At 42.6% G+C, this 72,089-nt stretch overlaps 1 protein-coding gene across 1 annotated transcript; it reads left to right on the forward strand.

Annotated features, from left to right (window-relative positions):
- The first annotated feature begins 8,938 nt into the window (after positions 1–8,938).
- GPR139 (G protein-coupled receptor 139) lies at positions 8,939–48,709 on the forward strand. The gene is made up of 2 exons (XM_041747385.1): positions 8,939–9,094; positions 47,775–48,709. Exons 1-2 carry the CDS (start codon positions 8,971–8,973, stop codon positions 48,707–48,709), a joined length of 1,059 nt encoding a protein of 352 aa, XP_041603319.1. The 5' UTR covers positions 8,939–8,970.
- The last annotated feature ends 23,380 nt before the right edge of the window (positions 48,710–72,089 follow it).

Below are 72,089 nucleotides of genomic sequence, written 5' to 3' on the forward strand. Positions count from 1 at the left end.
ACTGTGAGCATGGGAGTGAGGAGATACTCGAGGGCTCACTGGGAAACAGGATGCTGTAGATCTGAGGCCTGGCAGGAAACGAGAACCACAGCAATGGCCCCAGAGCAACTGAGTCCTGATGGGCCTGCCTCGAGGAGACAAATGAAATCTTGCCCCAGTTTCACTCATTCAAGATTCTGAGCCCCAGAAAACAATCTACTGGCCAAGCTCGGGATGCCCGCCCTCCTATCCCTGACAGTCCTTAGTCCTGAGTCAGAGGATCTGGCCCCTCCTCCTCCTCCTTCTTCTTCTTCTTCTTCTTCTTCTTCTTCTTCTTCTTCTTCTTCTTCTTCTTCTTCTTCTTTTTAGAGTAGAAATTCATTCTTTTTTTATTTTATTTTTTATTTTTATAAATTTATTTTTTATTGGTGTTCAATTTGCCAACATATAGCATAACACCCAGTGCTCATCCCATCAAATGCCCCCCTCAGTGCCCGTCACCCAGTCACCCCCACCCCCCCACACCTCCCTTTCTATCACCCCTAGTTCGTTTCCCAGAGTTAGGAGTCTCTCATGTTCTGTCTCCCTTTCTGATATTTCCCACTCATTTTTCTCCTTTCCCCTTTACCTTCTGCTTCTGTAAATGAGCGGCAAGCACCTAAATTTACCCTCTTTCTGAGACCACACCAGGCAGAGTGGATCACTCTCCAAAAGGAAATCAGAACCTGCTGGGAAGGAGAACATTCTGCACAGCTCCTGAATATGAAATAACTATCGCCCAGAGTTTACTTAAGTGTTTATCACAACATGTCACCCACCGATATGACTTTTTTTTGTTCTTGTTTTTTTTTTGTTTTTTTTTGTTTTGTTTTGTTTTGTTTACTTTTTGCCATTACATATTTCTCTACCTGATAGGAGACAGGTAGTTTGGTGAGAGGAGTTTTCTTTCCTCCATCTCCTGTCTCTCTTTTCTTCTCCCCTCTGCCACTCCACCCACTTTTTCTCTCCCTCTCCTCCTCTTTTCTCTCTCTCCACCAACTCACTCCTGTCAGGTAAGGTGACAGAAGCAAAGTGAGTCTGAAAGGATACTCATGAGTCTTCTAGGTCTCTCTGAACCAGAGATTAAAGACTGCTTTCCTCATGCTTCAACCTCAGTCAATTACTCCTCTTTCAAACTGCCATACAGGTGCACCTGAGAAAGACACATATACAACACGCACATGTGTGTGCATGCATGTGTGCAAACACAGATACAAACACACCAATGCATATACACATGTACACACATGTATACACACACACACACACATGCATGCACACACTGCTCTCACCCTCACCTCTGTCTTGCTCTCAGGCAAAGGCTCTGTTTCCTTCACCTCATCCTCAGTCATTCTTTACCTCTTGATGAAATTTGCCCACATGCAACTTGGACCCTATCTTCCCCCACTGGGCTGCAGAGGAGAGAGAGGCATGCAACTATGAAGATAGTCCCTTCCTGCTCTGTGCAATCCTTGACCACCTCAACAGGTCACTGGCAAGCAACAAAAGACTTTATACCAATTCTGCAACAACTGACATGCCTCTCAAAAAACTGTCATGAATGGTTGTTACAAGGAGCGCTGGTGTGGATGGATTCTCAGCAGCTCAACAAGATGTCCTCAACCATAAGCCATGCATGTGGAGTAAAACAAACACAGCAGAGAAACGCAATGCTACAGTTCTTATTGGAAAGCAAACAAGAGACTGCAGACAAAGACAAACTGGTCAAATCTCTAGCAAAGCTGGCCAAGGTCAGTGGAGAACCAGGAGCATCAGGGGAAATGTCAGGTACTATTTTGACAGCCTAATAGCAGAGAAGGAATTGTCTTCTGCAACAACTTCCAAGACTGAATTTGTAAAGCACTGCACCATCACCAGAAGGGGTTGGTTTTGACAACAGCTTGTAATAACCTACGTGCCCAAGACACAGTACACAAGATAATTTTTCCTATATTTTACTGCGAGAATTTTCAAGGATACATTGAAAACTGAAAAAATTTTACTCATTTACCCATGACCTAGATTCTACTATTAATATCTCTTTGGGTTAACATATAACTATTCATTCTTCTATCTACCCATCAATCCATTTGATTTTTGATACACTTCACAGTAGTGGCATGCAATAGTACACTTCACCCTAGAGCTTCAGCACACATGTCACAAGTAAGAGTTCAGTATTTTTTTATGGTGCGTATAAAAGATATTTTTGACATAAAAAATAGAACATAGGGGTTAAGGAGAGGGAGGGATGAATGGATGAGGCACAGAGGATTTTTAGGGCAGTGAAAATACTCTTTATGTTCCTGTAAGGGTGGATACATGTTCTTACGCATTTGTCCAAACCCACAGAATGTACAACACCAAGAGTGAACCCTCATGTAAACTAGGGACTGGGTGATAATGATCCATCAGTACAGGTTCATCCATTATGACAACAGAACCACTCTGCTGGGTGATAGTGATGATGAGGGGGGTCTATACATGTGTGGGAGCAGAGGTTATATGAGAAATCTCTATACCTTCTACTCAATTTTGCTCTGAACCTAAAAATGCTCTAAAAAATAAAGTCTATTTTTTCTTTCTTTTTTTTATAAATAAAGTCTATCTTTTAACTGGATAACTGAAAATGAAATAAAATATATGACCTGTCTCTAACAGAGGATTAGCAAACTGGCATCCCACAGGCTGAACTCAGCTTGCAGACATGTGTTGGCTTTGCCTGCCCAGCATCTATTCTCATTCCTCCTGTTACAGGATCTCACATTTCCTTTCAATAAATGGCCCACTTCCTCTCATAGTCCATGTGGTTTGGGAAGAACTGACCCTATGACTGGGACCATGAGCCCCACCTGACTGATCTATGCAGTTCTGGTTGGCTACAGAAATCCAATTCAAATGGTGAGTTGAGATGGACACATGGGTCCAGTTGTTGCATCGAAAGCCTTTTCCAGGACTCATGCTGAAATTTCCTCTCAACTCAGGTTACTAATGCAATAGGATAAATACAGGGATGCTGGTGTCCATCTTTTTTATATTTTAAGAAGCTGCTTAAGAATGCAGCTAATCCAAAGCAAAGTAGGTAGAAAGCAGCAAATAATTTTTGCTCCTGGATCCAGCCAGGCCTAAAGTCCAGCAAACTTCTGTATTTTTCAGTTATAAGGTTAACATATTCCTTTTTAAAAACTAAATTGTTTGAGCCCTTTGCTGTCAAATTTCAATAAAAAGAGTCCTGGTGAATATAGTTACTATGGATTCACACCCAAGTCTGTGTTCAAGGCCTCGACTGTTAATAGGTACACTACATACACTGCACTTAAGTTCTGAACTGAAGACTCAAAGAGGAGGGAAACTTACTATCCCCAGGAGGTGATCTAAATCCAGGAAGTACAGGTGACAATTAATGCTTGAGTAGGGGACACAATTTGGTAAGTGACTGCGAAGATGGGTGTCAGTGTCAGGGAGGTAGAGGGGACTTGGTAAAGCTTGGAGGGCTTGGAGGAGGAGGTGACCCTTAAGAGGGACCTTGTAGGGGCACCTGGTGGCTTAGTGGTTGAGTGTCTGTCTTCAGCTCAGGTTATGATGCTGGGGTCCTGGTATCAAGTCCTGCATTGGGCTTCCCTCAGGGAGTCTGCTTCTCCCTCTGCCTATATCTCTGCCTCTCTCTGTGTGTCTTTCATGAATAAATAAAATCTTTAAGAAAAAAAAGAGAGAGAGAAAAGCCTTGTAGTGTGAGGAGAAACCAGAGGACAAGTTACACTTTTATGGGAAGTAGGGGCACAGAGTGGATCATCAGAGTGGTCCTAGGGAGCTCCAAGCCCCTTTAACCAACCTTCCCATCCAAACCAACCTCAGTCACAATCCCTGTGTGTGTCTGTCTCTCTATCAATCTGACTATTCATCCATCCTCTCTGTGACTCTCTCCATATCTCTGTCTCTCTTTTTCTTTTCCTGTCTCTGTGTATCTGTCTGTGTCGCTCTTTCCCTCTCCTTTCTCCTCCCTCCCATCATGCACTCACTCTCCTAGCTTCTGGGATGCAGTCCACTCAATCATCAATACCACTCTAGTCCAAGCCACCATCATTTCTCACATGTCCAACTTGACAGCCTCATAACTTGTCTTCCCACCACCATTCTTGCTTCTCTTCCATCAATCCTCCACCTCCTTGACAAAGCAAATGTTTTAAAATGCCAATCTAATCATGGCATTCCCCTGCTTAAAACCAGGGATAAAGATCAAACTCCTTGACACAGCCTACAAGGCTCTTCCCATTCTCCAGCCACATCCAGCTCCATGTACCGCCATCACCCTCACTCACTGCACCACAGCCTCCCTGGTCTCCTAGTTCTTCAAAGAATCCTTCTCTATCCAACCCCAGGGTCTTTGCATTTGCTCTTTCCTCTGACCTGGGATGCTCCCCTCACCCTCAGCCCCACATCCCTTTACCTAATTAACCCTTACTCATCCTTCTCTTCTCATCTCATATTCAAATATCTCTTCCTCAGAGAAGCCTTCCCTGATTGCCAGACCACATAAGATCCCACTCAGATTCTCTCATTCCTTTGACTTTTTCTTGACAGCACTCATCCCAGTTTAGAATTGTGCGTGTGTGTGTGTGTGTGTGTATCAGATGGATTGATTTGTGCCTATGTCTTGCACTTAAGATTCAGAAAATCAGAGACCATGTCAATTTCTTTAAAAAACTATATATGCAGAACTCAGTACAGTGGCTAGAAAACACTTCCAGTTTGTTACAGTCTCCACCACTCCCTTTTGCATTTTCAACTCTAAGTTGCATTAGTTACAATTTATGTTTGTACTGTCATTTTTCCTAGAGAAAAGAATTATTCCTTTAGACCACTGCCTCCATCAAAGGGTAGAGAAATGGAAGCTAGACCAAGAGGGCCAAGTGTCTCTAGGAAAATGGGAGATAGCATATTTCTTTATGGAAGTAAAGAATATACAATAAATAATTTTATCTCACTCATGTTTATTACTTGTCCAGGCTTATAGGCATCTGAATTTCCCTTCCCTTAACATTCTTCATATATTTCTATTATACAATTCATTTATTCATTTATTCATTTAAGATTTATTTCTGTTCACCCACCTGGCACTAGGTATGTCCTTGGCACTGGGTAAGCAGTGGAAAAGACAGATGAAGTCCCTGCCCTCGAGTCACCTAGAGCCTGCAGTACAGTGTGCATTATAGTGTGACAGTTTCCTGTTGTATGCCTGTCCTTCCACTCAGTGGAAGTGATTCCAGCACAGGCTCTGGAGCCAGACTGCCTTGGACCTAATCTCGGCCGGGTGACCTTGAGCAATTTACTAAGCTTCTCTGTGCCTTGGTTTCCTCACCAGGTAAAATTGGGCTAATAATTGTATCTTCTCTCTAGTGTTACTGTGAGGATATAATGAATTAAGACACAGTTGTCTTATCATAAACCCCCAGTAAATGTTAACTCTTATTTCCCACTTCTGTATCTTAAGTAGGGCCAGCTTCATGGGTATGTGACCTGTGGAGGCACACAGGGCCCCATACCTAAAAGGGCTCCAAGTTTGGTTTAATGCTCTGCTGTTGCTGCCCTGTAATTCTTGACTTTTGAACAAGGGGCCCATGTTTCCATTTTTGCATTAGGCCCTGCAATGATACAGCAAGTTCTGATCAACACACATTAAATGTTTACTAAAAGTCTGTTGAGAGGGATCCCTGGGTGGCTCAGCAGTTTAGCGCCTGCCCTCCTCCCAAGGTGTGATCCTGGAGTCCTGGGATTGAGTCCCATGTCAGGCTTCTGTATGGGGTCTGTTTCTCCCTCTGCCTGTGTCTCTGCCTCTGTGTGTGTGTGTGTCTCTTATGAATAAATAAAAAATAAAATCTTTAAAAACAAATAAATAAAAAATAAAAGTCTGTTGAAAGAATGAATAAGTGAATAAATGTAGCTAACCACAGTTGATGCTCATCGTACAGAGCCAGTCAAGTGGCTCAGCCGTTGAGCAAAATTAAACAGACTTTGTTGTTGAATCAACCTGCCCCTTCCCCAGGACTAAAAAGCCTGACTTAGGACCTCAAAGTTCTTCTCATCTAACACATTCATTTGCAGGAAACTTTGACCTTGACCTCGAACCTTGGCTGCCAAGGTTCTCCATGGAGCTAGCAGAGGACCCTATCCAAATCCACATGACAGTCTACACTGTTTCCATCTCTCTATGTCCACGCTTCCCTTTCAGTATCTCCAGAACAATGCATACCTGGTTTCTTTCACCCCCATTTTACAGATGGGGACTTAGAGGCTCAGAAAAAAATACAGTTCATCAAGATTCCCTATGTAGCTCTGTTCTGCCCAGTCAAGTTTCTAGTTTTATAAAGAGTTTCTAATTAGCTCCCCAGAATCCAAACCACACAAATAATTTTAGAGCGGCTAGTCAGACATGATAATTACATGCTAAACCTGAGACTATGCCCCCCAACCCTCACAGCATCCCACATTCTGACACTCTGGCCTGCAAAAACAAGCAAAAATAAACTCCTCTCCCTATGCCCTGCATGCTCTGTCAATGGGTGCTGGGGCCTTTCATTTTTTCAATGTTTATTGAGAGTCTGCAACATATAGCCACAGTGCAGAAGCTGGTGATGCAACTGTGAACAGAACAGACAAAAGGCCCTGCCTTTCTAAGAGGGGAAACATAAGAAACAAACTAATTAAACAGACTCTATATGGTATGACCATGGTGCTGAGTACCATGGAGAAAAGTTAAGCAGGGGAGGGGCAGAGGAAGTGAGTATTTTGGAGGATAGGCATGGAGATTTGGGAGAGACTCGAAGAAGGCGAAGAGGCAGGTTAATACAGCTTTCTGGGAAAAAAGAGCACTCCAGACAGAGGGAACAGCCAGTGCAAAAGCCCTGAGGCATTATCCTTGATTCACAATGTTGAGAGATCCCTGAATAGATTGGGAACTTTGTCAAACCATACACACTCCCCCTCTTAGCCCCAGCTTCTCATCTAAGTTCTGTGGCCTGCAGACACATCTAATCTATAGGGTTTTGAACCATTATTTATTGAACTTCTGCAATGATACTGCTTTATTTATCAACACAGTGTGGTTTTTGTTTTGTTTTTGTTTAGGGTAGTCACATTTAAATGAGAGAGTTCACAACAAAATTTCAATATTGGGCTAACCCTTGGCTTGGGATATCAGGCCTGTGCTCCCTGGGTCCACATGACTTTTTGTAATAATCTGTCCATTTAGGGGGGCACAAGCTTCCCTGTTCACCACAGACCCAGCCAGACCCAGCAGATCCCTATGCAGAGTGCCTGGCCCTGGCTGCTTTGGAGCTGCCCCCACCCCCAATGCTTGTGGTGGGGAACAATGATGGGGAACCGACACATGCCCCTTGCTGGGAGTGAAAAGCAGGGATCTCCTCCATCTTGGGAGAACAGCAAGAGACTGGGGTGTGTGAAAGCCCAGCCAGTTTCTTCTCCCCAGAAACGGATGTGGAGGGGTAGGGGGAGGCAGAACAGAAATGGGTCTTCGGCTCCTCTGAGCTCATCACATGCTCTTGCATTGACTGGCAGCAGCTACAGCCCACCCCTGGAAATGAATCTAATTCTCACACATGCTGTCTTGAGCCCCAGATTTTTCTCCTTCCCCAAATCTGTTGTGGCCTCTAGAAGAGCTGCACCAGGAACTGTCCACCCTCCTACACTGAGGGGAAAAAAAGGGGTGCTCATTCATTCACCCCAACTCTCCAAGATTGCCTAGGTGCCACCTGCTACCTCTCCTGTACTTCATACAACTTTCAAACACTAGACCACCCCCAGATGATGCCCACGTGACAACCGGGATGTCATTGTGTGTGTCTGGGATGTGATGTGAGTGTGGTCTTTGTGCATATCGATAAGGGTACTCCTGTGTTTTCACGTGTCTGGGTGAGGGATGAGAAAGGGCCTCCTCGTGTCCGTGTGAGTGTGTGAGTGCGCCCACATGACTGGGTATTGTGTGTTTTTGTGTAAGCGTGGGGCAGTGTGTGTGTGTGGATGGTTGCAACATCCTGATTCCTGACAGAAGGTACCCGTGTAGGGGGCTTCTCTTAGCCAGCCCGCAACCCCCTCGAAGGTGCTGCACTCAGGGACAGGCCACCTCTGGTCTTGCCCAGAGTCAACACACGCCCTGAGATGCGCTCACCCTCCCTTTCAAGTGCAGATGCTCTGGCCCCGAGAACCCACAACGCCTGAGCATCCCCGCTCCCCGCTCCCACAGCTCCCCCCCCCCATGCCCTACGTGGAGAGCCCTCCACGCGGAGAGGGACGGGGAGGGACTCGGAGCACTGGCCAGCCAGGGGGACCAGAAGAGGCTGGGGGCAGAGTCAAGAAAGGCAAAGTGAGGACACGCTGGAGGAGTAGAGCCGCTGCGGGAGAAGCAGGTCCCACCCACGCCACACCCCTCCCACCGCGGGTGGGGAAGGGGTGGCGGGTTCCCACCCGGTCTCCCTCGGGGGTTCCCGAGTGCCACTCCTCCTCGGAAACCGGAGCTGGGAGAAGCAAGCGGGGACCCCTCCTCCCGTCCAGCCGCCCCCCACCCCTCCGGCCCAGCCTCCGCCGCGTCCAGGCTGCCGCTGATTGGCTGCGGGAAGCAGCGTCCCAGCTCCGGGTCTCCGAGGCGGGAGCCGAGCGGGTCCGAGGTGGGAGGCGCACCCGCCGGCGCTGGGAGCCCCTCCCGAGTCCGCGCGCCCCGCGCCCCGCGCCCCGCGCCAGGGCCGTGCGAGGACTCCCGGCGGGCAGGTGCGGAGCGCGCAGAGCGGAGCCCGGAGCCCGGCCGAGGGTGGAGGCAAGTCCTGCGGGGAGAAGGCGCCGCTGCTCCAGCTGCTGCTCCGCCGCCGCCGCCGCCGAGCCGGCGTCCAGAGCGGGGCGGGCAGGCCGGGCGCGGAGACCGGGGCAGCGAGGGGCGAGCCCATGGAGCACACGCACGCCCACCTCGCCGCCAACAGCTCGCTGTCCTGGTCCCCCGGCTCGGTCTGCGGCTTGGGCTTCGTGCCCGTGGTCTACTACAGCCTCCTGCTGTGCCTCGGTTTACCAGGTGAGGAGCGTGCGGGAGCCCCGAGCGCGGAACAGCCCTGCCCAGACCCCCGGGCCTGGTTATCCTCGCCCTGCGATCCCTGGCGCCCCCTCGGAAAAAGTTTAAGGCTTAAGGGCAACTGCGGACATTTAGAGACCTGGAGGGTGGAAAGGAAGTTGTTGTGGCTTGGAGGAGACTGTCGTCTGTCCCTGTGTGTGTGTGTGTAAGAGACGAGCGTGCGTGGCAGCTGATGGGCATGGTGTGAGTGTGGGTGGCTGTGAGTGTGCATGTGGATTGGAGTATTTGCATGCGCATCTGAAGGGTTCCGCGTCCCTGAGGGTGTCCAGTGGGGGGCTGTGTGTGTGACTTGACTGCACGTCCCGACAGATGGCTTAGTGGGAGCTTCACTTCTCCTGTCGCCCCTCTCCCCAACGTCCACCCCAGCGGGAGGAAACCTCCGCCCCTCTGCCCCACCGTGTGTCCCCCCGCCTGATTCGAGGTGAGGCTAGAGGATCTGATGCCCAGCACTCTTTCTCTGGCGCCTGTGGGATGGAGCAAGGGATGAGCCCCTGTGACCCTCTAAGCGAGGAACGGGTCTCTAAGCAGGCTAAAAAGAGTCAGCGTGGTTCTTGGACCAGGCCTGGCCAGGCCAAGTGTCTAGAGACACACTTGAGGCCGCCACTTCAGGGGGTCACAGTCTCCTTGAGGACATGCCTTGCCCCCTGGCTTGGCTTCCCTGTGCATCAACCCTGGGCAGCCCGTGACTGCTGCGAATGTCTAGCTGGTCCCACATCTTAACGTCCTCTCTAAAGTGTGGCTGAGACTTGTGTTGAATTCCTGAAGAGAGCTGAGCTGCTGGGGGCTGGGGGGGAGGGGTGCTTGCTGTTTGGGGGAGAGGAGGAGGGGCTTCCTGGGGTTCTAGCTGGAGATAAACCCTTCTTCCGAATCATCCCGGAGACAGTCTGGGTGGCAGAAAGATTCCTAAAGATCACTTGCAGGCAGATGAGAGAGGGACAAAAGGAAGCAGAAAGAAAAAAAAAAATCCAACATACAGCCTAGAATCACAGCATCATCTACCCTGTCATTCCGCATCCTAGGATCCTGGGAACCTGGGAGCTGGATTTCTGAGAGGTTTGCTGAGATTTCCTCTTCAACACATTCAACTTGGTGGTCAGGCCCCCTGATAAGGTTGTTTAAATAAATCCCCCCTCCCGAATTTTGGCAGGCACAGAAAGCATAAGTTTACAATCACCGAACCTCTCCCCCAGCGAGTGATGAGGTTTTTATTACTAACTAATCGTTCTGGCTGCCCTGGGAGAGACGCTCAGCCTCTGATTCACCCTGCTGGGGCAGCAGCACGTGTCCTGTAATTACCTTGAGCAGGAATTGATTCCAGTCCAGCCCCCTACCTCCCCCTGACAGCCCTCCTGAGCCTCTCCCAAAGCTCTCTTATGGTGAGTGAGTTTTTGAGAAGGTTGGTTATTGGTGACACTTGCTGAACCAGAGAAGTGACAGGCACCCTTTCCTTTCAGCTCTCATATCAGAATTAGCCTGACCCCCTCCACCTTCACCCCCCACTTCCTCTGCCCACTAAAGTAGCTAACCTCTCAGGCTTTTCTGCTGAAAACCCTTTAAGGGCCAGAGACCTAAAGACACGGGGAGGTTCTAAGGGTCCAGAGCAGGAACATGAGGATGAGCAGAACACAGCAAAGCTCAGACCTTCAAACACCTCAAGGTGGAAGACGAGGTACCTCACATCCCCACAGCATAACTCTGATGCCAGCTAGGGCCTTCTTGACCTATAGCATTGGTACCTATTGTGTGCCAGGCAGTGGTAGGCACAGGCTCATCAAGGCTGGGCCCGGAATTTGGAGACTTATAAGAGGGAGGGATCGGGATGAGAACTGGGAAGGCTTTGGTGGGTTCTTATGCTCAACTAAGGGTTGTGACCACCTACTGTGTGCCCAGTGCTAAAGAGGTGCCAAAAGGACACAGGGACCCCTAAGGTACAGGCCCTGCGTTCAAGGAGCTCACAAGTAGAGCTTGTGGTAGATGCAGAAGGACCAAGGATTCTGGAAAAGGATGACTGAAGAGGCCAGGCTTGCAGGAAGACCATGGGTGGATAATTGTTTTGTTAATGGCTTGCCAGGTGGTCCAAAGGTAAAATCCTTAAGTTATTCTCTTACAACCATCAGGGCAGGCAAGTATGTCCTTGTAAATAAGGATGCGGCTTGTAGAATGAAGCAGAGCTGAGTGTTAACATGTGGACCTTCTATGCCTCTGTGCCTCAGTTTCCACATCTGTAAAATAGGCATTAGGACAGCAGCTACCTCCTGCAATGATGGTGAGAAATAAAAATATTTATGGAGATGATGGTGCAAGTTAAGCACTCAGCTCAGTGCCTGACACACACTGATTGCTGCTGTGGTGCTGTAGTTGTGGTCTTCCCAAAGCTGATTTGGTTGTAAGGAGTGAAGGGGTACTACTTGGCATGCGAGCCAGAGAAGGGTCTGGGAGCCACAAGAAAAGCACTTAGCTCAGCGCCTTCCTTACTCCTCCTGCTGAGCTCACTACAGTATTCCCCTCCCCACCCCCAGCCACCAGCAATTAGCAAACCCTCATTACCCTGCTACTGACCGGGATGCACAGCTATGCTGGGTGTGAAGTAATAGACCACAGGGCTTGGTAATATTGTTGAAAACTGAGATTTTAATTGAATCACTTTTCCTGGCAGTGGACTCACTCCATTTCCAAATTCTCACAGGGGTGGTTGAAAACATGGGTGGGAACAAAGGGGTGGATAGGGAGTGGCTGAGTGTTTGACAATAGGGGAGCCAGTAACTAGGATAAAGCACAGATGTTTCTTGCTACCTTCAGTCTCTAGACTGAAAAGAAGAGCTTAGGAAAAGCCATGTGGTTCAATACCCAACTTCTAGGAATGGCCCCAGACAGTCTAACTTAACCGGTCTGGAGTGGGTCCCAGGGGGTCCTAATGTGAAGTAGAGAGAGCTCTGCCACTTAAGAATTCTTAATCTTTCTGTACCACAATTTTCCCCATCTATAAAAAGGGGGGTAAAGAAATAGTGTATATTAAATAAGATTGTCTATATAAAATGGCCTAGCACAGTGCCTGGACTGAGGAAAGCACGTATTAGTGCCTTCTCCACACTAGATCTTTTTCTATATTAAATGCTTAGATTATTGCACTTAATCCCCACCACATCCCTATGACCTGTACATGTCCCTGAACCCATTTTACAGATGGGCAAACTGAGATTCAGAGAAGTAGAGCATCTTGTCTATATTCACACAGTCAAGCCAGCACGTAAACACTTTCGATTGCACCACAGCACCTTAATTATTGCCAGAAAGTTCTTTTAACTAACTTCAGTTCTTTGTGCTGTGTACTCAGTGGAAAAAATTGGTGTCCCAGCTGTCCCTAAAACTCTTTCTCTTTTCTCCTCCTTTTAAGTAAGCAAGATGTTTCTAACTTTTCAGAAATGCATACAATAAGCCAGCCAAGCTAACAAGGTAGAGTTGGGGACACTGATGGGGCCAACTGGGACAAAACAGTGCAAAGCAGAAGGCAGTGCAGGAGGAAGAGATGAGCCTGATGCCTGGGGGAAGAGAACAGCAGGGAGGACGGGTGAGCCTGGCTGATAAGGAAGAAGCAGAGTGAAATTAAACTGAGATTTGAAAGATATTTTTAAAATTTTACCTTCTAAAAGGCACCAGGGATGTTAAAGGAGACAAGGTAAGGAAGATGATAGCCTGAAACCACACGCCGCCCAGCAGATAGGAGCATTTCTGCAACTGCCAGTAGGGGAGCCAGTAACAAGGAGAAAGCACAGGTAATACCTGCCTGTGAGGATCCGTGCAGGATGGAGGTGATAAGTCTTGTCACCTGGCAGATAGTCAGTGCTGTGATACACAGGAGTCACAATTGTTGTTAACCAGGGATGGGAAGATGGTGACCTGTCAGCTGGACTGAGCCCTGCAGATGTGTTCTCATTCACCAGTAAACCTCTTTCAAGAAAATCTAGTAAACAGGTTAAGAGTATAAGGTCTGGCGATAGATAGATCTCGGGAGTCTGAGTCCTGGAGTTGCTACTTATAAGCTATGTGACTTTAGGCAAGTGGCTTTAACTATTCTGTGCCTCAGTTTACCCATCTGTAAAATGGGATGATGGCAATAATGGCACATACCTCACAGCGTTGCTGTGAGGATTCAGTGGGTTATTCATTTAACACACTGCCTACCACATAGTAAGCACTCTACAAGTAATTTTCTTTTCATAAAAATTAGGAAAAGAGACCCTTGGGTGGCTCAGTGGTTGAGCATCTGCCTTCAACTCAGGGCATGATCCTGGGATCCTGGGATCAAGTCCCACATTGGGCTCCCTGCAGGAAGCCTGCTTCTTCCTCTGCCTAGGTCTCTGCCTCTCTGTCTCTCATGAATAAATGAATAAAATCTTTAAATAAATAAAAATTAGAAAAATATTTCAACTTGTTTTATGACACCAGCTTTACCCTAATACCAAACCAGACATTTCAAGAAAACTACTAATTAATTTTCCCCATATTGCTTCTCAGCCTTTTGGCCAAGATTAAGTGATTAATATTCCCCATGAACACACACACACACACACACACACACACACACACAATCCTCAACAAAATATGACCAAATCTAACTCAGGAATATATAAGAATAATAATAAACCAAGACAAAGTTGGATTTATTCCAGGAATGCAAGGCTAGTTCAACATTTGAAAATTGTTCAGTTTGATCCACCATATTAAAAAACCCAAAAAAGGAAATCCATATGATCTTTTCAATAGATGCAAAAAAAAAAAAGTCTTTGACAAAATTCAACATCATTTCGTGATAAAAATTTACCAAACTAGGAATAGAGAGAGAACTTCTTTAACCTGATAAAGGGCATCAATTAGTAACAAGTAGCTGATAGCACATTAAATGGTGAAAGATGGAATATTTTCCCTCTAAGATCTGGAGAAAGGCAAGAATATCTGCTCTTGCTACTCTGATTCAACAGCTTACTGGAAGTTCCTAGCCAGGCAAGAAAAAGAAATAAAAGGTATACTGGAAGGAAGAAATTAAACTGTTTCTATTCACAGATGATATAATTGCCTTCAGAGAAAATCACAAAGACTCCACAAAAAAAAAAAAAACCTCCTAAGAACTAATAAGTGAGTTCAGCATGTTTGCAGGACACATTATTAATACAATACCCTATTGTATCTCTATATATTAGCAATGAACAATTTGAAACTAAATCTAAAATTTAGATTTAAAAATAATAGATTGCTACGTTCCCTTGAAAAAATAGAAGAACTAACATTTGGCTTGTATTCCGAGAAGACTGGCTGTGGCTGAGGAATAAGGCTGCTTTCCTACGCAGTTACTTTTGTGTGGTGCGTGTGTGTGTGTGTGTGCGCACACACGCACATTAAATAGGTAATGACATTCATATTATTCAAAAACCTAAAAATATAAAAAGGCACACATTGCAAAATCTCCCTACCATTCCTTTCCCCTGCTCTCCAATTCCCAAATCCACATCATCACCACCATGCAGGTAACTAGCTCATCAGTATCTTGGTTCCTTATTTGTTCTTTCAGAGTATTTTAGTCTATACACAAGCCAAGTATGAATAGAGGATTTCGACTCTTCTTTCTTTTTACTCTCCTCAAAATGAGCACATTGTACACATTGTCCTCTGTCTTGCTCTTTTTCCCTTAATATATTAATCAACCGTAATGGTATATTGAAGACTTTTCATTCTTTTATGAAACTGCATAGTATTCCATTGTGTGTTTGTACCATAATTTATTTAATGGCTGCTCCTTTCAAAAGCACATGGGCACTCTAATATGAAAGTCCCTACATGCTGTACTTAACTGTCCTCTGTAACTTGTATGGCCCCTCTTTATGCACATTTGGCCTTAGGATCCCTTTTAAAACAGAGAGAAAGGGATCCCTGGGTGGCGCAGCGGTTTGGTGCCTGCCTTTGGCCCGGGGCGCGATCCTGGAGACCCGGGATCGAATCCTACGTCGGGCTCCCGGTGCTTGGAGCCTGCTTCTCCCTCTGCCTATGTCTCTGCTTCTCTCTCTCTCACTGTGTGCCTATCATAAATAAATAAAATTAAAAAAAAATAAAAATAAAATAAAACAGAGAGAAAGAGCACTGCATGAAGAGTCCTGGATTCCAGGCTTAGCTCTGGCAGTAATTTGCCGGGTGGGTCTGTCGAAGACCTGGGAGAGCTGGACTCTGCTTATATAACTCAGTTGGAGACACGGCCCTTAGTTGGGACATAAGCACAGACCAATGAAGTAGCTATGGGGGAGGCTGGCTGGGCTGGGCCTTGGGCTAGGGTCCAGACCAGTAGCTTTGTTGTCCTTGCCTCTGCATGATTCTTGTAGTGATCCCATGTATCATTTCTGCTTTTGAGGTTGAGTATAAAATACATTGCATTGGAACTGAATGGACATGGATTTGGATCCTGTATCTTACCCAAGTTTGCGGTGTGATCTCAGATATGATACTCCACCTCTCTGAGCCTCAGTTTTCATTTGTAAGAAAGCAGTCAACCAAGGTCAGCAGTTTTAAGCAAGAGGTCTCTAATGTCAAGCTGCCTAGGTTTGAATCCTAGCTCCCCTACCCACTCGTCTGTGACCTTGGGCAAATTCCTCACCCTCTCTGCGTCTCAGCCTCATCAATGAGATGGGATCATAATAATACCTATCGCATAGTATAGTTGTGAGGATCAAATGAAATTGTAAAAATGCTTAGCACCATTCCTGGCACGTTTGCTCTCATATAGAGTAAGATTCGGTAAATGTTATTAACCTTCTGTACTCTGCATTGTTGTGGTGGTAATCCAAAATAAAATATGCAAAGGCTTCTCACAATCCCTCAAACATTGTGGGAGTTCAATAAACTCATTGTTTTTATTGCCTGACAGGTCAGCATGCCTTGTAAATCTCCCTAAGCCGCACATTACTTTATATATGGGTCTTTTCCAAAAATGCACAATTCCACTCAAAGTGCACCCACCAGGAATGAAACTTTTTTACCCTGGAAAACTAGGAAAGAATTATCCAAAGGATTAAGTGATCTATTCTAACATAAGCCTATGTGGTTTAGTGAAACTTCCAGAAATACTGTTAGTCCAGAACATGAAACCTTCTTCAACTAAAGTTGATAAAAAGTCTGACAAACACCCAGCAAGCACCCTACAGCCAAGCTCATGAACAGAAGTGGGGAAGTGAACACAGACCCTGCCACTGAACCTCCATGTGATCTGAACTATGAGGGCAATGCTGATAGGAGATGCCAGCCCTGCAGAGGGTACCATGAAATGCTGGGGGCAGAAGAGCACAGGCTTCTCGAATTCAAATACCTGCTAGGGGCAGTCAAATAGTATAAATGCACACAGTGGCCCGGTTTTAAGAAATGTTTCAATTACCTAAAGAATCTTGCTTCCCTGCTGTTTTTTGAAAGTACATGGCTCTTTTGGTCTAATTTTCCCTCAGTGATAGAGATATCATATGTACCAAAACCACTGCACTTTCCTCTGAACAACTGGTAACACATATGTTGTAATTTCTATGTGCTAGGGATTCTTCAAAGCATTTTAAAAGCACCAACTCATTTAATTCTTCCAATTACCCTTTGAGGCATATATAGTTATCATGCCCATTTTTCAGATGAGAATGTTGAGATACCCACAGTCACATAGCTAGAAATTGACAGTGATACTTGGTACTGCTGTCCCCTTATTATAAGAAAATGGCAGCCCAAACACAATGGCAGCTGACAATTGACACTTGGGCTAGGTCATGAGGGATGGGAGTGACAGACAATAGGGAGGTTAGAAAGGGGGAGGTTACAAAGTGCCACCATCACTCAGCTCTCCAGCCACTCTAGTATTGCCAAATTCTTCCAAAAATCTAGGAATCCAGATTTTTATGTGAAATATCCCAATGTTTCAGTGTTGGCAACTAATTCAAAAATTTTAAAAAACACTCTGTGAGCCAGCACTGCATGTGCCAAACCAAACATATCTGCAGGCTTGATACAGCCCACCAGGCTGCCAATTCACAAACTCCAGAGTGGGTAAAGCTTCAAGAAGCACCAAGAAATGCCAAGGGGGTCACAGTGGGTAGAGAATAAAAACAAGATGTGAGGGGGGAAGAGCAAGAAATAAAGGAGATGGAGACCCAAATAAATACGTGGCTAAATTTTTTTAAAAGCATGCCAATTCAAGAAACCAGGGATTTGGGATAACTGAAAGACAGAGCTCCAAGTAGTAACCACAAATTGCATGTTGACAATGTCCTGGAACACAGATCCACCATATTTTTGTAAATGGAAGACTCCTTAAAACTGGCGGCATGGTGTATTAGGATGTGGGCTCATGGTCCCCACTGACCTGGATCCAAATCCCAGGCTCATGACTTCCTATAGGTGGGGTTCTGACAAGTTGCTTGAACCTCTCTGGGCCTCAGTATTCCTCTCTGCAGAATGGGTATAACAGTACCGTTTTCACAGGGTGTATGGTATGGAGAAAATGAAGCAATGCATGGCCAGCAGGGGCCCCAGTGTCTGCCACTCTGTGGCTGCTGTTTTATGATGTGTGCAAGCACCATCATTTTATAACAGGGGGAGAACTTGAGACTTGACCCAAAGCTGCAATGCTAGGAATGGCAGAGTCGAAACCAGAACTCACTTTCCCAACCCTTACTTGGTTCCTTTCTTTACAAAATCACACTGCTAGTGGTCTCCCGAGGAATCAAAGTGATAGGAGTAAAGGAAAAACAGGCTGTGGAATCTTAGAGCTCAGAGTAATCATCTAGATTTGGGGAAGGGACTTGTTGTTATTGTTGTTTTATGTGGGATTATTTTAGGTGGTACAAGGCTGTATCATCATTAAATCCCTTTTCAGTTTTCTCAGGCCTTCTGATTCTGTCAAACAGAAAGTCTCATCTTGGTACTAGTGTCTTTAACACCTTTTCATGTGTACTAAATCTGCCTTTTTAACAGACAGAGCAGGCCTAGGGCTCGGTATCTAAAATTTAATGTTGCCCTTGTATTTTTTTTAAGGTTTTATTTATTTATTCATGAGAGACAGAGAGAGTGAGAGAGAGGCAGAGACACAGGCAGAGGGAGAAGCAGGCTCCATGCAGGGAGCCCGACATGGGACTCGATCCCAGGTCTCCAGGATCACGCCCCAGGCTGAAGGCGGCACTAAACTGCTGAGCCGTCCAGGCTGCCCCTGTTGCCCTTGTATTGTCATTGTATTTATTTTTAAGAATATCTTCTGCTTACAACAGAGACAGGTGGGTTTGTTATTCAGGGTTGCTATATGTCCATGCTGTCCAATATAGAGACCCCCAGTTTCATGTGTCTATTGAGCACTTGATATGAGCACAACTCAGGAACTGATTTTTTTATCTGATTGCACTTCAATTAATTTACAATTAAGCCTTAATACTCAATTCAGTTATTGAAAAATAACTGTATACTTGGAACAACTTGGGTATATGAATCTAGTCTTTTCAACTGTGTATTTTATGACATCTAAACAGAGATCAAAGATTTCCACTAAAAAATTTAGCATCCAAAGAGAAATGTGCCCAGAATGTAAAATACATGCAAGACTTTGGACATTTAATATGAAAAAAATTAAACATCTCACTAATAATTTATATTGATTACATTTTAGATGAATACAGTTAAATAAAATATATTCTTAAAATTAATTTCACTTGTTTATTCTTATTTTGTTAATGTGGCTGCTAGAAAAATTGAGATTGTATATGTGGCTCACAATGCATTTATATTGGACAGCAGTATTATATAAGGTATAAATTCAGGGGAGAAAAAGGGCAAATCACTTTTTTTAAAAAAGAATTTATTTATTTATTCATGAGAGACACAGAGAAAGAGAGGCAGAGACATAGGCAGAGGGAGAAGCAGGCTCCATGCAGGGACCCTGATGTGGGACTTGATCCTGGGACCCCAGGATCACGCCCTGGGCCAAAGGCAGGCGCTAAACCACTGAGCCACCCAGGCGTCCTGGCAAATCACTTTAAAACAAAATGTTAAGTAAATGAAAGTACAGGGAACACAAGAAAATGGCAAAAATCATAACATTGGTTGGCCAATCACTACCCTCTGGGAAGCCCTAAGCCAGTACAATGCTCTTAATACAGAAACTGAGGCCCTACAGAGGACAAGGAATTTTCTCCAAGGTTACATGGCTAACCAGGTGTGTCCCTGACCCCATATCTTTTAGATTCTGAAACCAGTGTACTTTGACTATCGTAAGAGGGATAACCCTTCCATCTTTACCCTCACTAAGGGAAATGTAAAGAAGGGATGGTCAGGGTGTGGGAAGGATGTGATTACCTTGGATCCTGGTGGGATTCAAAGTGAGGGAACATCTGTGTGGATAAGCCAGGATCTTTGCTTTTCCAGCAAGTGAAAGCTAAATGACTTGGTCTTCTCTTGAGTAAAGGTCATGACCAGCTGAACTACACTGAGAGTTGGGACTTTTAACTGAAATATGTTTTCATTTTGCCCCATAGAAAAAAAAAATGAGACAAGAAACCAGAAAGTACAATTAGACAGCTGCATCTGCATTTATCTTTTTTAATAATAAATTTGTTCTTTATTGGTGTTCAATTTGCCAACATACAGAATAACACCCAGTGCTCATCCCATCAAGTGCCCACCCATCCATCCATCTGCCCTTCCAGCCAGTATCCATCCATCCATCCATCCATCCATCCATCTATCCATGTGCCTGGCACTATCAAATACTAGGCTGTGTTAGGCTCGTGGCAAGCCTGAAAAGACCCACTCCCTGTTTGCATGTGCATGAGGAAGACCAGCATGATCACAAACCTGAATAAATGTAAATAGTCATGTGTAAAATGAGCATTAAGGAGAGGCATATGGTGATAGGGGAGCTTTTCAGGGGGGACTTGCCCATGGGGAAGCCAGGGAAAGCTCCCTCAAGAGAAACAACTGGAACCAGAAGGCTGAGGAAGGAAAGAATGGAAGAAGCGAGGGGGACAGGCTTTGCAATGACTCTTAGGCAAGAGGGGACTGGAGCCACATAGCAGAACAGACAGGGGGTGAGTCTAGAGCTCCAAAAGGCAGTCTGAGGACAGGAGGAAAACAGGGCGTGAGATGCAAGCAGAGGAAACAGGAAGCCAGAGCTTTGTAGAAACCACACCAAGTGACCCTGAATTGGGACAACATTCTACAGTGTTGACTCCTTTTAACTTCTGGTATTCACCAGCAACTTATTTTCTTTACCCTCTCACTTGCCAGATTTTTGGCAGCTGAAGACCTGGGGCAATTGCTTTTCTACCAAAGACATTCTTACCGTTTTCAGCTAAGTGCAGTGAAAACTATCAGCCACATCACTTCACAGGAAGGACTCTCCACAGACCCACACACAGAGGCACACACACACACACACACACACACACACACACACACACCAACATACAGAGGTGTATGCACACACATGCACACACAGACGTATGCACACACAGACATACACAGACATAAACACAGACAGACCCCCACAGGGAGACATACACAGACACATGCATGTGCACTCTCTCTCTCTCTCTCTCTCTCTCTCTCTCCTCCCACAGTCAAAGGTATAGAATGGCCTGGTGATTCTGTTCTGGCTACTGCCCTCTGCTTTAAGCATTCCTGGCCTCACCACCACAGTTCAGCTCCACAGAACTGCTGACAAGAACCATCATCTGCCTCTTGAACAAAAAGCAGTGGCTTCCCTGGAAGGTGGCAAAATGGAGCAGTGATTGGAGAAAGACCTCAAGAGAGGCCAGTGCCATGAAGAGGGTAGGGATAGGCATTCCTTAAAGGAATCACAGGCCCACACTCTTGACCTTCACAGAGCCTGGTCCCCACATCATGTCCACCTTCCACATCCAGGACCCTTCCAGAACACCACCTGTCCTCGCCAGAAGGCATCAGGAAAGTAATACTTGGCTTAGGAATTAGGCATATCTGAGGGTTCGAGTCCCAGCATTGCAACTTTGCTAGTCATGAGGTTGTGAGCTCATATTTACCTTTTCTGGAGCCTCAGTTCCCTCATCTGACAATGGGGGTGATAACATCAACTTTATCCATTTAGCACATATATGTGGCACCCCTTTTAGGAAGGCATTGGAGGAAAAACAAAGATTGCCTGCACAGGCATACACTCTACTGCGGAGACAAGCAGTAAACAAGTAAACAGATGCGTAAACAACACTATTTGAGATACTGATAATGCTATCAGGAAAACAGCATGATAAGGCAATAAGGAACTACATCAGATAGGGTGGCAGGATGGAGCTCTCCAAAGAGCTGATGTTTGCACTGAGAATGGAATGATGGGAAGGAGCTGGCCACAGGAGGCACAGGGGAAGGGCATCCCAGGCAGAGGGACCCACCAGGGTAAAAGCTCAGGGGTGATGAGCTGGAGTGTAGGCAGACTTGTGTGGCTGGAGTATGATGAGCAAGAGGCAAAGTGGCAGGAGATGAGGGGAAGAGGTGGACACGGCTGGACTATGGGGGCCTTTTGGTCTACAGTGTGGAATCTGTATTTCATTCTAAGAAGAGATGGGAGGCTTTTAAGCAGCTGACATGACCTAATCTGAGTTTTGCAAAGGTCCTTCTGGCTTACGTGAGGAAAAAAAAAAAAAAAAACAGATGGAAGGTGGGTTAGGAGGAAAGCTGCAAGAAGTGGAAGCTGTTGTAGCATGAATGATCCCTGGGCTCCAGTAGGAGAGAGTGAGCAATACCTGTGAAGTGCCCAATGCAGTGACTGGCACACAGCAGGAGTATAGGTCAAGGGTCATGTTCACAGCCTCTGCAGTCCTACTCCTACCCCATCCACCATCACCTCAGTCTCCAAATAAAACAGCATCAGACAAGTGAAATGAGCAAACTAACAATGTCCTCAGACATCAAGGACGTCTGTGCCTGGCTCTCCGGGCACTGTGGCAGAGCGCCCACAGCACAACAGAGAGCTATCATCTTGGTTGTGGCAGTGGGCAAGTCCTGCTAATGATCCAGCTGTCAGTTGCAAGAGTCCTGAACAGAGAGAAAGCAAGTGTCTGGACAAGAGGAAAAGGGTCACCTTCGGTGCTGTCATTTGACAAATGAACAGAATTGAGTTCTGGCCAGCACGGTAGAGGGACATTGTCACCGTGACTGCATTCAAGTCTAATGACCCAGGGTACAGCAGGAGGATGAGAATAATGCCCCCAAGATTGAGGTGGAGACTCCAAGGACATCCTGAAAATGGGCAGAGAGAACTTATGGAAGGGAGGAAGAAAATGGTGGTTTGCCTCTTGGATCTTTTCAAAGTTAGACCTTCTGGCCAGAAGTAATAAGAGGACTTTTTTTCCCCCTTAATCACTGTAAGCACTGAATACTTTCCTCAAAATGCTAGTCTGATACATGCTGGTTAACATCCTTCTCAACCACCCTCAGATAACCTTCTGAAGAGGCCTGGACTGGGTGTCATAGCCAGCCAACAGCTGATAACCATCCAGAAACTCAGACCTCTCAGAATGTGAAAGAAGCCTGTTGTAGGTTTTCTTAAAAAGCAGCACCTTGCCTATTAACATTCAGAGACAATCTCATAAAAGTTCAGATTTCTCATGAGTCTTGGAAAATTCTAAAGGCTGGAAAAACTGAGCTCTCTCTGACTGTTGCCAAGTGCCTAGAACCAAGTAGCCAGAACCTCCTTTACATGGAGCTTGTGCTATCCAGCTCACTGCGGTCTCCACCTTTCCCTATTGTACCCCTAGAACAGACTTTTATATAAGTATGTACCTGGCCTACTTCTCTCACTTATGTTCCCTGCCTTGCTCTTATATGATTTTATTTTTTTAAGATTGTATTTATTTATTTGACAGAGAGAGAGAGAGAGACAGAGAACACAAGCAGGGGGAGCAGTGGAGGTAGAGGGAGAAGCAGACTCCCCACTGAACAAGGAGCCTGATGCAGGGCTCGATCCAGGACCCCAGGATCATAACCTGAGCCAAAGGCAGATGCCTAACCAACTAAGCCACCCAGGTACCTCACTCCTGTAAGATTTTAAATTTACTGTGTAATTGCCTTCCTCAAATTTGACTATGTATATCACATACACACACATCCCATATCCTTTTACACTATTACACTTTCAGCTTCATCTACTCTTTCCAGTCATAGTAAATGCTCTCCTGCAAGAAGGGGAGTTTGATGAAAATCTGGATTTACGATCCACTGGACTTTCCAGCTGTGTGCAGTTCATTTCTCTGTCAATTTCCATATCTTTAAAATGAAGCTAAAAGCATCCTCCTTGTTGAGGGAAATACATGAGACAACATACCTACCACATGACAGGTGCTTAATAAATAGAAGAGATTTTTTAGGGACACCTGAGTGGCTCAGCGGTTGAGCATCTGCATTTGGCTCAGGGCATGATCCCAGTTTGGGCTCCCTATGAGGGGCCTGCTTCTCCCTCTGTCTATGTCTCTGCCTCTCTGTGTGTCTCTCATGAATAAATAAATAAAATCTTAAAAAAAAATAGTTGTGGTTTTGTTTGTTTGTTTGTTTGTTTGTTTGTTTTAAGACTGACAAGAATTTCCTATCAGATCCCCACCTGGACTCCTTAGGCTGTGTGAAGGATCGAGCTCCACTTCATGAGGCCCTACTTTGTGCCAGGGATTCTAGGGGATAAAGTTGAGAGAAAGACAAACATGAACATGACATGGCCCTGCCCTTAAAGAACCCACACTCTAGTTAGGTAGAAAGGCAAGTCAAAAGCCATAATGCAATGTGACAAGTTCTATAACAGAGGTGAGGTGAGGGTAAGGCATTTAACTTCCTGTGGACCTTCAAACTTATCTTTGCCAGGGGGGGCATAAAAAAAATGCTGAGTTGGGGCACCTGAGTGGCTCAGTTGGTTAAGCATCTGACTTGTGATTTCGGCTCAGGTCATGATCTCAGGGTTGTGAAATTGAGCCCCACATCAGTATCCGTGCTGGCCATGGAGCCTGATTGAGATTTTCTCTCTCCCTCTCCCTCTGCCCCAGCCCCCACCTGCTTGCTCTCGCTATCTCTCTCTCTCTCTCTCTCTCTCTCTCTCTCTCTCTCAGTTAGGCTTTGAGCCCCTGACACTACACACTCATCTCCATAATGCCAGGACCCTTTAGGGGGCCTTTGCAAATGCTGAATGCATAGGTGGGTGAGTAGATGAATGGGTGGATGGATGCATCAGATGAATAGGTGACTGCCTTCTTAATCCCATAACTGTGGAACAGCTTGGAGGGTCAGTGGTTGAGCATCTGCCTTCGGCTCAGGACATGATTCCTGGGGTTCTAGGATCAAGTCCCTCCCTGCAGGGAGCCTGCTTCTCCCTCTGCCTATGTCTCTGCCTCTCTCTGTGTGTGTCTCAGAATAAATAAATAAAATCTTAAAAATAAATAAATACCTCAAAAATGTAATGTCCATACTAGCCTTGAAGAGACTGAAGAATACATCTTGATTATCATCATTATCACCACCATCACTACCATTTATTGAGCACTTACTCTGAGCCAACAACTGATCAAACACATTATTCCACATTGCCTATTTAATCCTCACAGCAATGCTCAAGAGGTGGTCCTTCTATTATCCCCATTTGGCAGTGGGGGAACTGAGGCTCTGAGAAGTAAAATAACCTGCCCAAGGCAATTCAGCTACTGAGCAGCAGAGCTGAGATATAGCAGGCTTATGTAGCACTGTTTATACTCCGTACTTACCACTGGGCCTGCTGCAGACATTGGTATTCAGGGCATGGGAAAAGACAAATGCTGTGTCTACAGACCTCTGTCTTGGTTCACCCTCTCAGCCTGGTCTTTGCAGGCATTTTGAGGGACTATGTCTTCCTTCCTGATTAAAGACTCTCCTAGTGTCCCCATTGCCCTCTCCCAAAGCAGATGGTTTAATTACTTGAAATTATTTTTAAGCAAGGACAGGCAGGTGAATTCCCTCTCCATCCCACACCTAACCTACAAAATGGAAATTGAGTTGCCTTTTTTTTTTTTAAGTAGCATATTGTGATGAAACAATTTCCATGAAAACTCTGTGGTCTTCCAAATCCTTCCAAGGTTTCTGTTACCAAGCCCTAAGTGGGCTTAATTTCAGTCAAGTGCTCAGAATTCCAAATCTAGTTCATGTGGTGAATGTTTACTGATCACCTATTATGTGCCAGGCTCTACTCCTCAAGCTCAAAAAGAGACATCAGCAATAGCCATTAATGTTAATATAGTGCTGGCCAATATGCAAAATGAATTAAAATTTACAAAGGGCTTTCTCATCCATTATGAAACAGAAGCTCAGGGGAGTTAAATAGCTTTCTCAAGTTACTACTGGTAGGGCAAGCTGAAAAGCAAAGCTACATCCTTGAATCTCAAATCCAGAGCTCATCATTCCACTACATATGCAAAGCTGCCAGAGGTAGGAATGATCCCCAAAATGGAGCCACCCCTCTGAATCCTGCCAGAACTTTCCATTATTCATTCATTCATTTGCAAATTATGTGCTATTTGATGGCACAAAAACAAATAAATCTGGGTTCCTGCCCTCAGGGAGGACACAGTCTAGTTGGAGAAATGAAGCAGTAACCCACATTAGGATGAAGATTGGTAAGAGATGTGCTAGAAGGAAGCCCATGTACCAGGGGACAAAGAGGTAGAAATGAACCCCAGTCTTGGGTTGAGGGGCAGTGCTGGGAATACAATAGGAGTTATCAGGGCAGACTTTCTTCCCCTACTGTCTGTAACTCTTCCTCCTATCTAGGACGCAATATGCAATGTGAGTTCTGACCACAAGTCTTTTTCTCCATCAGACACATGTACCGAGCATCTCCTTCACATGAGAACCTTTGCTAAGGACTGAGAATGAGAGAGACAAATGAATTTTGCCCATGCTTTTGAGATATGTATTGTCCAGTGGGCAAAACAAGTAAATTGAAAATTATAAGATTATTTACTATGTGAAATTATCAATATTTGACCAATTTTTACCTTCTAAAATGTTTAACCTACTACCTGTTATAGTGTAATAATTTGCTGTTCAAAAAAAAATGCTCAGGATGACGTGGAAGCAACAAACCAGTGGTCTAATACTGTACTCATGCCTCAACCACCACATTCCCCCATGTAGTAATATCCATGGCTGAAGCTTGGGTTGTACAATTACTGAAGCCTTGATGCCAGAAACTAAACTAATAGCCATTTACATAATTATAATTAACATTAATGGAATGCCTACTACCTGTTGGGCACGGTTCCAAGCACTTCCCATGGATTAACTAATTTAATCCTTCTAACCCCATGAAGTAGGTACTATTATTACCTGATTCTATAGATGAGGAAAATGAGGTACCTGGTAAGCTGTTAAGTGCGGTCACACAGTCAGTGCTATGGCAAAGCCAGGCTTTTGCTCCAGACATCAGGAGCAGGAGCCTGTGTAGCCATCTGCTCAGCTGAAGAACTAGTAGTGCTTTTGGTCAGGCCAGTTCTTTGGTTCCAAGATCATCCAGTGGGTGCCTTCATTAAAGCTACAATCTTGGGTCCATGGGTGGCTCAGTTGGCTAAGTATATGGCTCTTGATTTCAGCTCAGGTTGTAATCTCAGGATGGGGAGATCGAGCCCCACCTCGGGCTCTGCACTCAGTGGGGAGTCTACTTAAGAGTCTCTCTCTCGCTCTCCCTCTGCCCTTCCTCCTACTCACACTCAGTCTCTAATAAATAAATAAATCTTAAAAAAACAACAACAACAACAAAAAAAAAACGCAAGCCATGATCTATTCTACTGAAATGGAGATGGGGGATTGAGGCACTGATCTTCAAGGTATTGAATTGTAAAGGCTGCCCATGTTGGAGGTAGAATCAGGTAGGAATCAGGAATCGGGTAGAAAATCTTCCTTGAGAGCAGTATGAGCATGATAATGGGGGTGGCATCTAATTCTCCCATCAGGTTGACTGGGCTTGAGCTGTATTTTAGCACTGGTAAGAACCAGACCTAACAGAACAGTTTTGTGAGAGATTTTGGAAGACTTTGGACTGAAGCCGGACTGGCTGGGGATCCAGGAGACAAAGTGCAGCCCAAGGTTGAAAGAGACGCCATTCCTTTCACCTCTGCAGGAAGGGTAGCCTCTGAGGGTGTTGACACTTAGAGTCTCAGGAATATAATCTCCTTCCCATTCCATTGTGTAGTCAACTATTGCTATTACATTTGGGCTTTGGTCCCCTTGAGGACTCTTGGGGTTCTAACAACATTTCAACTAATTCTCTTGAGTTCTAGAAGCATACTATTATATAATCAGCAAATAATAATGATGATGCCTTCTCAAATAGTTATACATTTTATTTTAGTTTCCTATTTTATCATTTTGGCTAAATTATAGATCTGGATTCTTTGTTAGCAGCTTTAATATTTAATATTGGTTAAATCAGTATTAGAATGAGGAAAATGGATTGAGTTTTAGAGCAAATGCAGACAGATTGCTTCAGAAACAGAGGGGCAGGGGCCAAAGCAGAGCTAAGTTCCTGCAGTAACTCGGGTGTAATATAATGATACCTAGGCTCAATGCTGCATGAAGCAAATATTTGTCAAGTACCTACCATGTGTTAGGTACTGTACTAGTGACTAAAAATGTAGCCCAAAATGAGACAGATACAGACCTACCTTCTGAGAGCCCCCAGCATCAGGATGACCAAGGAAAGAGAAAACAAGGTGATTCCAAGATATTTGGATCAAGAATTAGCTGATGTAGTTTTACAGTGGGCAACAATAAATTACTGCAAGTCTCAAAACCTGCCAGTATAATTGATAATGACCAGGAAATTGACTGAATTTTTATTAGCTTCTGAAATCTTTTACAATCTATTCATCCAAAAAAGAAAAAAGGAGACGAAAGCAATGAAATTAGAATTTTTCATTTATGAATGCTTTTTGAAAACATGGATTCAAGAGAAATTACCAGATATTTTAATTTTCTGCTATATTGCTCCTGATACCAATCAGGCTACCTGTGAAATAATTTGTGATAATTAACATTTGTCTAATGCTTTTTCCAGTTTGTGAAACTGCTTCCCAAGCGTTGTCTCTTTCAGTCCCCACAACAACCTTGGGAGTTTACAGAGCAATTTCACTGAGGTTATCACACTGGATTCATGATTTCTCATCCTTCATTTCCCTCTGGTCTGCACACCAGCCAAGCCTGTCATTTTACGGTTCTGCAAACAAAGCATGCTTTCACACTTCCATGATTTTGCACTTGTGGTTCCCTCTGCCAAGAAAGCAGCCCATCCCTTCGGTCAACCAAGGAGTGTCCTAATTATTCCGGGAAACCCTAGGCAGTCAGGGAAAGGCCTTTTTCCCTAGGGCAGTAAAGAAGGTCCAGCATCCTGGAGCAGGAAGCGTGCGGTGATGGTGACCATGTCAGGGTAGACTAGCAGACAATTAGGCACAAGTCCTGTCCTGCAGTTGACTTAGGTGTCATTGGAAGCAATGGTCCCAAGCCTTTCTGCCTTCTTTTTTTTTTTTTTTTTTTTTTTTTTTTTTTTTTGCCTTTCTGCCTTCTTAAAGAGTCTAACAGTTAACATTTTGTAGATAGACAGACCTGAGTTTAAATTCTGGTTGTGTGACTTACTAGCTATGTACACTTAGGCAAGTCTCTAAACTAAATTCCTTCCTCTATAGAAAGGATCTAATAATAATTTAAAAATGAGAGGAGTAGCAGAACTAAGTGCAAACCATGTATCAGTTTCTGGCATATAATAATTGCTAAATGGAAGCTATTATTTTCATTATTAAGACCACTTCCCTTATGGCAGAAGAAGGTACACATTTCTCGTCATCATTACTGCTATTATTGCTATTATTATTTACATATTCTCTTATTTTTGAAGGAAAAAAATCACTTTTCCTACTGACACTCCCCGTTCTCTTTTAGAAATAATATTTCTGCTCAGAGGAGAAAGAAAAACAGTTTGTTTTGTATAAGCAAAGGGTACAGCATGGGGCCTGGACACGCTGGCTCATGGAGAGTCAAGAGCAAGAGCTGTCCAGATGAAGTGGATGGGGGGAGAGTTATAGAAACAGGGGCTGCATAGTTGAAGGATCAAAGGCTGGAGAGAATATGGCTTGTTTAGGGAGCTTCAGGTACAGTGATTCCTCTCAGCTGGGACATAGGGTAGGCAGGAGTGCTGAGTGAAATGGGATGGATAGGGAGGCAGCTCCAGTACTGTCTACTGGGAAGCCTACACTCTTCTAAGCACTTTCTATGCATTAACTTAGTCCTCACAATCAGCTCCATTTTACAGATGAGCAAATGGAGGCACAGAGAAGTTAAGTAACTTGCCCAAGGTCACACAGCAAGAACATGTCAGATCTAGATCCGCTGGCCATGCTCATCACCAGCATGCCAAGAGGGCATTGCTTCTTTTTCTCTATGACATTCAGGCATGCATCCCAAAGCCAGAAAAGAAAGAGTCCTCCAAAGTCACGAGGAATCAAGCCATCCTCCACTGCTGAACCCCACTTGGACAGGGTGGAAGCTACTCTCTCTGCCACCTCCCAGTGTGCAGAGGTAGATTTTTAGAAGTTCCCGAACACAAAACCATTTCCATATAATTATGCCTCCTTGACCTACAATGTCGTTCAGCTGTGTGCATGGGCTGGAGGCACAAAAACCAATTTCTCCAACGAGAGAAAATTGCTTCCCGAGGACCCCAGGTAATTAGACATTGTCTTCTGGGCATGGCCTGTTCCCCGTCTGTCCCCATCCCCTGACATAGGTGTTGCCACTTCAACCCTGCATCCGCTGGGCGAATGCAGGCCCCATGGTGGAACAGAACATCATCAGGACAGTGGCCTTGGAGAGCATGCAGCAGGATGATGTGCATCAGGGGATTCTCCAGTGTTCTTAAACAGCCAGATCCCATAGAACCTTCTCCTACCAACCCAAGAAGGGAAAGGGGGACACATTATGCAGGAAGATATTATCTCTCAAGCATTTCTGATGGCTCCTGTCAAATTTTATACATGAGGAAGCTACAATACAACCCATGCTTAAAAGTTTCAGTGAGGTTTATAAAGGACCTTCTGTTCTTTACCTCCCCCTACCCCGGCTCTCCCGGATGTCTGTGGTTTGATATAGAAATAACAAACATCTTACTTAGTAAAACCCCTAATGCTTAAAGTCCTTCAAAGACTCCATTTCCTCAGGACAATTTCAATTCAAACTAGGCTGCAAAGCTGTTTGAATCATTCAAATTGGATGCTGCTACTTCTGTACCTCTTTCCCAGCCAGGCCTTCCTCCACCCCAGCTCTTTCTCCAGACAGGGGCAGGCAGAGGACATAAATGAATGAGGTCTGGTGAGGACTGGTTAAGCTGCATGACACCCCCACATGGAAATGTCACCCAGGTGGCCTCTCCTGATTTTTAAAAGAAGCTGAAATCTTCAACTAGACATGAAAAACTCCAATTTGCATATATGACAACTAAATCAGAAAATCCTAAAGACATATCTGCAGCCTAAAATCTACCCCATAAGCCTCCAGCCTATGATCTCCATTCCATGCTGAACTTCTAGATGCTCTAACAACCATTCTGTCTCTCTTATCTCTTGGCCTTTGCACATTCTGTTCCCTCTTGTTGGCATACTTTGCTCCCCAATCACTTGACTAGTTCATATTCCTCTGTCACTGCACACATACCACTTCCTTCAAGAAGCCTTCCATGATCCTCTAGGTTAGATTGTTACCCCTTCTTAAGTGCTTCCATTGCATGCTGTCTTCTGCTGCTTCTGTCTGGGTATTTATCTGGCTTCTGCCAGGCTAGAAGCTCCAAGAAGGAAGAAACCATTTTTTTCTCATTTACCATGATATCCACAGCTGCAGCAAGGTGCCTGAACACAGCAGGAAGTCAGTATCTGTGATAGAAGGAAGGGGAGGGAGGCTGGCCTGAGTAGTCTGTGTTAATGCAAAAGAGAGAGAGAGAGACTCACTCCAGAGTCTCTTGGGTTGGACTGATGAGCAACAAATATTACATTTATTGAGCATTCACTATGTACCAGGTATCCTTCCAAGCATTTGCTTTAGTTCCTACAAGAACCCCATGAAACAGATATTATCCCCATTTTACAGATAAGGAACATTAAGGCACAGAGTATTTAAGAAACTTAGTCAAGATCACAAAGCAAGAAATTGAGAAATGGGGTTCAAGCCCAGAGAGCCTGGTTTCAGAATCAGTGCTCTTAACCTCTCCACTATTCAAAAAAGGAAAGGGTCAATGCTCTATGGAAGAAACAGACTATCACACTCAGTGGATAAACAAATAATATTTTGAGTACTACATGCAAGGCATGGTATAAATGCTCAGTCTTCCTAACAAGCCCTTGGGGGAAATGTTCTTGTCCTCATTACACAGATAAGGAAACTGATTAAGTATCATGTTCAGGCAAGTAAATGGGGGCTGTGAACTCAGATCCATCCGCTACCATAGGAGGTAAAAGGGAAAAGTTCCCAAGAAGTTAGTTACCTAGAGAGATTGGGTCTGGAAAGAAGAAAGCAGAGAGATGGGATAAGATCAAGTTATCATGCGTATAATGTAATACCACAGAAGTGGCAGCAAGCAGATAGATGTTCCACAGAGAATGCCATGGGGGAAATCCATCCATCCATCCATCCATCCATCCATCCATTCATCCATCCATCCATCCGTCACTCTTTTCCACAAACGTTGATGGAATACATACTCTTTGACTACCCTGCAAATCTTCAAGGTTCAGAGAAAAGAGATACAACCCCTGCCTTCCAAGGGCTCCCAGTGAATGGGTGATAAAGATTTTGAAGAAGATCATTATAAAAACGTGTTAAATACTCTAGCCAATGAGGTGCTTGACTCAGAGCACTGCAATCAGGGAAGGCTTTAAAAATAAAAATTCTACCAGCCTAAGAGCTGTAGGCAGGGAAGGCATCCCAGGCAAAAGAAATAGCCCATGCAATGCTATGAAGGAAAGAAAGAGTGCTGTGCATTCAGGCAATAGCTCATAAAGTGAAGAGCAAGGTGCATTTGCATGCAGAGGGAGCTGATGGTGTGAGAGGTATCAGGTTGGTCATGCAAAGATTTTGGATATAGAGCAGAGGTTTCAAACCAGCTACCCTCAGGCCACACTGCGTGTGTGTCTGTGTGTGTGTGTGTGTGTGTGTGTGTGTGTGTTTATGTGTTTGCAAGCCTCTTCTGAAACACTGGAAGACCTGGCCACAGATGGTCATTCCCTCATGGGAAACCACCAGAAAGAAGTAAATAGTGGCTAGCCTCTTAAAGGGGGCACAAACTATCCAGTTCATTAAAGGCCCCTGCATGCCCACCTCACACATTGATATTACCTGCCTGGCCTATTGCCATTTGAGTTTTCAAACCCTGGCATAGAGCCCTATGCCCTATGGCATTGATGGGAGAGCAGCAAGTTTAAAATGACTTCCCATGCTGCCTTGGTATGATTTATTCAGTAAGTTCTAAGCACCCTGAGCCCAAGGAATGGGTCTTATACTCTCAAGAGCCTATTCCAGGCTTGGCACATAGTTTGGCATCACTAAATTTATGTTGAACTGAATTGGATTCACATGGAAGATTTTGGCACAAAATCTCTTCAGAGGAGAATGATAGTCTCTAAAAGATCTCTCTCACAATGAACACTAAATTAATTTCCAGTTGCCCTTGATCACTCACCTGACTCATTTTCTGCAGTAAACCCTTAGTAATCTTCCAGTCTATTTAAAACTGTTAACCAGCGCTTCTGCATGTCTATGATGTTGTGTTAATCTATATTTGTAGTTAGTCATTCAATTCAACAGAAATTTATTGAGCAGCTACTGCATGCCAGAAACTGTGTAAGAGATTGGAAATATATTAGTAATGATAAGCAAAGCAGACACACTCCCTGCCCTTTGAGATTTCTACCTGGCTAATAGTAATGATGATAAAATGTATATAGCATATATGGTATCAAGGACTATGCTAGGCATTCTCCCTATATTTATTCTTTTAACGCTCACAGAAGCCTGTGATGGGTACCATACCATCATCTGTTTTATAGATGAGCAAACTGAGGCACAGAGAGGTTAAATAAATTGCCCAGGATGGCACAGCTAAAAAGTGGCAGAGGCAGGTTTGAACTCTAGCAGTCAGGCTCTGGAATCTGTTCTCTTTGTCCTTGTCTTTCTGGAATGACTTTGGGAGTCCCAGAAATACCTCTCTAATCCTCAGAATGGAAGGCATTACAGTTGTGGTCAGCTTCAGTGGTGTTTATAGCAATGGAACCACAGGTAGGTAGATTAATTATAGCAACATGCTCTAGATCCTATATATTAGTGATATTTGGGCTTTTTCCTAATATGATGTTACTGCCTTTCCTTTCTTTAGGTTAGAGACCCTTGATGCAGACCTAATACTGGAAAGCAGCTGGAGGTACAAAGTCACCAGCTAATTGCTGCCATTTATACACATCCTTAGCTTTAGGGCAACCAGCTGTCCCTAGGAAGTGGCCCCTAAGAAGAGAAGCCTTCAGGCTAGAATGACAGCATGGATCATTGGCTGAAGAATTATTTGTTAAATTTATCTGTTATACCTATTATGTTCCTAGCTCTTGACTGTGTCGCCCACAATCCTGCCTCCTCAGCTCATGCCATTCCTGGATGTTGGAGTGCCCGTCTCCCTGGTCCCCTCCTGTGGTGGGTCTGGTTGACACTCTCTGTGGGCCTAAGAAAATGCCTGGGTCAGCCTCGTTCACACTTGCTGCTTGGTCATACAAACTCTTTGTCTTTCTCACTGTCTTGCTAGCAGGAAAACATCTGCCTCCCCTCATCAACCACCTCAGCACTATGAATGGCACATAGCACACACTCAGCATATGCTTTTGAAATGCTAGAAGGCCCAGAGAAATGTGTGACTTATCCCAAGGCCACAGAGCTAGTAGGTAGCAGAACAGAATTCTACTTGGTCAACATAGATTGCAAGCTCCTTGTGGACTTGATCCATTTGTATATTTCCGCATAGCTGCATCACCCATGTCTGGCATAGTGCCTAGCTCATGGTGGGCAACTTGGAAAACATTTGTTGAATGAATAAGTGAGTGCCAACTTCATTTAATTCTTCCTTTATCCTTGCCTTCATGGAAGAAGACAGGCAACAGAAAATGAAGGCTTTGTGTTGACTGCATTTTGTATGCACAATTGATAAGCTATTTGCCCGAAGCTAAAAATACCTACCCCTGGCAGCCATTGGGAGGCAGATGGATGGTGCTTAGCACAAGATATTTAATCAAACAGCAACAACTCCGAGCAGAGCCACAATTAGCCTCTGACACCCCAGTGAACTCCAGATGAAGAGTCCAGAAGCCTCTGACTTCCTGTTGGTCCCCTGGAACCCAATGCCCATCACCCTGGGTCCACTAAACAGCACAAACAAACGAGCATCCTTTGTGCAAGGCAGTCACCAGCTGGAAGTCAGGGTTTGGGCATTGTGGGCCGAAACTGAGCACCTGGGACAAATACAAGGGAGAATTAGCCAGTGGGGAGCATCATTCAATATTAGAAGGGGCAATGGAGAGTGCCAGCTGATACACACTATTAAAAAAAAGAAGAAAGGAAGAAAGAACAAACTGACCTATTTCTATATAATGGTCAGTTCACTAGAGCTAATTACAGAAGCATCTGGACAAGCACGTGTGTCAAACGGGCTCTAAAGTCTAATAAATTGTTTTTGAATCCTGAGTCCAGCACACACTTGATATCTGATTGGACCAGTTTCTTAATTCACTGAGCGTCAGTGTTCTCATCCCTATAATGGGGATATTAATAGTATACATCTCTTAATGTTATGTGAGGATTCAATTTAAAGCAAGTAAAACGTCTAACAAGTGAGCTGCACATGGTAAATACTTGATAGAGGGGACCAGCTATTACTAAATATGCTTGGCTCTAACATAACCTATATAATATATGAGTATCTATGAACAAGAGAACTAGAAGAGGCATTTGATTCCTTAGCAACCAACCTCTCAAATCTTCAGTCTTTCTTATTCTAAAATAAAGGGATGAAAAGAGTATCTAATTTATTAGTAAATATTAAATACTGGATGTTTAATTTTAGATATTATATTAGATGATATTTGATATTACAGATCTGAGAAGTGCTTCATGAAGATGAAGGAAGGGGTTCAGGACCTGACACACAGTGGGCACTCATGTCTGTCAAGGGCCCTGAGAAAATGGTGGTGGGTCTTCCTGTCTGGTTCCTCTTTGCTTTTGCACAGGCAGTTCACTCTCCCTGAAGAGCCCTTCCTTGTCTTCCATGCCTGTCAAACTACCACTCTTCACTAGATGTGAGCTATGATACTATATTATTTTTTTTTTATTAGTAATAGGTTCATTTTGCAGATCTGGAAACTGATGTCCTGAAAAGGGAAGTGGCTTTTCCACAGACACTTAGAAGACTATGTCAGAACCCAATTGAAACCTGAGGCATATCCTAACAGAATTGGGATGCCAAGGCACACATTTTCCCCTGTCTTATCGAGATACAATTGACCTACATGGCTATGTAAATTTAAAGTGTGGAGCCTAATGGTTTGGCTTACATATATTATGAAATCATAGCCATAATAAGCTTACTTATCATCCTTCACCTCAAACAGCTACAGTAAGAAAAGAAAGAAAAAGATTTTTTTTTCCTTGTTATGAGAACATTTAAGGTCTACTCTACATTAACAACTTTCGCAGCAGTGTTAGGGACACTTTCATTGACAGAGCACAAATGAGTCAGAGGTCTTTTCTGAGACCAGTTCTCCCATCCTCAAGAAATTCACCAGGAGAATCCCCTGCCTAGACTTGCCAGTGCTTCTTCCTCCATGTCAGGCCTTCGCATAGTTCAGTTCACCACTGGTCATCACACTCACTCATGTTAACCATGGCCACTTACTCTGCTTGTGCCAGGCTCTGTGCTAAGAGCTTTATGCATGTGACTTCTTCTGATCCCCAACAACCCTCCAAACCAGACATGACTTTTATCCATACTTTACTGAGGAGGAAGCTAAAGCTCCTGGTGTTACTTGCTCAAGAATGCCAGCTAGAATGGAGCAGATGTGGGTGCTAAACCAGCTCTTCCAAACTCCATATTACATGCATGTGATTTTAAGGAGCCTGTAAGTCTTTCTGGTAAGTCTTGTGCTCTGCATCTGCTAGAGAGATGGCTCAAGCCCCATCCCTGTCTGTCTTTGTGACAAATCCTAGAGCTGAGAAAACACAGCTGCTTCCATTACTTATTATGGGACCTGACCCAGGATGGTACCACTGAGGGCTTTCAGAATACTTCTTTGACTTATCAGCTGTGCCATCTTGAGCAAGTGGCTAACCATCTCTTTATCAGTTTCCTCATCTGTAAAATAGAGACCAGAGCCTACATTTTCCTTACAATTTTCTTTATTTTTTTTAACGATTCTATTTTATTTATTCATGAGACACACAGAGAGAGCCAAAGACACAGGCAGAGGGAGAAGCAGGCTCCCTGTGGGAGCCCGATGCAGGACTCAATCACAGGATCCCAGGATCACAACCTGAGCTGAAAGCAGACGTTCAACCACTGAGCCACCCAGATGCCCCCCTTACCATTTCCTTTAAATCAATTCATTTTTAATATACTTAACTTATTTTATAAGCAGGTTTTTATCACTACCCTAAATAACATTTCTCTAATATCCTTTAAACTAAACACATAACTTTTAAAGTAAAACTCTTCATCAGTGAATGCCCCCCCAAAAAATCACCTCATCTCTATAGAGCCACCAGACTCATAGTAGGTGTTCGATGCATGGTAGTCATAAGAAAATGAATTTTGGCATGGAAAAGTATGGTTTGAAAACTTTTGAGTCTATTGGCTAACTTGAGACCTAGAAGTTGTCATGGTTACCCAAAGACACTGCTCCTCGTCAAAAAGTCAAAACCAATTTTTCAGTCAAGAGAATGCCAACCGATCAGCCCAGATGAATGTGATGACCAGCCAGTTACTAACTCACCTTTCCCCATTGCCTTGAGTCAGACTGCCCTGGCAGTCATCTTAGCTCTTGCTGACTATCCATCTGCAATGGGCAGGCTTACTAGGTCTCAACTCGTTCTGGTATATAATGGAAACTGCTGCTTTGTTAGGTTCTGGGAAAAGCCAGTAAGACTGGACCACCTTCCCACAGCACAAGTCCCTCCGGCAAATCCACAGCCTTCATTCCCCCATGACAGATATCACTAATCCATCCCAGCACTGCTAAACCCATGTCCAGCTTTAGAATATTTTTCAACAGGGCATGCAATAGCTACTACCAATCGATTGAAGATGAACCATGTTTTGCCATTCCAACCTCCGGGCTATGCAATCACCCTTCACAAGGGACCCTAGAAAGAAAGGAAATACTGCCCCTACCTTTGAAAAGAATCCACTCCAGTGCTAAAGGTAGTGACAAATAGGGGTCTCCACAAGAAAAATATAAAGCTACAAAGAAAATGAAAGAGCTATCAAAATAAAAACAAAATTTTAAAAGAACAAAGTCTATTTCAGAGAAAGCAAAAGACAACTGAATCATCCTGTAATAATGGCTCTCAAGGGCTACAGATAACCGCCAACCTTCTTCTCCACTGAGCAGAGAAACAAAGGGGGGGAGGGGTAAGGGATGGAATAGAGCTGCAGCTAGAAGGATCAGGTTAGAGGCAATGAAGCATTTCAGATAGGGTGACAGGGTTGTTAGTGCCTGGAATGATCCATGGAGGGAAACTAGAATCTTCTCTGGGATTCCTAGAGAGCTCAGACTCTCTCTGACTCATCTCTACTTCCAGCACAGGGTCTGAACTCTAGATCAGTAATCCTCTGCTGAACTGCACTGGCCAGATGTAATAAGTAACAAGAGGTAACATTTACTGAGTGCTCACTATGTACCAAAAACTATGCTAAGCATTTCACATGTTATTTCATATATCTTTATAACAACCCGTGAGGGTATATTTATTATGATGCCCATTTCACAGATATAGGAACTAAGGCTCAGAGAGATTAACCACTACACAACTTCTTCCAACTAAGATAGGTTCTTATATACCTGGATATTTTGGGTGACGTTCAGCCTGCAAAGAACCAAAAAAAAAAAAAAAAAGGACAAACAACAGCAACAAAAACCAAGTGACTTTTCAGAGCCCTCCCAGGATCTGGAAGGGGTGGGGAAATACTACCTGACCTCCGCCTCACTAGTCCACAGTTTCATGCCCCTGATAACCAGATGTTGGAAAGACATTCACATTCCCAAGCTTCTGCACCAAGGCAAGTGGAACAATGAGGAAAGAAGGGGGCCCCTGGCCAGCTAGCAGTGCCTGAGGTTGGAAACATAAGGTAGGAATGCCTGCCCTCAGGGAAATCCTTCCCTGCTCCTCTCCTAGGAGCCCTTGGGGCAGAGCCTCCTGAAGATTTTCTGGTACCTCCCACAAAGGCCAAAAAAGACTGAACATTAAATCTTGTCAGCATCACACTTTATTTCCTCTTCCTCTGCCCCAAGATCCAGAGTGGAACAGGTAACTGTGAGGAAGATTCTAACTTCCAAGAGGCAATGCCCATCACACAATTCACTCCCCAGCTGATCTAAACAAGGGCAGTGTTGACTTCTTGCCTGGGAGGCTTAAACATTGCTTCTCCTAGAAATCTGTCCTTGGAGCACCTCCCAGGAACCGCTAAAATAACATCACTGGAATTGCTTATAATGTCAGGGATCCTTGTGCTTCTGTAGGACACTGAGGGCTGAGTCTTCTAGTGCAAAAGACAGACAACTGTAAGGAGGAGAGATGCCTTTAAGTCACCAGGGATGGTGGCTGAACGGGGTGAAATGCACAAGAACATAATTTAGGATGTAGAGAAAGAGGATTTGCAGAAGGGAACCTCAGGAATTTAATCAGCCCTGATAAGAAATTTTCTATTCTTTTCTGAAGACCTTCATGAACTGAGCAACTGTAGTGTCAGGGGCCTGTTCCTGTTCACATAACTGCCGTTATTACAATCAAAAAGTTCTTGATATCTAACGTAAATCTTTTTGCAGCTTCAACTTGAGTTCTTTTTCTTTTTGCCTATTTTCTTAGCTGCCTTTTAGGAAGAAAGAGATAGAGGGGAAGAGAGAGAGAGGGAGGAAGATGGAAAAAATGTGTTTTCCTTTAAACTAGCATTTCTACTTTTGAGAATTTATTCTACAGGAATATAAAAAGATGCTTAGTGGCTAAAAAATAAGATAAATAATGGCCAGCCATAGGTGAATATTTCATGAATAATATTGACATAGGAGAGAAAAAAATCCATGATTTATTTCTAATTGAAAAAAATCAACTTGCACAACAGTTTTATTGTATGATCTCATTGTGTGGCAGTAATCATTATAACTAATTATATTTATAATTTGTGGTAACTGCAGTCACTTGGGGGTTCCACTGAGATGGACATCAAAGATGGCTTACTCACATAGCTGACAATTGATGTTGGATTCAGCTATGAGATCACCTAGGGCTTTCAACCAGGGTCTTACACATGGCCTTTCCATGTGACTTGGGCTTCTCATAGCTGAGTTCCAAAATGGAACATCTCAAGAACAAGTATTCAGAAGGCCTACTTATGACCTGGTCATACAGGGTCACTCCTGCCATAGTCTATTGTTCAAAAGTAAATCACAGGACCAGCTCCAATTCAAGAAGAGGAGACCACCCAAAGGCATGAATACCCAGAGGTATGGTTCATTAAGGACCATCTATGAGACTAGCTATCACAGTATCTTTGGAAAATGGGATTTGGGCAGACTTTTACTTTCCAATATCTAATGTAGTGGTTAAATATACAAATCTAGGAGGCCAAAGCCTAGTTTAATGTCCTGGCTCATCACCTGCTTGCTTTGTGACCTGAAACAAGTTATTTAACTTCCCTGAGCCTCGATACTCTTTTTTTTTTTTTTTTTTTTTTTTTTTATTTATGATAGTCACAGAGAGAGAGAGAGGCAGAGACACAGGCAGAGGGAGAAGCAGGCTCCATGCACTGGGAGCCCGATGTGGGATTCGATCCCGGGTCTCCAGGATCGCGCCCTGGGCCAAAGACAGGCGCCAAACCGCTGCGCCACCCAGGGATCCCTGAGCCTCGATACTCTCAAATCATAGTTCCAACCTCGATAGGTAGTTATGAAGATTAAATGCGGTATTATATATGAGATAGAAGTAAATGCTCAATAAAAGTGAGCTAATAATAATATAATTACATGCTGACATAATTAATTTTTTACATGTGTTTTGTTATTAAAAAAACTAATTTTCAAAGGAAAAAAAGGAAATACAGCAGAACTAAGAGAGAAAGAATATTCTCTCAGTCAGTGCTCTGTTCTGGCTACTTCTCTGTTCTGGCTACTTCTTCTAAGGAACTTGCAGGGACCTTATAGTCCTCACAAACAGAAAATAACTCTGGAAAACTTTGACCCTTTCCCTCTGTACCAGTAAGCGGTTCAGTGGTGGGGTCTGACAGCCAAACCTGTGTTGTTCTTTCAGCCACTCCCCAAATCCTCTGAAGCTTGAGCACAGTAAACTACAAATTACGGGAAATGAATTCCCCCAAGAATACAACCAAGAAGCTTTGCAATCACAGAACATGGGCTTTCTATTTATTACCCAGGAGCTTAAACCTGTCCAGTGATACCATTGACAGAAAAGATTTGCTTTTTAGAAGCACTGACATTTTGATTGTGAAGTTCACTGGGGCTTGCTTGGGTTTCCACAACAACAGAGTCTTGGGCAGGTCAGTTTGAGAGAAAAGCTGAGAAATAGAATTTCAGGCAGTGATGACTTGGATTTCTTTGTTTTTTCGCCCATTATAAATGCACACAGACCCTGTCAACATTCCTTTTCTTTGGGGAAAAATGTGCCATTGTGGAAATGAAGGGATATTTTGAGGTGGGTAATTATAGCAAATGTCAAACTTTAAGAGTTGAAAACTCTACCTTCTCATTTCTTTTTTCATAAAATCAATACACAGGCATCGTTCCATTCCCCTCTAGGTCTATGTGGCTTACACATGTTCTCTCATCCCAAGGATCTCCTAAGTATGCTTGATATCGCCTTGGGGACAAATCTAACTGTACAAAAGAAATGGGAAACTCAATGTCTGCAAGTTAGTTTCTCAAGAGAGGCAATTACTAGAAACTTAAGAAAATGTCAAATATGAATACCTGGCAATTTCGTTTGGAGATGATGACTTGCCTGACTTTAAGCATTAATTAGATGGGGCTGAAATATTTTTAAAGAGTTTGGATATGGAGAATTTTTTTAGCACCCCACTTCAAATAACATTCAATAGGAAAGTAAGAGACAGTGGTGAAGAGTCACTCCCTGCCGAATATATCCAGTATTTATCCTTCCTGCCTCCTTATAGGCTGGTGGGTGCAGCAGGGACACGAGAGAGAAATGACAGTACTTTTCTAAGTCAGGGGCAACCCAGGAAACAGGTATCACTTTCCTACAGCTGAGAAGCCTTTCCTATGACCAAAAATAACACAGAACTTGATATCCCATAACATCAGACAGAGGGTGTTATTCTGTATGTTGGGTGCTATTCTGTATGTTGGTAAATTGAACACCAATAAAAAATAAATTTATTGAAAAAAAAAACATCAGACAGAAGTAGAGTCACCTCTGGCTCCCCACGTTACTCAGTATGTGGCTTTGGTCAAATTACCTAAAAATCTAATCCTCAGTTTCCTCATCTCTAAAATGGGGATGATAATAGGACTGATAAACCTTCTTTCAGTTCCATAAATACCATGCTTACACTCACCTCAGGGCCTTTGCACTTGCCATTCCAACTGCCTAGAATCCTTTTCCCACCGATCTTTTTATGGCAGATACCTTCTCCTCACCCTTAATTGAACTCAAATCATTTTCCAATCTGAAAAATAATCTCCCATCAACCTATCTCATCCCTGGGTTTTATTCTGGATAGTATCACTATCTGAAACTCTCATACATTTTTATATTTGTTCATTGTCTGTCTCCCTCACTACAATAAGCACCCTGATAAAAGGGAACTTGTGCATTTTGCTAATCCTTGCATCTCCAACACCTCCTACAGTGCCTGGCACATAGTAAGTGCTCTGTTAACATTTGCTGAACGAGTGGACTCTCAGTCAGTAGCTAACATTCATTGAGAACTCATCACATGCCAGGCACTGTTCTAACCGCTTTATAAAAATTATCTCACTTAATTCTCAAAACCACCCTCTGAGGCAGATAGTCTTACTAATCCTATTTTATAAAGAAAGAAACTGAAGTGTAGAGAGATCAAATCAATCTTCCCAAAGCCAAAGAGCCAATAAGTAGTAGAGCCAAGACTAAACCCCAGCAGCCCAGCCCCAGACTCCACATACTTAATCCCAAGTCCTGATACTTTTAGCTTTGATAGGTAAGCATCAGACCTGATTTCACAGCTTGTGTTTATGAAACTCTGGCTGTATACGATTAGATCAAAGCAGCCAAACTTTTGACACACACCCTCCTGCAAATCCTTCACCCTTCATTCTATATCTGTTTACTAGCCCTCTTGTATCATTATATGTGTTCTTATTTATCTCTTTAATACTTAGCAACTTGTGTGTTTTCCTATACTTTGGAGATTCTAAATGTGTGCAATACCAACTTGTTTCTACCATGGGCCCAGGCACACAGAAGGTAGATGCTAAATACTTTTTGAAATGATTTCTAAATGAATAAAACATTTTGGAACACTTTTCAACAGAACATAGCAAGACTGTTTAATAAAAGAGAGCTCTAAATGCAAAAATGTATACAAAGTGAGTAAAAATCAATATAAGCTTTCCTTATAAACCCAACTTTTCTTGCTTTCCTCACCTTAGGGTCTTTGCACATGCTGTTTCCCTGAAACACACTTTCTACTACCACTCTTTATGCCTATTTACTTTCTACTGGTTCTCCAAATTTTACCTTGAACATTATTTCCTCAGCAAAGCTTTTATTGATCACTAATAGCACTTGCAACTTTCAATTATATATTTTCTCCTATGGCTCTTCAGTTGACATTTTTCTTGCCTAAAAGATTCTAAGCTCCATGAAGATAAGACCATTCATGTCTATTTTGTTCAACATCTCCTTTCAGGGCATAACTCATAGTCAATGCACAGAAACACTGCTAAATGCATGAATAAACTTTTGAAATTTCAAGTTTATAAATATAAAGAACTTTGCTTTAATGGGACATCTTTTCGCAAGAGTGACTTAAAGTAGAATTTACTCATTATTTTTCTCTTTTGCATACACTGTAATATGCCTGCATGGTACCCTCACCCTTACTTGAATTACCAATATTGCAGAGTGGTTTAGTGCATGGGTGTTAGTTCCTTGGCTTGCATCTTGGCTAATTAATATAATCAGACCTTAACTCTTCACCACTTCAAAATGTTATTTCAAAGTGCCTTGAACAAGAGCAAGAATAGCACAGACTTAAAAATAAAAACAAACAAAAAACTGACAGCAGCAAATACCAAGAAGATATGGAGCAACTGAACTCTCATACTCTGTTTTTAGGAGTGTAAATTACCAAAACCACTTTATAGAGCAATTCAGCTGAATCTGGAAAAGATACAGGTGCATATACTCTAGAACATAATAAATATACTTCTATATATGTACTACCCAAGAGAAACTCTCACATATAACTATTTCAAGTTGTTAACTACAGCAGTTTTTAATAGCAAAACCTTGAAACCAATTTAAATGTACATTGTTATATATATACACACATATGTCTACATAATATGTGTATATAGGCATATATATTTGTACATGTGTGTCTCTATAATAGGCATGTATATAGAAATATATAGAGACGTGTGTATATGTGTATAGATATATCTCTATGTATGTATATGTGAATAGATAAATCACAGTAAATTTATACAATGGAATGCTATATAGCTGTTAAAATGAGTGAATGAGGGATCCCTGGGTGGCGCAGCGCTTTGGCGCCTGCCTTTGGCCCAGGGCGCGATCCTGGAGACCCGGGATCGAATCCCACATCGGGCTCCCGGTGCATGGAGCCTGCTTCTCCCTCTGCCTGTGTCTCTGCCTCTCTCTCTCTCTCTGTGACTATAATACATAAATAAAAATTAAAAAAAAAATTTTAAATGAGTGAATGAGAGCTACATGTATTAACAAAATAGGTCTCAAAAACATAAGGTTGAGTAGAAAAAGCAGCCTGTTGAATGAACAGTTCACTATAAATTAAGGGTATGCAAATGCAGCCCTGAAAATTACTGCATGGTGGTTGCCTCCAAGGAGAGAACAAAAGGGGAGGGGGGAAAGAATAGGCCTGGGGCAATTTCAAGGAAACCATTAATTGTATCTATAGTGTAAGCTGTTTTGAGTCTGGGTGGCTCAATTAAGCATCGGCCTTCAACTCAGGTCAGAGTCCTGGAGTCCTGGGATGGAGCCCCAAGTTGGGCTCCCTGCTCAGCAGGGGTCTGCTTGTCTCTCCTCTTGCTTGTGCACTCTTTTTCAAATGAATAAATAAAATCTTTTTAAAAAAAATAAAAATAAGGGGATCCCTGGATGGTTCAGCAGTTTAGTGCCTGACTTCGGCCCAGGGTATGGTCCTAGAGTCCCGAGATTGAGTCCCACATCAGGTTCCCTGCATGGAGCCTGCTTTTCTCTCTGCCTGTGTCTCTGCCTCTCTCTATGTGTGTCTCTCATGAATAAATAAATCAAATATTTTTTAAAATTAAAAATAAATAATAATAGGTAGATAGGTAGATAATAGATAGATGATAGATAATAGATGATAGATAGATGATAGATGATAAATAGATAGATAGATAGATAGATGATAGATAGATAGAATGTTCCTCATCATATTTTAAAATTTTTACAACAAAGGACACTATCAGGAGAGTGAAAAGATGGGGCATCTGGGTGGACCAGTTGGTTAAGCATCTGACTCTTGTTTTTGGCTCAGGTCATGATCTAAGGCTCTTGAATTCGAGCCCTGCATCCAGCTCCACACTGGAGCCTACCTAAGATTCTCTCTCCATCTCCCTCTGCCTTCCCTCCACCCCCTACTCGCACTCTCTCTCAAAAAAATTAAATTAATTGGGGCATCTAGGTGGTTCAGTTGGTTACCTCTGTCTTTGGCTCAGGTCATAATCCCAAAGTCCTGGAATCAAGCCCCACATCACGCTCCCTGCTCAGCAAGTTTGCTTCTCTCCCTCTCTCTGCCTCTCCCCCTGCTCATACTTTCTCTCTCACTTGCTTTCTCTCAGATAAATAAAGCCTTTTTAGAAAATTAAATTAAGGGGATCCCTGGGTGGCTCAGCGGTTTAGCACCTGCCTTTGGCCCAGGGCGTGATCCTGGAGTCCCGGGATCGAGTCCCACGTCGGGCTCCCGGGATGGAGCCTGCTTCTCCCTCCTCCTGTGTCTCTGCCTCTCTCTCTCTCTGTCTATCTCTATCATAAATAAATCTTTAAAAAATTAAATTTAATTTTAAAATAAAATAACTGAAGCAAATATGGCAAAATGTTAAAATTGGTTTAATCTGAGTGTGAGTGCACCAGCATGTATATATTACAAGATAATTTTATAAGTGAACTATTGTATAATATTTTAAAAGGTAAGATTGAGAAACGGAGATGCAGATGCCAGCTCTGCCTCTGGACTTCAGAAAAGGGACATAAATTCTCTGACAGTTTTGCTAAATAGAATTAATAGTGTTGACTGTGAAAATTAATGAGCTTAAAAGTGCAGAATGACTTCTAGATATTACCCATTGGAATATCACTTTAAAGCCCCTAACAACCGTGTCTTATTCAGAAAGATATTTGTTTTTAAAAATGATCAGAAATCGGGATCCCTGGGTGGCGCAGCGGTTTGGCGCCTGCCTTTGGCCCAGGGCGCGATCCTGGAGACCCGGGATCGAATCCCACGTCAGGCTCCCGGTGCATGGAGCCTGCTTCTCCCTCTGCCTGTATCTCTGCCTCTCTCTCTCTCTCTGTGACTATCATAAATAAATAAAAAAAAAATTTAAAAAAAAAAAAAAAAAAGATCAGAAATCATATGCATGCATTTTCAGGGGTGCCTGGCTGGCTCAATCAGAAGAGTGTGTGACTCTTGAACTTGGAGTTATGAGTTCAAGCCCCACATTGGGTGTACAGATTACTTAAATAAATAAAGACGTTTTTAAAAAGAAAGGAATTATATGCATAGATTGCCAAAAAATTGGAATACCAAAAAATAATTGCTACTCTTTGTTCCAAAACTATATACGTGCATTACATAGACATATATAAGGACAGACTATTTATTACTGTGATTACCCTAAGGGAGGGGTACTTGGGTAGTTGGAGAACAAGAAGGAAAATTTACTTCTCTCTGTTATTATTTTTAATAATGTACTATATTGTGGATTACAGCTGTTCCTCGATTTATGATGGAGTTACATCTTGGTAAACCTATCATAAACTAAAAATGCCTTTAATTCACCTAACCTACTGAACATTATAGTTTAACCTAGTCTACCTTAACTATGCTCAGAACACTTAAATTAGCCTACGGTTGGGAAAAATCATCTAACACAAAGCCTGTCTTATAATAAAGTGTTGAATATCTCATGTAACTTATTGAATACATACTGAAAGTGAGAAGCAGAATGGTTGTACAGGTACAGATGGTTGTAAGTGTGTCACTTTTAAGTGCTCATGATCACGTGAATAACTGGGAGCTCTGGCTTGCTGCTGTTGCCCAGCATAACAAGAGAGTATCATAACGCATATCGCCAGCCCGGGAAAAGATCCAAATTCAAAATCCCAAATACATTTTCCACTGAATGCCTATAGCTTTTGCGCCATAGTAAAGTTGGAAAATCATAAGTCGAACCATCATAAAATGGGGACCATCTGCACCTACTCTAAAAATAAATAAAATTTATCTTTAAACTAATCTGAAGGTCATGACCTTCTCTGCTCCTTCAATACTAAATCTATATAAAAAAAGGAAAGGTCCTAAAATCCAAGTTCCAAAAAGGTTCTTAAGAGTAACCTCTTGCATGATTTAAGACCTCTCCCACCTGAACATGTGAAGTAGGGAAAACCATCCCACCCCATATTTTCCTACATACACTCAGACAAAAGAGAGAGCATGGGATTTGGGATTAGGAGATCTAAATTTGGTTCCTGTCCCCAGCACTTACTGTGTGACTCTAAGTGAATTCCTAAAGCCCTCTAACCCCCAGTTTCATTTCTGAAATGAAGACAATGGTAGCACCACCTCCAATGATTATGCGAGGAATAAATAAACTATAATACGAGTATATAACTTTGTCTGTAGGAGGTATAATTTGTCATGTGGAGATTGTCCCTCAAAAGCATTGGTTTGGTCCCTTTGGCTTCCATGGGAGTACACATAAGCTTATGTCTGCAACCCCGTAGTAGCCAATAAAGTCATCCTACTTCAGAGATAAACCAGATTCTCTTCTCTCCACAGCAAATATCCTGACAGTGATCATCCTGTCTCAGCTGGTAGCTAGAAGACAGAAGTCCTCCTACAACTATCTCTTGGCACTTGCTGCTGCTGACATCTTGGTCCTCTTTTTCATTGTGTTTGTGGATTTTCTCTTGGAAGATTTCATCTTGAATATGCAGTTGCCTCAGGTGGCCAATAAGATCATAGAAGTGCTGGAATTCTCATCCATCCACACCTCCATTTGGATTACTGTTCCATTAACCATTGACCGGTATATTGCCGTCTGCCACCCGCTCAAGTACCACACAGTCTCCTACCCAGCCCGCACCAGAAAAGTCATTGTAAGTGTTTACATCACCTGCTTCCTGACCAGCATCCCCTACTACTGGTGGCCCAATATCTGGACTGAAGACTACATAAGTACCTCTGTGCATCATGTCCTTATCTGGATTCACTGCTTCACTGTGTACTTGGTACCCTGCTCTATCTTCTTCATCTTGAACTCAATCATTGTGTACAAACTCAGGAGGAAAAGCAATTTTCGCCTTCGTGGCTACTCCACAGGGAAAACTACTGCCATCTTGTTCACCATTACCTCCATCTTTGCCACACTCTGGGCCCCCCGCATCATCATGATTCTCTACCACCTCTACGGTGCACCCATCCAAAACCGCTGGCTGGTGCACATCATGTCCGACATTGCCAACATGCTGGCCCTTCTGAACACAGCCATCAACTTCTTCCTCTACTGCTTCATCAGCAAGAGGTTCCGCACGATGGCAGCTGCCACGCTCAAGGCCTTCTTCAAATGCCAGAAGCAACCTGTACAGTTTTACACCAACCATAACTTTTCCATAACAAGTAGCCCCTGGATCTCGCCGGCCAACTCACATTGTATCAAGATGTTGGTGTACCAGTACGACAAAAATGGAAAACCTATAAAAGTATCCCCGTGACCCCCTAGGCTTGGCACCTAGTGCCTCTGTTTAATCTATTTCCAGATGGGAGGGTAGCCCACTTAAGAGTGCTAACCTGATTTCCTGTCTCCATGGACTGAGCAACTCTCAGACTGGTAGATGAGAAAAGATGAAAGAGAAGAAAGAAAAGCATCAATCTTGTTTTCATTTACACATTTATTTTCACAATGTCACTTGACAGAAAAAGTTCCTACCAGTTTGAAGATGCTTTGGAGGTTGTATCATCATCCTGTGGCCAGTAAGGACACACGGTAAAGAAATAGTCTATGACTTTGCCTTGGCACCATCCACAGCCATTGGGAACCACTCATTTATGTGACACACCAAGCCACAGTAGCCAGTAGCTGAGTCCACACTCTCCTTCCAAGAGCTGAGGTCAACCATCGCTTTCCTGTGCCATCCCCAGCAGCTAACAATGCTGACCAATTTGGGATTTTTCCAAGGTGCCCTTTGTCCTAGAGAAGGTTGTGGTCTTGAAGTGACCCTGGAACTCTAAGCTACAGAATGACACTGTGGGGACAAGGGAGTATTAATCCCATCCAAACTCTGGCCAGAGCTTCTTTGGAAAGGCTCCAAACCAACATAACTATGACCCTCAAACCTGGGTCTGCAATGCAGTCTTTCTATTCGCCATTATGTATAGATTTTATCCACGTCCTCCAAAATAAAGACCCCGCCTGGTGTGGGGAGGAAAGGAGGATCTCTTGAGCCCAGAAAAACAAAAAAAAAATAAGCCCACTCTTGCCATTGTTTTGATCCATCCCTGCGTCAGCTATGTATGATCCCTTTACTCAAAATAGCTTCTTATTGTGGTGCCACTCAAGCTTCCTAGAGAAGCCTCTTATGTGTAGAGTTACCAGCCCTGCCTTCTTGCTTGCTAAAGCCCTCACCAAATTGTTTTATTTGAAGTGACTTCCAAACTGGATTTAATTTTCAAGGGTCAGGAACTGTAGCTCTCCAGATGTGAAGGGAGGCATTCTCTGCTCTGCCCCACAGTCCAGCTGGCATTGCTATTCAGCCACAAACACAGACACAATTGACATGGAAAGGTGCCCATGTTGTTTGCTTGTCTGCCCTTTGATGTATATGGCTCAAAAGGGTGGTGCCAGTTTTCAGTGAAGCTATTTAATCCAGATCCTTTGCAAAATGATAAAATATAAGTATGCTTATTTGTTCTCTCTTTGCCTGTCCAAGGCAAGAACAGTTCTACAATGTAATTAATAGGGGCTTCTCTGGGATTTACCACTCATGTGTGCACACACACATGCACATTTATGCTTGATTATATTAGGCTTCTATGTATCCTGTGATGTGTTTTAAAAGGGAAACCTATGCTGGAGTTCCTCTTATTTAACCTTTTTAAAAACTTCTCTTCCAGATTCCCAGTATTTTCCCTGTTTTGGAAGAAATCTCCCCAAAATTATTTTTGGAATTGTATGATATCTTTGGTGACCAAACAAAAAGCAAACAGTCCTCCTGGAACACTTGGTTCTTCAGGTTGGATTCTTACTACATTTTTAGTCCTAAATTGGAAGGCATGTCTACTCTTTTGAAGGAAATTTGCAATAAACGAGTGTGGTAGAAAAGGCCCCAGTGCAACACAAGCCCTAAACTTTAGTCAATGCCCTCGATACTAATTCAATATAATTTTAGGTCATGGTAGTCCTGGTGATCCTAATTCCTACTCCTTTTAAATGATTGCAGTAGAGTCTCATCTTACCCAAATATTAGATTCTAAAGTCAGTGTAAAAGAAAGATATCTGGCAGAGCCAAAGTTACCTCTGCAAAGTCACCAGGAAGGCGCCGTGTTGGAGACCATATTCTATCCCGTATAAAATCTAACTAAGCTACGTTTTTCTTCAGCAATAGAACAGGTTTCCTAGATCAAGGACAAGACAAAGTTGGCGTGCACTTAGGGACCATATTGTATGACTCTAATGTATCTTAATGAGAACATTAAGATCACACTGGCACAGCAAGATGCTCCCATTAGAAGAGGTTCATGGAGGTTGTTTGAGAGACAAGAAGGTTAGTTTGTCCCATGTCATACTCTCCCCAGGGCATATGTGCATCCAGTGGAATAGTGGGCAGATGCCTCCACATCCTTTAAATTGCATTTTTTCTGTTTCTTTTTTGCCAAGCACGTGTAGTCTGAATATGTCGTGTTCATTAAATGTGTGTATGATGCAAGTCCACCACATCCCCTTATGAATGAACATTGACCAAAGGCTACCTACACTGAATATATATATATATATATATATATATACTTATTTATTTATTTAATTTATTTTTAAACACATAGCTCAAAAAAATGCTGGTTTGAGCTATATGTGGATGAGTCACAGTGCAATAGCTATAAAGATTAAGCAATTCCTCTTTAAGAATGTATGCAAGATGGAAAATACATGTGGATCTCAGTGCTCTCTGCTCCACTTTTTTTATTGTATGTAAAAATCGTTGATGTTTAAAAAGTAAAAAACTGGGTGTGCATTTGGAATATTTTCCTCATACACTCATTTATTACTTCTTACCAATAGAGGCTGTACAAAGTAGTATTGTGATCTTTTTTCCTTCTGACTCTATTTTATATTTTGATAAATAATATTTAAAAGAACTCTGATTCTTGAAGGCATTTCAATGAATTGTCTTCTGGTTAAACTGTGTAAGAGTGCCCATTGGGTTAGGTTGATACATATGTCCTAAACTTTATTTCAGATAATCTATGGACTTTTAATTTATTATTATTTATAGTAATAATTGTGGAAAATAATGACAAGGTTTTAAAAAATAATTTAAGCCTTTTCTTTCAGGCCAGTTTTGGAAATGGAGCCTTGAATTTTGAAGCCTGTCTTGTAAACAGCTGCTGTTGATGGCATTTAAGCAATTGCCTTATATCAGGTTTTTGTGAAAGACTGTTAACTAGCATCTCTCTTGTGTGATTTGTGTCCTTGGTTGGACATGCAGTGATGCTACACACATACATGGTGGGTCTTTTTATTGGATAGCTCAAGCACTGAACTGTCTCATGGGGAAAGAAATGAGGAGCATGATAGACAAACCATAAAAGACAGACCATGAGCAGGTATGAACTTCCATTTTGCAAACATTCTGCAATTGGAAGATTACTTTGCACAGTTGGTGCCTACTGGTCCAACATGAGAGGCCTATCTGAAGTGAATAAAAGACTATAATGTTGACTATTCCAGCTCAAATAATGGAATAGAATGTTAACATAGAGAATAGTAAATGTTCATATTTTCTTAATTAGATAATATATTGTGTTTGGACTTGTTTGTATTATAATAAATTCTAACATGGTGCACTCATGGTGTTTGTAATTTGCATATGTGTTCAAGCTACAGCAGAATTCTGACTGAAGTTTTTTAAATGAGTATTTTCCTTATACTATGTGCTGGTACTAGAATGAGACCTGAGTCCCACCTGTCCCTTGGTTAGCCAGATACATTTCAAAATTTAAGACCACTGAACTCTGCTTCCTATAATCCTAATTAGGTAGTATACTGAGTATAAATCTAAATTCTCTTCTGACTTCATCCTCTACATGTATTTGAGACAGTGATGGCCATAATCATAAGCAGAAATCTAGCATAATGGCTAAGAGCTTGGACTTTTTTTTCCTCGTGATTTATTTGTAACTGAAAGTTTGTACCTTCTGATCCTTTCACCCATTTTTACCACCCACATCTCCCACCTCTGGCAAACACCAATCTGTTTCCTGTATCAGAGTTTTGGGTTTTTTGTTTTGGTTTGGTTTTTTTAATTCTACATATAAATGAGATCATACAGTATTTGTCTTTTCTCTGTCCGACTTATTTCACTTAGTGTAAAGCACTCAAGGTCCATCCATGTTGTTGCAAATGGCAAGATTTCATTCTTTTTATGGCTAAATAGCATTCTATTGTGTATATACACCACATCTTATTTACCCATTCATCTATTAATGGACACTTAAGTTGTTTCCGTATCTTGTAAAAGCTTGGATGTTGAGGTGGGCATGTCCCACCTCCACCATTTACTACATGGGCGACCTTTAACAATTCCTTGAAGATCTCTGAAAGACTGTCCTCAGATAGAAAATGGTACAAAATTTATTTTTTTCCAGTTGTCTGCAAGATAAACAGAATCTCTCAAAGTCAGGAAATCAAGGTTTGGAGTCAGGTATGGCAGGCTGTAACTTTGCAGGCTATACCACTTCCTAGCTGTGTGGCCTTGGGCAATGTTCTCAATCTCTCTGAGTCTAAATTTCTTCTCCATAAAATAGGGCTAACAGTAATTCTAGTACATCCCTCATGGGGTGATTATTAATGGTAGAGCTAAAAAGAGCCTCCAGTTGCACATCATTTTACAGGTAAGACTACTGGCCAAAAGAAGTTAATGATTTTGTCCAGAGTAGTTACCAAACACTTCATGATTTCCACTTTACCTCACTGCCTTCTATGCAAGATTCTGACTCATCTCCCCCCCTCAAAGATCACCTTATTTTGTGCCCTTTTTTAGACTTGAGTATATTCCATAGCTTTCCAACCTTTCAAAGCCAGACCATCCAAGCATGAGATATATTATAACAGCATCATAATTAAAACACTTGGCTTGACCTTTCCCTGTGAGGTTGAATTTTTTTAAGTTGACTCTCTGGAATTCTAACCACAGCTCTTAAACTAGCTATGCATTTCCCACACAAACCAGCATCAATTCTGACAGCCACCCACAAACTATTGTCACAACCTATCTTTGCATCAACTTGGAGAATGAAAGTAACTTACAAGTTGAGAGGGAAGTATAGAAAAGCAAGGAATTTGCTGAGAAGGTGGCCAGCAGAAGCTACTAGGCAAGGCCACCTTGCCTAAGCATCTTCATTAATTTTTTTCACCAATTCAAGAAGTGAGTTGATGAAGGTCAAACTGTTAAATAATAATCCTTTTATTAGTGCACTCAGCTAAATGTGATGGCTCAGCCTCTATGGAGGGTGTGCAATTAATCCATGTACTTGCCAGGCACAACAAGGGGGATAAGAGGCTCATGTCTACTGGGATAAATAGATACTGTGAATTTCCTGGGTTCACTGGAAGGATGTGTCACTGTCATGCTAGAAAAAGAATACTTCTTTATTAAAAAGGAGCAAAACAGGGCCACAGTAAAGAGATTCCTTCTCAATTCTCCACATGAGTTTACTATGTCCACAGAGCTTTGTTACCTACTAAATGGCAATAACATAATATCTCTCTCTAATGGAGATGGAACCAAAACATGTGAAACTTAAACTCTGGTATGAGAGATCCAGATCAATCCCAAAAGGAAGTTTTCACAGTGATGTCTATTCATTCCACAAATGGAGTTCTTAGAATCTGCTTCTCTGGGTATATTTCCAAATGGACTATATATCAGAATCTTGGAAGGAAGCAAATCTCACTCAGATGGTTTCAATGAAAAGCCTTTAACCAAGAGATTTTTTTAAAGTCTCAGCAAGATTAAGGGAACCAATAAAAGCAATTGAGATACCTAGGAACTAGAAATAATAGGAAGCTTTACCTCTCTAGGCCTGATGAAATAATGGGAGAAAATACTGTTATCACAGCTCAGTGTGGGCCAAGCTTTGGAGGAGAGTCCTTCCAGCAAACAGGTGACACACCATTGCCAGAGATGTGAAGCCAGAGGGGAAGTGTAGGATCCTTAATCTCTCTTTTCCTTCCCTCTGATATCACTGATGCCCCCACTTGGCTCAAACAGAAGTTAGCCAGGAAGGGAGTGTGGGTGATGTGGTCAGTCCTCGAGGCACAAAACAGTTAAAAATAGATTAAGAGTAAAGTGAGACAGGCAGCAATTACAGAATAACCAGCAAAGCTTGGATTCTTATTTTACTATCATTGAATACTGGAGAAGATCTTAGAGGTTATTCAAAGGAAGGAAGGAAGGAAGGAAGGAAGGAAGGAAGGAAGGAAGGAAGGAAGGAAGGAAGGAAGAGAAAGAAAGAAAGAAAGAAAGAAAAGAAAGAAAAGAAAAGAAAAAAAAGAAAAGAAAAGAAAAGAAAAGAAAGAAAAAGAGAAAAGAAAGAAAAAGAAAAAAGAAGAAAGAAAGAGAAAGAAAGAAGAAAGAAAAGAAAGAAGAAAGAAAAAGAAAAAAGAAAGAAGAAAGAAAGAAAGAAAGAAAGAGAAAGAAAGAAAGAAAGAAAGAAAGAAAGAAAGCAAACAAACTAAGGTCCAAGAGATTGTCTTGCCCAAGGTCATATAACTAAGATGTTGGTAGGTCCTCCTTCTAATGATTTTCTAGCACATTCCCAGAAACATATACTGTAGATCTTCACAAGTTTGCTTTCCAACTAAAAGCAAAATCATGTAGAGTTCTGTGGGGTCTGGTAAGGAACTTAGTGGAAAGCCACTGAAGAATGTTAAGTAAGAAATTGATGTGATCTTCTTACCTCACTTAACCATCATAACAACTCTTGAAGAAGAGTGTTATCGCCTCCATTCTTCAGATAAGAAAACGAAGTCTCATGGGGATTAAATTAAGCTTACTCAAGGTCACAGTGAGTAATTTATGAGTTGGTATTTAAGCGTAGTCGTGTTCCAAGAACCACAACTTCAGGCCACCTTGACATATATTCCTTCACATCCCACACTCTCTCTTCTGAATTAGCAGCTTGTTCCCATTACCCTTTTCATCATCCAAAGTTGATATTTAGATTAAAGCCATACTCTAATTCCAGTAATGAAGAGTCAGAAATTATCAAGTCGTGATAGCATATGGTTCCATTTCATGACCCAATTCATGTGTCTGATATATATATATATATATATATATATATATATATATATATATATATACTTTTAAAAACTTTTAGAAGTATATACTTTTAAAAACAATATTCAAAAAGATACTCAATAGTATTTTCAATGACATTGTTTTACAAATGCTCGTATACAGATTTCAACTCTTGATCCTTCAGTTTAGCAGCTGGCCCTTCAGAGCAAGCGCCTGTGCTTCTGTCCAAGGTTCTGAAATCATTTGGCCATAGCTTAGATTTGAGCAAGAAAGGCAATTTGTTAAGAAAAAATATTTTTGTTTGTTTGTTTTGGTTTGTTTTGAGGGAGAGAGGCAGGGAAGAGGCAGAGGGAGAGAAAGAGAGAGAGAGACTCTTAAGCAGGCTGCACACCCAGCATGGAGCCTGACACAGGGCTCAATCTCATGACCCTGAGATCATGACTTGAACTGAAATCAAGAGTCGGATGCTTAACCAGCTGAGCCACGCAAGCACCCCATGTTAAGTTATCTTTATGTATAAAAATACATTTAACTCCCTCTATTTAAAAAAAAGGAATTGGCATAGCATTATTTACTTTACAAAACTATTTAAGATAGGATTTCTTACAAAGCAAGTTCCACTGGGGCCTTGTTCCTCAAACCATGGTCCACTTAATGGCAATGTCACATCAGCATCACCTGGGAGTTTGTAAGAGCTGTGGAATCACAGGCCCTATCCCATCCTGCTGAACCAGAATCTGAATTTTAACAAGATCCCAGGTGATTCATACACACATTAAAATGTGAGAAGTAATGCACTGCTACACTTTAAAACAGTGGTTTTACACCCTTGGGAAGCTTTCTGAAAATCCCAGTACTCAAGATGAAACCCAGACAATGGTATTTTTTAAGTTCTTTGGATAATTCTAATGTACAGCCAAAATGGATAACCACTGATTTTTTTTAAAGAAAACTTTAAATCACTACCATAAATGGAAAACCAGTATCACCTGTCATCAATAGATGGAAACCATCTTTAAAAGGCCAAAGTGCTTTCAGCAACTCCCTAATTTTAGTGATTCCTACCCTTAACTTAAACCTATGTCTAGACTCTACACCCAGATGAATTAAATCAGAATCTAGGGGAATGGGCCCAAGGTATCAAAATGTTCTAAAATCTTCTCAGGTGATTCTGACACACAGGATTGAAGACCACTTACCTACTTGGTAACACTTGGTTGGCTAAAAATTTTGATCAGGAAATTACAATACAGCTTTCCCAAATAATCTATCATGTGTCCATATCCCTGACTCAGACTTTCCACAAATGGCTGAAGTTTCCCAATATGTGTACTTCTCACTGTTGAAGATTAAGGAGGCTGAAAAATCATACCCTTCTACCCCTTTACTCTGAGTGTGGAACCTGTTGAGAATAGACTAGTGGATATCAATTATCCATTCTATTACTGGAAGGGTGGAATGGAGAGCCTCAGGGGAACTGAGAGCCAATGAACTTCCTATCCAACCAATCTATATTTTGGCTCAAACACTCATGAAAGAGTCTGGAACTGCATAAAAGAGAGTTGCAAGCAGAATTTCCGTCCCTCAAGTAGTGTCCTATCAGTGAGGACAATTAGATATGGGCCTCTAGACCTTCCTCTGGAAGCCACACCTGAACCACAACCCAGTTATGATTCCTATCCATATGGAAAATGGGAGCACGGAAAGAATCCCTCCTCCTTGAAGGCCTGAGTAGAAAGATAATGTGGCTTTCTCACATATATGATGTTCTTTCTTCCTCTCCTACAAATTAGTCAAAACCTTCCCTCTCCATTGTGGGTAGAGTGAAAAAGAAGGGTTGAGAGAAGTTACCTTCCAAATACTTCTGAAAATAAGGTCAAGATTTCCTAAATTACGAGTTAAGATAGAACTATTAAAAAGAAATAATGATTCCCCTCCCCATACCCACCTCCTCATGACCCAGGGAATTTTACAAATGTGGCTCAGGAAATTTCACAACCCACAAGCAAAGAGACAGTCCAGTGTGCTGCACTGTTAAAATATTTAGAGGAAAGGCAAGAAAAGATCCATCTGATCTTCCAGAGCCTCACATCATCAAATTAGGGCTATTGGGTACCTACAAAGAAAGGCATAATTCTATCTTCAAGGTCAGAGATTCTCAGCCTTGGCCCACCTATCACTCACTGTTGACACATAGTTCTCTAAAAGCCCTGAAATAAAAAATAATTTTAATTGACTCTGATTAAAATAAGAATGCCACATAGGACTTTTAGGAGTGAACAAAAGTAGTGCCTACTTCATAGCATTGCAATTACCAAAGTTAAGGTCTTGGTGTACAAGGGTGTATGTCATGCAGATCTAGGTTCAAATCCTGACTTCACCACTTGCCAACTGTGTGACACTGGACAAGTTACTTCCAGTCCCTGAGCTACTATTGCATCATATGGAAAGTAGAAATAATGATAGTACTGAGTTCAAAAAGGGGTTGTGGAAGTTCCTTATATTTTTTAAGTGTTTGGAACATATTTATATTATTAACAAGTTGTGTTATTGTTATTTAGTTCCCCATGATACAAACAATAGGAACATTGTATATTCCCAGAATTTCTCTGGGAAACTAGGTCACCTTTGTAATGATGAGGCCACTCCTGGGAAGAAAGGGTTATGCCATGTTCCAGCTTTCTCTCTTTTACAAAGTGGAGAAAGCATATCATTCATTGCAGCCGTCCAGTGACAGTTCCTGAAAAAAGATAGAGCATCAAAGATTTGGAAGACTAGGGGCAGGCCATCAGTCACTCCATAGTCAATTTCAATACCATGAAACATGACATCCAGCTATATCCTAACTCTTTCCCTCAAACAATTTGCATCCACCGCTAATCTCTGGATTGAAACATCAGCCTTCAGAATGATGTTGATGGTGGCTGCATAAAGGCCACTTGACCATCTCATTAGGGTTGCCATCACTTGGCTCCAGTGATGAGAAAAATGGAAATAGTCCTGTGGGTGGGTAAGTGTTGATACAGGTGACCTGTCCCCAAGATGTCAAGTATGTCTCCGGGGCTCTGAGAGAGGACACAAATATCTCCTCAGCTGGAGACAAGGGCTTCATGTTATTGCAAATTAATTTTGTAAATATCTGATTTCTAAGAGGCTATAAGGAAATGACTCCCTGTTGTTATATGTGTGTGCCTCCTAGTGTATCTGATTTCTGGGGCATGGTGATGTGTTCTGACATTGCTTGTCCCTGTGAGGTCTGTCAGGGAAAGGCCACAGCCATGAGAAGAAAGGACAGGGTCTTCCCCAAGAATGAGGTCATCATAGCATCTGTCATCTGGGGAAGAAGCAGGCCATTGGACAGAGCAAAACAAAATAGGCCTGAATAAGTAGGAGAAAGGGTAAAGTTTCTTGTCTTGACTGGGACAATCTAGATGTCTACAATAGGTTTCCTAAAGGTGGGGCTTGAAGCCAGAAGAGGACCATGATGGTTCAACTTTCCTGAGATTTCTATTAATGAGATAAGTCTACCTAGAAGCAGTTCTTTAACTTCAGTTAAGAACTTCAGTTCTGGGCAGCCCGGGTGGCGCAGTGGTTTCGTGCTGCCTGCAGCCCAGGGTGTGATCCTGGAGACCTGGGATCAAGTCCCATATCAGGCTCCTTGCATGGATCCTGCTTCTCCCTCTGCGTGTGTGTGTGTGTGTGTGTGTGTGTGTGTGTATGTGTGTCATAAATAAATAAATAAAATCTTAAAAAAAAAAAAAAAAAGAACTTCAGTTCTTTAACCCTGGGAGAGGGTTCCCTGCTCAACAGGGAGTCTGCTTCCCCACCCCCCAAAATTGTGCTTGCTCTCTTGCTTTCTAAACTAAATAAATAAAATATTTTAAAATTCTCTTTTAATCATAATGTCCCTAAATTTTTCTGTCTTGCCTCTGTGTGTTCCCTTAGGTCCCCCTTCAATATTTCTGGGAGTCTCTCTGGTCATGTCACATGTTCTCAATCTGTTAACTATTGTGTCCACATGGAGTCCTCCCTCTTCTTCCTCTGTTCTTGATCCTCCTTGTTGATGTCTCCCAAGAAGTTCTGAAGAACTTCAGAGGACCTCACTGTTGCCATTACTGACAGAGGACATCATGAAAAGGCCAACAAAAGCTAGAGTAGGGCCACATTCTAAGCAGAAGTGGGAAATGGTCTTTCTTACAGGTCAAGGCACCTTGGCACACATTTGGAAAAAATCATGAAGGCTCTAAGTATGAGTAGGCAGTTCACAGAAGAGGAAATCTGGAGGTGAATGAATGAATTGAATGAATGAATGAACAAATTGATGAAAACATATATACATACCATGTCCTAGTTCACTAAAAATCAGGCATGTGAACATTAAAATAACAATTTTCACACCTCTTGGATTGACAATAATTAAAAAAAATCACAGCCTCAAATGTTAGATGGAGGTGGAAAAGACAAATACCTATAATGAGAGTGAAAATGGGTATAATAAGCACTTTGAAGAGAAACTGGACAACAGAGAGAACAACCGTACCACCAAACTATCCTATTTCCAGCTATATACTTTAGGGAAAATATCTCATGCATGTGCTGAAAGACATGGGTACCAGCCTGTTCCGTGGCAGCATTGTAACATTAGCAACAACTGGGAAATAACCTACATACCCATCAAGAGAATGATGATTAAAAAGATAGGATGCTACAACACAGAACAAATGAATGAACTAAGGCTACATGTGTCAACAAAAATAAACCTCAAAAAATAATGTTGAGAATTGACACAATGTACGATATGATTCCATTTATATAAGGTCTCAGTGGGTAAATACATGCATTTATAGCAATAGTATAAAAACATGAATGAGATGCTAAATTCCAAATTTTTGATAGCAAATACTTCTTGGACGAGAGGAACGAAATTCAAAGGGGACAGACACAGAACAAATGGCAACTCAACAGACTGATATGTTTCATTCCTTTGGAGAACTCTGAAACAAACAAGGCAAAATACCAAGATATTCTATAGATAAGTATCCTTTATATTATTTCTCATGACTGTGCATTTACTATATTTTATAATAATGTGGAAGGTAACGTGGTCCTCAGTGAGTCAAGTCCTTATATAATCTCCTCCCTATGAGCGCAGAAACTATGACCTGATTTTAACCAGTTGAATATGGCAAAGGTGATAGGATGTCATTCTCATGGTTGTGTTACACCACATAAGGCTCTGCTAGACTAGAGTGAGAGAGTCTTGCTGACTTTGATAAATAAGCTGCCATGTTGTGAAAGAGCCACATGGCAAGGTACTGTGGGTGGCCCTTTAAGACCCAGACATTGCCCAAACTGACACCAGTAAGAAGCATGGCCCTCAGTCATAGAGCCACAAGGAAATGAATTCTGGCTGCAGCTTGACAAGCTTCCTCCAATCAAGACTCTTGATGAGAATGCTGCTTAGCCAGTCCCTTGAACACAGCCTTCTCAGACCATGGGAGAAGACCCAGGTAAGCTGTACCTGCACTCTTCACCCTTAGAAACTGAGATCGTAAATATGTGTTGGTTTAAGCCACCTAATTTTTGGTAATTTGTTACACAGCAGTAGAAAGCTAATACAAATAAAATATTCATGAAAAGAAACAGCCAAGGGTTCAAAGAAAAACCATAAAATTATGATGTCATGATGTTCAAGTTTCAAGAAGAAGGAAGTAATTAGCTAGACAAATGCTCCCAATGCTAAGTAAGGATGACCAAGAAACTTCCTTACATGTAGCAGTTTCAGAGAAGTAGGCAGGTCAGAAGCCAGGTGCCAGTAGGCTGAGAACCAAGTAGAAGGTGAGGAACTGGAGACAGCTGGCTAAGAATTTTGTCAAAAAGGAAGACTAAGAGACAGGGAGATGCTTGATTCATAGAGGCATGAAGCTAATGGAGGTTGGTTGGTTGAAGTTTTTATAAACCAGGAGAAACTTAAACATGTTGACCTGGTGCCTCACAGGTTTTTTTATTCATAATCGAATGGTTTGGTATTCAGTGGCTCCGCCAAGTCTACACATTGGAACCACTTGGGGAAATTTCAAAAAATGCCCATAATCAGTGTATAACCATGCAATAGAATACTATCCAATAATAGAAAGGAACAAAATACTAGCACACACTACAACATGGATGGGCTTCACAAATATGCTAAGCAAAGGAAACCAAACACAAAGATGACATACCATGTGATTTCATTTATATAAAAAAAATTTTTAAAGAAAGTCTAATATTTCCCACTCGTTTTTATCAGAAAGGGAGACAGAACATGAGAAACTCCTAACTCTGGGAAACGAACTAGGGGTGGTAGAAAGGGAGGTGGGCGGGGGGTGGGGGGTAACTGGGTGACGGGCACTGAGGGGGACACTTGATGGGATGAGCACTGGGTGTTATTCTATATGTTGGCAAATTGAACACCAGCAAAAAATAAATTTAAAAAAAAATAAAGTCTATAGAGAGGACACGGGTGGCTAAGTGGTTGAGCACCTGCCTTCAGCTCAGAGCGTAATTCCTGAGTTCTGGGATCAAGTCCCACATCAGGCTTCCTGTAGGGAGCCTGCTTCTCCCTCTGCCTCTGTCTCTCTCTCCGTGTCTCTCATGAGTAAATAAATAAAATCCTTTTAAAAAGTCTATATAGAGAGAAAGTAGATTAATGGTTATCTGAGATTGAAGGTGGGAATGAAGACTAATTGTAAACTCTTTTTCTTATCTCTGTTCCATTAAACAAGCTTTCTCATCTCGTATGTCCCCAGGTGTTGGCTTCTGGCAGTCACCCTTCTCTCTCCAGATGATCCTCATGTGTAAGATGACCCCTAGCCAGCTCTCTTCCATGGTAAGGTGGGGCAACCTTGCCTGTGTGACTCGAAGGAACGCAAAGGCAACCTTATCTCCCACTCAGCTTCCAGCCAGAAGCTTGGCTTGGATTTTCATGCATGCAACAGGTAACAGTTACTTTATTCCTCAAGTTTCAGAGGACGTAATTGAACCTTTCTAAGCACCTATCTTTAAGTCCACTATCATTCCTCTTCTGCCTCATGGTGGGAAGAGGAAGGAGAAAGTCATCAATAGTCGAAAACCTCTCTTTAAAGACACTTGCACTCTGGTTTATTCACTCTCTGCTCTCTTCAGTTCCTGAGTGAGTCTTTAGCCTCCTCCCCACAGTCTGAAGTCTGCGGATGGGCTAATGCTAGAAGATCCAATTCAGGAGCTGTCAAAGTCCTCTCAAAACAATCTAACACCTCATTTCAGAATATGGGTGTCCCTTGACCCTCCTATTCCTATTAGCTTTGAGAATTCACCTAAAACTCTGAGACATTAAGACTGTAGCTTTTAACCATCCATTTCATCTCACACTGGTTAACTACAAGATCCAGAATGTGTGGTGACCAAATTGTGATTTAAGTGTATGTGTTTCAGGTAAATATCATGAGCAAATGAATGTGTTACATTAAAGGGAAGGGTGTGCCCAAGGGTGTGGACAGGTAGCATTAAGGCACTGGGTTTCACATGGCTATGCTATGTTTATCATGCTGAGTATGTGAGTAGATGTGTGCTGCTATGAAATATCATCATCATCATCATCATCATCATCACCTAGCTTTGCTCATCTAAACACACACTGCTCCAAAGAGACAATGCCCCAGTCCATCAAGATCTTTCAATGCAAGCAAAAATCTAAGAGTTGGATGGGTCAAAACATGCCACATCCAGTGTATAATCCAGACCTCGAACTCTATGGTTTGTTCTGGCCTGTGGTCACATTTCGATTCAGGCAATAATTTTAAACACGCGTCCTATTTTAAGTAGCCTATCTTCAGTTCTTCATCTTGAAATACCAATCGGTTCTTCTGTAGCATGGGGTCAGCAAACTTTTTCTGCAAAAGGGCCTGATATAAGTAATTTTTTAAAGTAATCTCTACCCCCATCATGGGACTTGAACTCATAACCACCAAGTGAGCCAGCTAGGCACCCCCCCCCTTTTTCTAAGTAAAAAATGATAAATAATATCGACTCGAGGCCATACTATCTCCATCACAATTACACAACTCTGCTTTTATAGTGTGAAAGCAGGCACAGACAATGCATAAATAAATGAAGGTGCCTATGTTCCAATAAAACTTCATTTGCAGGGGTGCCTGAGTGGCTCAATTGAGCCTCTGACTCTTGATTTCAGATCAGGGCATGACCTCATGGGTTGTGGGATCAAGCCCCCAGTGGGCTCCATGTTCAAGCCTGCTTGAAGATTCTCTCCCTCTGCCCCTCTTCTCACTCACTCTCTCTCTTTCCACCTCCCTCTAAAATAAAATAAAATAAAACTTTAAAGAAAATAAAGTAAATTTAAGGTAAGTCATTTTAAAGAAAAAATTAAAGAAGTCTAGAGGTAATACACAGACATGGCAAAATAGTGAAGGTGCTAATAAGAATCAAACATCACAGATGGCAAGAGTGATGCCAGAGAAGGAAAGGAATTTCTCCTAAATCATACAGCATAAAAGAGGCTGAGCTAGAATCAAACACCAGATCTCTGTGTTCCCAGTTTTTAGTCTTTCTAGTAAACCAGGCCTCACTCTCACTGAACAAGTCCCCTTATTTGCACTGTATATTCCAAGCTGAAATCCCATCAGTGACCCTTCTTTTCTCCCTCTTCACAAAGGAGCACCTCACTGACAGTTACCAGTCAGCTTGGTGGAAGATAGAAGTCTTGCCCATCAGCTCTGGCGTCTCCTGTGAGAAAGTGGAACAGAGCCCAGAGGAAGCAGCCAGTCAGGGTCCAGGGCTCAGGGACCTATATGTTGCCCCATCCCCAAAATTATGAAGAATCAGGAAGCTCTAGCAGCCCCTGGCAGTGATGAGAATATGTAAGGAGTCCAGGGAGGATGCTGATGTTGAGAAGAGGGCAGTGGAGCTTGATCCTGGCAGTAGGGATTTCTGGAGGCCAAAGGGCCAGGTCTGCTCAGAACCAAGGGCAAAGCCTACACTGCCCATGTCCTAAAAGAAAATTGCTACTGTGCCAATTGGGCATGAGTGGTACTTGTGTTGTTCACTATTATATACCCGTGTCCTGGCACATAGCAGACACTCAATGAAAACCTGTCAAATGGCTAATAAAGGTAGACCTTAAGTAAGAGAGAAAGGAAAGGGGGGGGAGAGTAAGATAGAGGAGAGAGAAAAAGAAACAGATGAAGAAAAGGTGAAGAGAGAAGGGAGAGAAAGACCAATCTCCATTCGGGCAGAGATTGTCTAATGTCTTCCCCAATATTTCTCCAACTGGTAAAAGAGTACGTGACAAGACTCACATGTATCCTCCTTTTGAATAAATAAATGAATTAATAGGAGGTGAATATGAAACATTAATAAATAACTATAATATAATTAAAAAGTAGGAATGGTTAAAACCATTCTAATAGATATCATTTATTGAGCACCTACTCTAAGCACTCAATGGACATTAATGATATTAATGATATTAACCATTGCTACTATGACTGGTCTTGCCAAATACCAGGCACAGTGCTAGGAGCTTTACATGGATTATCTCATGTAATCCTCATTACCCTCAAGGCAAGACCTCTTATCAACCTCATTTTATAGGTGAAATAACTAAAACTCAGAAAGACTAAATATCTTGCTCAAAATCAATAAACTAATAAAGAGAATGGTGAAGCCAAGACCCCCATGCAGACCTATGTGTCCCCAAAGTCTAGGACCTGTCCCTCATATGACTATAATTAATAATACGACCCCCTCCCCAAGATTAAGAGTATACTTATCATGATAAGCACTAGGTAATGCATAGAATTGTTGAATCAGTATGTTGTATACCTGAAACTAATAGAACACTGTATGTTAACTACACTGGAATTAAAATAAAAAATAATAATCTAATAATGATATGACCACCAAAAGGCTGGGTAGACTTGATAGGTATTTGAGAAGAGTTAATTAGACACATAAAGTGGAAGGGGAAGAGAGGGAAGAGGTCATCATGAAGATATTACTGGGATTCACTAAGATATAGGACTCTCCCACCTTTCTGAGCATACACCATGTTAAGGCAAGGCATAGGTATATGATCTTTGACCAATAGTATATGAGCACAAATGACCTAAATCACTTTTTTGACATTTGAGAGCCCCTAAGTGATTGTGCATTCTTTCCCTGCCAAGAAATTGTTGAAAGAATTGGCTAAGCCAATACATGGAGGTCAACCACCCAAACTCACAGTGAATTTTAAATGAGAAATGAAATGTGTGTTTTAAGTAACTGCATTTAGGTGATATTTGTTATGGCAGCATGACTTTGTCTACCCTCAGTAACACAATGATAACTGTGAAAGAGTACCAAAGCAGTGGCACCTATAAAAATAAAATGAAGGAAACAATGTTGCATAAAAGAATCTAATAATGGATGTCAAATCAAAGAGAGAGTTTTTCAGTCTGCTTAAAAATAGAGGAGCAAATAACCCTGTTGAAAAGGTGATAGAATGTGGTAGATAAGTGGAGTCTGACTGACCTGGATTTAAACCCTGCCTCACCACTCACCACCTGGGCAGGCTCAGCCTCTCTGAGTCTGTTTTCTCATTGGTAGCATGGGACTGACAGTAACACTAACCTCACAGAGTGTTTAGGAGTTTTAAATGATGCTACCCATATAGAGTGCTCAACACAGCACCCAGCACAGGGCAAGTCCTCGAGAAATGTAACCATTATTACTAAAGAAGAAGGCACAGGTGGCTAGCAGCTCTGAAAAGCTTGAGATTCCCCCTTCCCAGCAATGCTCTGTGAATCCTGAAGGGGTTAACCCGAGGCACACGTGCATACACGCACATTCATACACAGTCACACGCACAGGCACACGCAGCCCACGCATTGCCCTTTGATTCCTCTCCCAAGGCAGGAATGGAGATGAAGTCTGCCAACTGTGCAGCCCTAATTGCATTTTCTTCCTGAAAGAGGGTCTGGTGCAGAACACCTGCGGTCCAGAGCTACGTGACACCAAGGCTGTCGTGCAGGCAGTGGTGGCACAGGCAGCATGCAAATTCAGGGACTCTGGGACCTGAGACACAGCCACACATGGCAGATCCCTGGGTGCCCCTCCAAGTATTGCCCCTATCCCAGAAATGTCGCTTCCTGTGCAAGGCTAGTGGCAGTCTGGAATTTGCAATTAATCCCCTTCGCAAAGGCCCCCAGGGACTGGGAGCAGACATTTTCCTGATGCCCTGGGAGGCAGCATACAAAGCATGGTGTTGAGAGCAGAGGGTTTTGAAAAGCAGGAAACAGGTGCAAAATCAAGCTCTGACATCACTAGCTGTGTAATTTGAACAGGTGCCACACGCTCTATGAGAACCGGTTTCCTCAACTTCCTAAACAGGGCACATTGTCACAAAATAAAGTTCAATATGGCAAGGTGAGTACAACAATAAGCACATGTACAGCTAGAAACCAGCAAAGAGAAAGGAGCAAGAAACTCTATCTGGACAGAAAGGAACCCTCATATAAGACTCCTGGAAGAGAGGACACTCAAGATGGGATATGAAGGATGAAGAGAAGTTTTTCCTGTTGGCTAAGACATGGGACAGCTTTACGGGCAGAGGAGGACAGTTAGGCAAAATGTTATGGTGGGAATCCTAAACTAGTAGAGATGACTGAAGGAAAAAGCTTGAGGAAGGAAAAAGCAAGAGCAAAGGGTAGGAAAATAACTTTCAAGGCAGACCTTGGAGATCTGAAGCTTAGATTTACCCTACTGTCAATAAACGGTCATAAAGGATTAGGAGTGGGAGTGAGACATACTGAGGTGTGCATTTTAGAAGGACCATTCATGGAAGCTTTGTTGGGAGGGCCTGGGGGACTACAGGCAAATGGTGATGGGGGCCTGAACTTGAGTTCTGAGTTAGAGCAGAATTTCAGGAATATCTTTATCACTCTGTGAACAGGAATCAAAATCTATAGCAGTGGACCAAAGGTAAAGAAAATATTTGGAGACAAAAGCCCTGGAATCATGGGAAGTGGCTACTCCACCTGCTGCCCCAGCTTGCTCCAGTCTATTTTACCTTTTCTGTTTGAAGGACAGCATCATTCACTAAAACTAGGTGTTCCTGATTTTTTTATTCACTCAGTCACTCATTCATTCATCCCATGAACAGCCTCTACTTGCAAGGCACTATACTAGGCTTGAGCACTGAGGGTCCACAGCAAACCAGACAGACGTGCTTCCCAACCTCCTATCACTCTAGGTCTAGTGGGGACATAGGTATGAAACTATCAAACATAATTAACTAAAGAATTCTGAATTGTCAGAAACTATGAAGAAAATCAGTAGGAGCCCAAGGAAGAGAATAGTTCTAGTTCAAACTAGGAATCAGGAAATTATCTCAATTTCCTGATCATCAAAATCATCTCAATGATCTAAACAATGATCAGCAGTTAGCCAGCTGTCAGGCAGGTGAGCATTCTAGATAGAGGGAGCTGTGTGTGCAAAGGGCCTGAGGCGGGACAATGTTGGGCCTGTACCAGGAACTCCAAGAAAACATGTGTTGCTGGAGTAAGCGATCAAACTGGGAGAAAAACACAGAATGTACTGGAGAGGGGGCCATGTAGGCCTTGGTGAAGAGTTTGGATTTCATTCTAAGTGCAAAGGGAAAAGCCACTGGAGTATCTGGTTAGGAGAATAAATGGTCAAGTTCACATTTTATAGAGATATCTCTGAATGTTGGATACAAAATGGCTTCTAGATGAGCAAAAGTGGGCCACAGACATGCAGTGAGGAGGGGATTACAGTGGTCCAGGCCAGGGATGATGTGGGCAAGTCTGGGCCAGGCTAGTGAGTGCGAACATAGACAAGTGGGTACAATGGAAAAATATTTGGGGGAAGGTTGAATCTTACCTATTTCTATTTTTATTATTTATTTATTTATTTATTTATTTATTTATTTGAGAGAGATAGTACAAGTAGGGGGAAAGGCAGAGGGAGAGAATCTTTAAGAAGATTCCCCTTTGAGTGCAGAGCTTGATACAGGGCTCAATCTCATGAGCCATGAAGTCGTGACCTGAGCCAAACCAAGAGTTGGACATCAACTGACTGAGCCACCCAGGGGCTCCAAATCTACCTATTTTTAAAGCTCATCATGAAAGGAAGAAGTTTACAAATGGACTACCATCTACCCAGTTTGTTAAGCAGGAACCCAAGATTATCTTTTTCTTCAGAAATGCCTCTTCACTCATCAGGAATTAGTCACTGCTCATGGTCCCCTGTGGCCCTAATTTCTAATAGAAAATCAAACAACATTGATCCTCCTTTCCTCCTATAATGGGTTGAATTTTGTCTCCCAAAAAGATATGTTTGAGCCCTGAACCCCAGTACCTATGAATGTGACCTTGTTAGGAAATAGGATCTTTGAAGATATAATCAAGATTTAAGTTAAAATGAAGTTATGCTGGATTGGAGTGGACCCTAACCCCAATCACTGGTATCCTTCTAAGAGACCCAGACACAGGGAGAATGCCATGTGACCATAGGGGCAGAGATGCACTTACAAGCCAAGGAACACCAAGGATTGCCTGGACCACAAGAGGCCCAAAAGGGACTTCTCCTTCACCCTCTGTTATTTTGCAAACTGGTCCTCATATGGGGAGGGCCAGGAGAGATGGAAGAAAGAGGAAGGCCACTCCATGTGGGTAGGTGGTAGGGTTAATAAGCAAGAGAATTCACAACCAAGGAGGCTCATCTTTGGCACCACAAGGTGAGTAGATCTCTGCACATCCCTGCCAGAATCTTAAAAGTTTATACAGGCCTTAACAGGGTTCAATCATATCTACCATCCAGATGGTCTCAACACCTGACTCTCTCAAGGCTGCATCCTTAGAACAGCTCCTCGTGGGCAGAACATATATTCTAAGGATAGGGTGGAGAGCCTCCAATTGCCCAGTGGCAACTCTCGGCGCAATCTGCAGTCACATCCACTCAATGACCTCCTCCAACACTTTCCTAGGGATACCACATCTCAACATCCCAATCAGGCTTTGTCACAACATTTAGACCTTAATCCATGGCAGCCTGCACCCTCCCAGCTTTACAAAATTGTAAGGTCTCCATGTTGCTCTCCCACCTCATCTGCCAGCCCTAAACCCAGCCAAATTCTCAGACACCACACGTCTTTCTGTAATGTCAGCTCACTCATCTGCTGACTTTCTAACTTGAGCTTCAGCCTCTAGTTGGGCATCAGCGGCTGCCCGATGTGGCCACAGTAGAGGCCAGCCCACCATGCAGCCATGCTCTTCACTTCCCTGCCACAGCACACTCTGTGCATTTCCTCAAACAAGCACATCAGGCCAGCAGCATTTTCAGGTCATCCCTGTACTCACAGGACAGTGCCCAAGCGTGTGACTTGAGGGCCACCCCTCTCCACAAAGAGGTGAGAGCCAACTCGGCATATCCCCCACAGCCTGTATCTTCCTTCTCCTGGCTGGCTCACCAGACATTGGTTCACAAATCAGTCCCTGTACCCAGACAGCTAGAAGGGACGGAAAACAGAGGCAGGCCAGTCCAGATGGGTAGAGAGCAGGGTTAATAAGCAGGGGATCTTATTTATGAGGCTTGTCCTGAGCAGCCACAAGACAAATACATCTCCATACCTGCACATCATAGTCTTCAGAGTTTAGAGAGAGGCCTCAACAGGATCCAGTCATGTCTGCATCTATATGTCTCAACACCTCACTCTCTCAAGATCTTGTCCTAGAAATGGCTCCAGCTGTGGGAATGGTGGGGAGAGTGTACATTCCAAGGACAGGGGAGGGGGTAAATACTGCACCTCCAATTGCCCAGGGACAGTTTGTGGGTCAACTGGCAGTCACATCCTCTCAGTGACCTCTTCCTATACCCTCCAGAGCTCAAGAGAGACATGTCTTTCTCACATCTTAAATATTAAGAAACTGAAGCAGAAAGCTCTCATTAGACATCTCAATGTCTCCAAAGACACTAGGATCTACTATAATAGTTGCTACCAGTATAAGTTAAGAGCTGGCAAATTATAGCCAAATTTAGCTGCATGCCTGGTTTTGTAAAGAAAGTTTTATTGGCACATAGCCAGGGGAGATGTCATTTGAGGGTACAAACTTGCAACTTGTAGATAAATAAGTTCTGAAGATCTAATGCACAGGATAGTGATTCTGGCCAACAATACTATATTATAAACTTCAAAGTTGCTAAGAGACTAGATCTTAATTGTTCTCACTACAAAAAAGAATTGATAATTATGGGTGTGATAGGGGTTAGCTAATACTGTGGTGGTAATAATACCACAATATATATCAAATCAGCACATTGCATACCTTAAACTGATATGATGTCATATGTCAATTTTATCTCAATAAAAAATAAATATATAGGGGGACCTGGGTGGCTTAGGTGGCTAAGCACCTGCCTATAGCTCAGGTCATGATCCCAGGGTCCTGAAATGGAGCCTTGTGTCAAGCTCCTTGCTCAGCAGGGAATCTGCTTCTCCTTCTCCCTCTGCGCACCCCCCGCTTCCTACTCTCACTCTCACTCTCGCTCGCTCTCTCTCTCAAATAAATCAATAAAATATTTAAAATTCATATAAATATAAACAAATAAATAAACAGAAAAGTCCTTCTTTTCTTTCCCAAGAGATAACTGCTATTAACAGTTTCTCATACAGCCTTCAAATTATTTTTTACACATAGATATCCTTTACATATATACATACTCAAGTGCAAATAATATCGTGCCTGCTGACATAAACCTGCATTTTTCACAGAATATGTTCTGGATGTTTTCTCTTTTTTTAAGGATTTATTATTTATTCATGAGAGACACAGAATGAGAGAGAGATGCAGAGACACAGACAGAGGGAGAAGCAAACTCCTCACAGGGAGCCTGATGCGGGACTCCATCCCAGATCCTGGGATCACAGCCTGAGCCAAAGGCAGGCACACAACCACTGAGCCACCCAGGTGTCCTTGGATATTTTTCTATGTCAGCTCATGTGGGGTAATCTTATTGTTCTTAATCATTGCAAAGTATTCCATATTAAGGAGGTACCATAATTTATTGCTGGGCTTTCCATGGCTGACAGTACTTTACTCTCTAAATGAATGCTGCAATGAACATGCTTATATAGATAAATTTTTGATACTTAGGATAGATTGGTTTTCTTCAGTCTAGCTAATTTAAAACTTGATATAATGCAGGCACTGTGTTAGGTTTATCCAGTGATGAATAAACCATGGTCCCTGACATCAAAGAGCTCACAGTATCATCCAAAGATGACTTTGATGAATTTAATGAGCACCCACTATGGGCCATTCACAATATGATGATATTTATGTGCATTTGCTTACCCAATCCTCACAACAGAAGCACCTTATGAGGCAGATAGTATTATCAGCTCCACTTTACAAATGAAACTGAAGCTCAGAGAGGTTAAGTATCTTACCTGAGGCTACACAGCTAGCAATAGATTGTGCTGGAATTCAAACTCAAACTCTTAAGTACCCTGCCTACACTCAGGAGACAGATAAAATTA

This window comes from Vulpes lagopus, chromosome 3 (assembly GCF_018345385.1).
Source record: "Vulpes lagopus strain Blue_001 chromosome 3, ASM1834538v1, whole genome shotgun sequence".
NCBI classification, from domain to species: Eukaryota; Metazoa; Chordata; class Mammalia; order Carnivora; family Canidae; genus Vulpes; species Vulpes lagopus.

What these genes read in the sequence shown, in the direction of transcription:
- GPR139 (XM_041747385.1), top strand. Translation starts at nt 8,971, where the DNA reads ATGGAGCACACGCACGCCCACCTCGCCGCCAACAGCTCGCTGTCCTGG. An exon ending in GCTGTGCCTCGGTTTACCAG is followed by an intron (nt 9,095 to 47,774) that starts GTGAGGAGCGTG and finishes TTCTCTCCACAG; the next exon opens with CAAATATCCTGACAGTGATC.